This window comes from Mustela putorius, unplaced genomic scaffold, assembly GCF_011764305.1.
Source record: "Mustela putorius furo isolate JIRA1106 unplaced genomic scaffold, ASM1176430v1.1 tig00000145_pilon_pilon_pilon, whole genome shotgun sequence".
Taxonomy (NCBI): domain Eukaryota; kingdom Metazoa; phylum Chordata; class Mammalia; order Carnivora; family Mustelidae; genus Mustela; species Mustela putorius.
The window spans coordinates 27,724,672-27,794,241 of NW_025421294.1; the positions used below are offsets into that span (position 1 = coordinate 27,724,672).

Here is a 69,570-nt window from a genome sequence, read left to right on the forward strand (position 1 = left end):
TGTTGTAGGAAGATAGACAGGATTGAGTTGGAGGAATTACCCCCCCCTCCCCCGTCCCCCGTTCAGCCTGGGGCTCCTCTCACTCCTGCAGGGGCCTCTCCAGTTTCTGAGTCTGATCCCACACAGTTCTCCTGGCCCCACAGGAAACTCTCCTGAGTCGTAATAGTCTCCCTACTCCTGCTGCTCATCCTCAGAAATGCTTCACTGGGATTTACATCTTGGAAGGGGAGCCATTGAGATGGTTTTCCAAGCGTTTCCAGTTTTCTCTTTCCCAAGCATTTAGCCAAGTGTTAACTGAATAGATGAGTATATTTTAAAGTTTTGAGTGCAAGCAGAAAAAAAACAATGTGGTAGGTCAGGGCCTGCTAACTAGTGGTACAAAAAGTATTTGAAGTGTTCTCTGTCCCTCCATGGATCCAGGACTCCAAATACAACAGTACACCCGGTCTTTGAAGGAAATACATCCAGACAGAACCCGTGAAAATGGCCCCAACCCAACTCTATTTTTGTTGCTCGTTGTGTTTGATTCTGGGAAATCACCCTGAGGAGTTAAAAGTATATATATCCCCCCACTCTCCCTCTCTGTCCTGAGAGCACGTGCCAAAAGTGGAGTGACAGGGTCAGGATGAGCTTGGCACATGCTCATGGCTATTGGACAAATCTGAAAGCAGTCTGTGCCTTGCCCATTCCTCTGTGAGTCTTCCCTGCCCTGAACCCTCAGAATCTATCCTCTTTTCTACCCTCTCTTCTTCTGTAGTGCTGTCCTACCACAACGTGGCCATGTTTGCATTTTGCCTACTAGCCTGAGTAAGTCCCCTCGTTCATTTCTCCACCTATGACACTACTCCAAGTAGCAGTATCCAGATCACGGAGGACAAGGGCACTGAGGGTCTTGTCCCAGGCTGCTGCAGCCAGAAGCAAGAGAGAAGCACCCAGGGAAGGAATGCATGGTCAACTCCAAGACAGCATGGTCCAGAGGTAAGTGGTGGAAAGAAGTCCCATTCACATTCAGAAACTTGGGACCCAGGATGCCATGCAATCTCTCTTCTCCCCAAGCTGAGTTGTCATTCCAACTAAGCCACAGTTCTTGCAGCTTCACTGTGGGCCCAAGACCTGGCTCCTACACCCTGAAAGCACCCCCATAGTCATTGCCACTGTCCCTTCTCAAACTCCCTTGCTCCCTAACCCACCTCATGCATGATGGCTCCTCTCCGGCAACTCGGTTCCTCCCAAGTTTCCACTTGCTCTTCCTGCCATATCCCAACTCAAGTTTTCAGTCCCTAAACCAGGAAGGCACCCCAACCCCAAAGCTTCTTTCCACACCCACTGTAGCTTTGGGATCTCTCAACTCTTATCAGAATGACTTCCTAATCCTTCCCTCAGGAGACTTACACCAACCTCACACCAGCTTGTCCACGGACTCCTACACACTTGAAGTTCTACTTCTCTATCACTTCTGCTGTGCCAGGTTCAAAAGCTGGGAACCATTCTTTTAAGCAGTTTTTTCAGCATTAGGAAATTTAAAAAGGCTTATTACAGATACCTTAGAAAATGTCAACAAGCAAACATGGACAAACAGCAGTCACCCACAATTCCACCTTGGAAGGAAATCATTTCATTCTGGAACATCCATCTGATTCTGGTTTTTATGCAAATCTAGTTCATGTTCCTCCCAAACATAGGAAGCTGTGTGCATATTGTTCCTAACCTACGTTTCTCATGTAAAAATACAATATTCTTGCTGTTAAAGCTACTTTTAAAAAAGGATTGAAATACATCAAGTGCACAGAAGCATTATCAAGAGCTGAAGCAAGAAAACCTCATCAAGCGGCTGTGTTATGCCACAGCCTAACTACATTCTCAGCTTCAGCAGAGGTTTTTTGTTGTTGTTGTTGTTATTTATTTTGGGGTACCTGGGTGGCTCAGTCGTTAAATGTCTGCCTTCAGCTCAGGTCATGATCCCAGGGTCCTCTCTCAGCTGTGTTCTGTCAAATAAATAACTAAAATCTTCAAAAAAAGAGATTTCTTTGACAGAGAGAGAGCCCAAAAGCAGGCAAAGCAGCAGGCAGAAGGTGGCTCTGCACTGAGCAGAGAGCCCGACAAGGGGCTGGATCCCAGGAACCTGGGATCATGACCTGAGCAGCAGACACTTAACCTTAACTGACTGAGCCACCCAAGAGCCCAGGAGAGTTCTTATTTTCAAATCTTTCCTGTTTCTTCAGTACCAGGACCTACCATTTCCCCGTGTTTGGCTCATTCCCTCAAACATGGATTATTTGTAATGTCCTGCTACCTCTAGCTTCTCCCAGGCCCAACTCATTCTACACACATCACATGGGCATCCCTAAAACACTGTCACTCTCAGGCTAAAGGGGCTCCAACACCAGAACCTTCAAGTCTCAGCCCCTCCACTTTCACCCATACCTCTATAAAAGACACTTCAGATGCTTGGGGAAAAAAAAAAAATCTCAAAGGCCAATGGTCTAATACCTCTCCATGAGTCCTCACCAACCCCACTGAGCTCTGAAGCTCTTCACATCAAGCTGAAGCTGCCACACCACAAAACCTTCACACCAACCTGGGCTTCACCTCCAACACCTTCTTCCTCTATGACATGCAGGGAACTGGCTCCTCTCTTCAGTAAATAGGACTCTTACTCTCTTTCCATGTGATCCCAACACCCCTGTTTTTCTGGATGACTGATAGCTGGTCCCAGGCTGCCCACTTAATTCACCACATGCTCACTCCTTTCCCAAGGTCAGAACCCAAGACAAGGCCAACCTTGCTGCAGACACATTTGTTGAAGGTGGCTGATCCAAGCCCTAATGGTGGGCCCTGCCAGGTCAGCTACTCCTAACACATAGCACCAGGACTATTAAGTGGCAGGGCTCCAGGAATTAAAATCCCACACAGTTCCCCATGTAGGCCCTAGGCCTATTGTAGTTAGGCCTCTTCTAATGGCTTCATCCCCTTTCAACACTCATTACTATCCCACATTCACACCCAGACAGATTTGTGCATGCACACACACAAGCACACATACATGCTACACACCCAATGGTGACAAGTGTTACTAGCATACTCCAGGCCATGGCGTTCTTCAAAGGGGCAGGCATCAATCCTGGCAATGGTCCTCTATGGACCATAACCCACCTTCTGCTTTTGTCAAAACCCTCAAAAGGATAGACAATACAAGAGATGGATTCCTACATACCAGAGAACTGGGCCAACAGTCAACATGGGAGAATTCTGAGTACAGAAAAAGAACAACTTCTTGCCAGCTGTTAACAAATGATTTTTTTTTTTTTTAAGATTTTATTTGACAGAGGGAGACAGCTAAGAGAAGAAACACCAGCAGGGGATGTGGGAGAAGCAGGCTTCCCACTGAGCAGGGAGCCCGATGTGGGGCTCAATCCCAGAATCTATGACCTACGCTGAAGGCAGATGCTTAATGACTTGAGCCACCCAGGGGCCCCAACAAGAGGAGTTTAGTTAATAGGACTCCTACCTCTGTAGTTTTCATTGAAGGCGCACGTGCACACGTACGTACACACGTACACACACACACACACACACACACTTCATTAGAAAATTAAGGAAACCATTCCTGAGTGTAAGACAGGTTTCTTTTATTAATTTTTCCTAAACTCGTCTGTTTATTTAAAGTTTCTCTTGGTGTAAGAATGTGACCTGGAGCTTGAACAAACCAATTTGGATAATGCAACCTGGATAAATGCTTGACTGCAAACAAGTCGTCAATTATCACACTCTCTCTGGCCTGGCCTCCAAGTAAATCCAATTGGTCTTAAAGCCGGTCTAACAGAGACCAAGCAGACCACACCATCTTATTTCTAGTTTAAATTTTAAACTTCCGATTTCACCCCCATCCCAACACCCACACCCTCCCCCACACAACAAGTTTTCTTAGAAGAAATGGCCATTGTGGACTGAGTCATTTGCATAAGAATTGGCTTAATCCTGCAGCCAGCACACCAAAGTAGCTCCTGGCCTCACTGCAGGCCAGCTGAAACTCAAAGCAGGACAGGTACAGAATGGATAGAGCCTCTAAGGACAAGGACAAGTCCTGGTGCTACAAGGCTTCCGTGCAAGCTCACGCACCAACATAAGTACACTTCCACCTTCCTCCTCTGAGTGCTTCTCTATAGCACTTCAGAACCTGGTAACACTCCAAAATTTTTTAGTGCAGAGATGGACAGAAACTTAGTTCTAAGTAGGCAAAGATCTTATTTCTAACACAGCCCAAAATTAACAGAGAAGTACTCTGTTACACAGATAACAATTATTACAAAGATCCAAAATGTAACCAACAAAGCTTTTAACAGTTTCTAAGGCAGGTACCAGCTATGGCCTCTAATACAGGCTTCCCTTGGAGTTTCCAAAATGCTTCCCTCCTATCAACACGGCCATGAAGGGCAGTCACAGGGAATGCTCTGGTGCACCTGACACCAGCCACACAATAAGAATGTGGTGCTGCTCAAGTCAGACACCGTGCTACTTTAACACTAATTTCAGACTCCTCCAGTACAGTCCAGTGTATCTTAGGGTTTGGGTTTTTTTTCTGTCAGCTGTTTAACACATAAATTGGCAGGTTCATGGCAGGTATTAACACTTAACATACAAGTGAATGTGAATGAGCTAAAAAGAACTTTTAACTCTTGTCTTAGGACTTCAAGCTATACTTCAAATTTACACATAACTTCTCTCACCTGAATGAGCAGGCCAGGATACAAATCTTTACACCATAGTTAACAAGAATCAGGTCCTCCGCTCAATTTACCACACCTATATCCAAAAGTACATCTATCCAATTCTAACTTTCCAAAGCGAAAAAGTATTCAGACTTGATGTTTGGGGTATTTGTGCACACACTTCCAGGAACATACTATCTCAGAAGAGCTTCCAGGTCCAAAATCCTCTGTTATCAACTTGCTGCAGGTGAAGGGGTCTATTTTCCCAAGAGCAGCACATGGCATTTCTAAGAGGATCTCCTTCATTGGTGGAGGGGGAGGTAGGGGTGAGAGTTTATGTAAGTGGAGCAACAGCGCAGTGTGAAGGAGCTCAGCAATCACCCCTCATGTTCTGGGATGTTAAGTTAATCCGGGCCATGCCACGCTCTAGCCCTCGGAAAGAGGCGACCCCAGCCCCATCCCCACACCAGGCAGGGGAGCCTTCATGGCAATCTCCACATCAGACTTTTGAAGCACAATCTCTAGAGTTCCTGCCACAGAGGTCACAATGAAAAGTCTGCTTGACAGGTAGTTAGAGCCTTTGCTTATTATAGCTTAGCTTTCCAAAACAAACTTATCCTTGTGTAAGCATGATTAAACACAAAAGGAGTGAAGCAGAAGCTCGGTAAGTAAGACTAACTGGGCTTCTAAATAGTACCATTATGAAAAAGATACAATGCACTTAATTTCTGTATCTAACATATTTAGAAGTCAAAATGCTCCATACATTACCTATATCCCCTCCCACGAAATCCCCTAAAAACTGACTAAGAAATCTCCAGTACTTGATTGCTCTAGTTGATATTTAGAACAAAGTTGACAACTTAAAGCTTTATAATAGTCTGTTTTAATATAAACAATTGTTGGAATCAATCAATGTCCATTTCAGGAAGCTTCTTGTCTGAATCCGAAGGCACAGATGTGTCTGTACCCTCTTCAGCAGCCTGAGGGCCTGAGCTGTCTCCTTGTCCATCCACTGGTCCATTCTGCTCTGCATTTTTTTGCTCTTCTTTTGGAGGTTCCACTTTGGGTTTGGGCTTTGAAATTATAGGGCTACAGATACTCATCAGCTCCTAGAATGCAGAGGAGAGGAAACTGTAGGTTCTTAAAAATGACAAATTTTACATAACATTCTCAATCAACTTAAACCCAAGTTCTACCCCTCCCAACCAGAAGCCAAAAACTAAGATGCACTAATGAAGTTCCCTCTTAAGTGTCACTTTAAGGACCGTTAATTCTAAATAACAAGGCTGACAAGACTATGAAATATTCAAAGCCATAAATTACTTTTTTTTTTTTAAGATTTTATTCATTTATTTGACAGGCAGAGATTACAAGCAGGCAGAGAGGCAGGCAGAGAGAGAGAGGAGGAAGCAGGCCCCCTGCCGAGCAGAGAGCCTGATGCAGGGCTCGATCCCAGGACCCTGAGATCACAACCTGAGCCGAAGGCAGAGGCTTAACCCACTGAGCCACCCAGGTGCCCCAAAACCATAAATTACCTTAATTTTAGCTTCAATCTCTTTTGCCTTGACAACTGGATCCATGGTCAGACTCTGCTTGTTCTGCAGATTCAGTTTGTTATTCATCCACTCCATGGCCTCATTCGTGCTTTTTTCCACCTTCACCATGTCAGCAGCATCCAAATGGTCATACTGGTCCTCCTGCAACCAGGAGACAACCAGGTAGGTGTCAAAGGATGATCCTCTCCCCACCCAAATATCTAGTTGTTAGCCATCTTTCAAAAAGGTACAATCTTTCCAAAAATGAAGGAAACTCAGCCTCAACATCCAAATGGACACTGAATTCCTTCAAAAAAAATTCAACTAAGAAAACATAACCCTAGTTTTTAGAACACTCAGGAAATACAACTTAAGGGCCAAAAACATACATAAGGGTAGCAATTAAAAGAACTGAATGTTATAAAAAGCACATGCCTGACATACAACTTACAAAGGGAATTTCACAAATAGGACATTACAGGCCACAAGATGTGAAAGCAGAGGTTTACGCAAGCTAGTTAGGAACCAAAACAATAATGAATACAATTTTTTTTTAAATATTTATTTATTTGACAGAGAGATCACAAGTAGGTAGAGCGGCAGGCAGAGAGGTGGAGGGGGAAGCAGGCTCCCTGTTAAGCAGAGAGCCTGATGCGGGGCTCAATCCCAGGACCCTGAGCTCATGACCTGAGCCGAAGGAAGAGGCTTCTGAATACCATTTTTTAAGAGAGACCTTCTAGAAAACAAAATTCTTTTAAAAATAAGACCAATAGGGGCGCCTGGGTGGCTCAGTGGATTAAGCCGCTGCCTTCGGCTCAGGTCATGATCTCAGTGTCCTGGGATCGAGCCCCGCATCAGGCTCTTTGCTCAGCGGGAGCCTGCTTCTCTCTCTCTCTGCCTGACTCTCTGCCGACTTGTGATCTCTCTGTCAAATAAATAAATAAAATCTTTAAAAAAAAAAGACCAATGTTTCTTACAATGACTGTCCATCAGGAACCTGAAGTAGAGTGGAGTGGTTAGAAACCCAAAATGTGTAGAGTCAGACCTCAGGCCAAACCCCACCTCTCAAGATTAATCTTTGGTGTTACTTAAGGACAGTGAGGCTTAAAGAAGTTACAAGTTACCTGTAACTATTACTGACATGATCACCTACCTACTATTAGGGTACTCTGTGGATTTAATGAAATAATGTATTTATGCAATGTATATCACACAGTGCTCAAAAAATTGTTAAGTTGTTTTCTATTCAGACAGTTCTACATCTGCATAACAAACCAAACCATACGGCCTAATGGTTCTCAGAAAGACCAGGACACAGCAGGTTAAGTCACTGATGAAGCATTTCACAGCAAGAAAAGGAAAGAGAACAATATTGCTCACTTCCAGATTCTCCTATTAAAGAGAGTAGCATATCCCAGGGTTCTTAGTAAGACTGTATGAAATATTCTACACATTACACTAACATCCCAAAAAACAGTATTATTAAATGACAATTTTAGAAAAGCAAAAGATTGCTATGTAAATGCCTCAAAACTTTACCAAAATAACAGTAGGAAAAGAAAAAATGTACCTTGTTTTTGAAAGAGCTGATTACTTTCATATACTGTTGGATCTGTTTCCCTAGTTCTTCAAATAATTTTGGTCTTTCTTCAGATTCCTGGAATCGCATCTTAATAGGTTGACCTAGATTCTTAACATAAGAAAGAATGCTTCAATTATCAGAGTAGTATTGTTTCTACTATTACTCAGATCTACTATGGATTAAAGTACATTTCATCACCATATCCTTCATGTAAAAAACCCAGTATCTCTTCCCATCCCACTGTAATCTATCATAAGGCTAGATATGAGACTATACCTCTATACCACTCCATGTGGAGCCACTTCAACTTGTCACCGGAGACCTAGTTCTCAAAACAGAGAGGGAGACAACCCAAAATGAGGTGCCTCCTGATGTGATATATAGTACTTAGTAAGAACCATACCTGCCAAAAATTTTTTTTGAAAACGAAATCTAATGAAGCCTCTAATTCTAACCATCAATTTACCTGATGGTGATAAATAGCACAGAAATGAATTAGATAATAATAAATAGCACAGAATGAAAATCAGCAAAATCCAGACCAGGTAAAAATCTGACCTAGGACATCTAAAACTACTTTTTAAATAAATGAATAAGGGGGCAGAAATGATGGAAGAACTACACAGAATGAAGAGACAAAGCAGTAAAATTTACGGTCCTTATGGGGATTTTCATGGTCAAACTAACAACTAATTTATGAAACAATTAGAACATGAAAACTGAATGCATGGGGACACCTTCTTCTTTTTTTTTTTTTTAATTTTTATTTATTTATTTGACAGACAGAGATCACAAGTAGGCAGAAAGGCAGGCAGAGAGAGAGGAGGAAGCAGGATACCCGCTGAGCAGAGAGCCCGATGCAGGGCTCAATCCCAGGACCCTGGGACCATGACCTGAGCCAAAGGCAGAGGCTTTAACCGACTAAGCCACCCAGGTGCCCCTGGTGACACCTTCTTAAACATGGTAATAGTATAGCTTAAGGTTACAACATTTTCTTTTAAATATATACTGAAATATTTTCAGATTAAATATAACATGAGGAACTTTCTTCAATAAATGGGAGTGGGAGGGAACAGAAAATAAACAAAAACTGGCCATAAGCTGACAGCCGTTAAAGCTATTGTTGTACTTGAAAGTGTTTGACATCTCCTATAGTAAAAAGTAAAGCAGGGCGCCTGGGTGGCTCAGTGGGTTAAGCTGCTGCCTTCGGCTCAGGTCATGATCTCAGGGTCCTGAGATGGAGTCCCTCGTCAGGCTCTCTGCTCAGCAGGGAGCCTGCTTCCTCCTCTCTCTCTCTCTCTCTCTCTCTCTCTGCCTGCCTCTCTGCCTACTTGTGATCTCTCTCTCTCTGACAAAAATAAATATATCTTTTAAAGAAAAAAAAGTAAAGCAAAAGACTTCTTCAGAGACATGGCACTGGAAGCTCTTCTTATCCTTCCGTAATGATAAGAAGACTGCAGGCACCATCCTTGAACAATTCCATTTCAGAGGTTCATCAAAGTGGCCAGTTTGACAAAGTAATCCACAGAAATGTGAAAACTTCTTGCACATTTGCATCCTTTTGCCAACAAAGGCCTCAACCTTATATCATTTTTTGTATTTTTTTTTTAATTTTATTTATTTATTTTGACAGAGAGATCACAAGTAGGCAGAGAGGCAGGCAGAGAGAGAAGGGGAAGCAGGCTCCTCACCGAGCAGAGAGCCCGATGCGGGGCCAAATCCTAGGACCCTGAGACCATGACCTGAGCTGAAGGCAGAGGCTTTAACCCACTGAGCCACCCAGGCACCCCTGTATTTTTTTTTTAATTAAGTTTTATTAAAACACAATCACTTCATTCATTTATAGCCCCTAACTCAGAGGAAAGCCATGACGGTGGACGTGCACTAAAACATTCCATGTACCAGGAACGAACCAGGGACCTTTAGATCTGAAGCTTAACACTCTCCCAACTGAGCTATTTCAGCACCCTCATTTTTTTGTACTTTTAACCCTAATGGTTAATGATCAGATTCCTTAAATACAAAACCAGTCACTTTAACGAAAATCAAAACTATATAAACAACCCCGCCTCAACTGCACTACAGGTGCCTTTAGGACAAGTCACATCTTTCTAGTCTCAAATGCCACACCAAGAATGCAATCTCCGTCAGAAAAACATTTTAAATCCAAACTGAACTTTCAGAAAAATAATTTTGTTACTATAAGGTTCTAAAAATAAGAAAATGACCATATGTGATAAAGGGTATAGTTCTTCCATCACTTTCAGCCTGTCTTCATTACTTGATATGAGAATTCCTCCCAATTTTGAGATGAATTCTTTGAAATTACAGCATGGGTTTGAGTTTCAGAACACTTCTGCTTTCAAGACGCACTTTTTTAAAGGAAAAAAAAAGAAAATACAGAAGGAAATGCTCTCCATCCTCCTGCTTTATTTAATTAAGCTCTAGGCCCAACATCAGGCTTGAATTCACGAATGTAATATCAAGAGTCACATAACTCCACCAACCAAGCCAGCCAGGCACCCCCAAGAAGTACTTACTTTTAATTCCGCTAATTTATCGACATAAACTTGCTTTGGCTGGTCTTCTCCATCTTCATATAACCAATTTTCAGTATCTTCTAGTTTCAAGGTAAAACTGTTACGATCCTAAATATGAAGAAAATATTATGTCGGGTCAGTCAAAAATCAGCTGAATGACCAGTGAAGTCACAGGCAAAGACTGCAGTATCTGAGTTTGCTTTAAAATACAGGGTGAGAGAGGGGATGTGAGGGGAGGGGACAGACAAGGGACACAGACAAGAATGGCAATGTCGTTTTGCTTGATAACTACAGATGGTTTTATTATTCTCTGCTGCAGGGGATAGGTTTAAAATTTTGGATTAATATGGTTATTTGAAAATTTCAGAAATAAAAACTGCATTTAAAAATGTGTAAGCTGGGGGGCCTGAGTGGCTCAGTCAGTTAAGCATCTGCTTCTTCCTCTCCCTGCCCACTCGTGCTCATGCTCTCTTGCGCTTTCTCTCAAATAAATAAAATCTTCTTTAAAAAAAAAATAATAATAACGTAAGCTATAAAAAATAAACCACCCAGGCAGTGGTTCAGTGGGTTAAAGCCTCTGCCCTCAGCTCAGGTCATAATCTCAGAGTCCTGGGATCGAGCCCCACATAGGGCACTCTGCTCAGCAGGGAGCCTGCTTCCCCCTCTCTCTCTGCCTGCCTCTGCATACTTGTGATCTCTATCAAATAAATAAAATCTTAATAAATAAATAAAATCTTCTTAAAAATGTGCCCTATATAAAACACTGTATTGGCTATTTGAAAGCTGCTAATAATAAACAAGAAAAAAGGGGCGCTTGGGTGGCTCAGTGGGTTAAGCCTCTGCCTTCGGCTCAGGTCATGATCCCAGGGTCCTGGGATGGAGCCACACGTCAGGCTTTCCGCTCAGCGGGGAATTTGTTTCCCTTCCTCTCTCTCTCTGCCTGCCTCTCTGCCTACTTGTGATCTCTGTCAATTAAATAAATAAAAATCTTTCATTTAAAATAAACAAACAAGAGAAAATAAGTTTTTAAACTGTGTATAGTGACAGATGTTAAACTAGACTTGTATGATCATTTCATAATATATACAAATATCATTATATTGTACTCCTGAAAGTAATGTTACGTTGTCAATTATACCTCAATTTTTTTAAGTGAATTAAAATACAAAAACATGAGAGAAAGGTGGGCTGACTTAAGGAAAAACACCAGGTAAATAATGGCATGCAAATGTATCAAAAAGTGATGCATTACAAAAAAAGAAAAAGAAAAAAGTGACATATGAAGACAAGACTTTGGGAAACAATGCATTATAAGAAATATAAAACTTGGAGCCTCTGGGTGGCTCCACTGTTAAGCATCTGCCTTTGGCTCAGGTCATGATCCCAGGGTCCTGGGCTCTCTACTCAGGGGGAAGCCTGCTTCTCCCTCTTCTACTCCCCCTGCTTGTGTTCCCCCTCTTGCTGTCTCTGTCAAATTTAAAAAATATATATATATATAAAACTTTTCCCCAAAAAAAAACCCATTTTTAATCATTTGACTGTCTACCTACAGATGTCAACAAATGTGCCTACCACATTTAAGGCTGCTCCCAGAAGACACCAAGTAGGTAGGCACATACTTACATCTTCACTCACAAACTTCTCGTATTCCCCACTAAGCTTGTCTCTCATCTCGTACACATATTCTTCCACTGCATTCTTGGCATCATTCCTCTCCTTCTCCAGTTTATCCTGCATGATCATCTTACCCTGAGAACAGTATAAATGAGATACTCAGACAACTGAGACAATATCCTCCTAAGTACTAAGTACTGTAATTATAAAAGTGGAGATTCCTTCTTCCCCAAATCCTTTTAGTTCTGCAAATAATCCAAGAAAGGAAAAGTGGAAGCATTAGTCCCCAATAAATGATGAAGATCAATGGTGAGCTCTGTGAGTATCTTAGAAAAAGAGTAATAGAAATATCAAGATTTAGAAATTCAAAAGCAAAAACAAGAAGAACTTAACAAGAACTTTAAGAAACTATTAGTATCAGCTCCATGTCACAAGGTTGTATACTCTGCTGTAGGATTACTATACAATACCAACAAAATCAAATGATTCATAGTATAAATGTTACAGTTCTGTAAAACAAATCTAAGATCCAAGGAATACATGACAGAAAAACTTCAGAGACAACAATTCAGTAATTCGTGCACCAGGTTGGCAAACCTTGCACTACTCATAGTACCAAGAGTTCAACACTGACTAGCAATAAGGAAGAGAATACACGAAACAGCACTACCACTAATGCTTTAATTTCTCCTACTGATCAACATCCATGACCCATCACCTCAAACATCCCAAGCTCTCAAGTGAACAAGCACACACACAAACTTCAACATGAATGATACAACCCCTATACCAAAGACATGTCAAAGATCTTGGGACGCCTGGGTGGCTCAGTTGGTTGAGCAGCTGTCTTCGGCTCAGGTCATGATCCCGGCGACCTGGGATCGAGTCCCGCATCGGGCTCCTTGCTCAACAGGGAGCCTGCTTCTCCCTCTGCCTCTGCCTGTCATTCTGTCTGCCTGTGCTTGCTCTCTCGCCCTCTCTCTGATAAATAAATAAAATCTTAAAAAAAAAAAAAAAGATCTCTTAAGAGAGCCTCTAGCTATAGACACATAAAACCATAAAAGAGTCGGTATCACATGGAATTTGCCCTTGAAGTATCCAAAAATCTAAAATTACTGCCTTAAACTCCGAACAATTAAAAATACATAAAAGGTCACTAGACAAAGCATTTGAATGCTATGGCCACATTAATCTGTTAGCTTCTTGCTCTAAGAGAACTGAAATAACCACCTCATTTTCAATGTACAAGTTGAGCATCTCCCTGTCTATCTGCCACAATAGCTGATTCTCAATTGGCAGGTCCACAGTACTGGTCTTCACTTTTGCCTTCTTGGCTTGAGGTGGTTGGTCCATCTTTTTGTCTTTTGATCCAGCTTGAGAGGTCTAAAATAACAAGAAATCATTATTAAGAAACACGTATACAGACTATCTTAAACTTCTAAATGGGTCATGTTTTCAAGAGTGCTTTGGTTTTTTATGAGTTTTCTAATGATATAAATAATCTGGGATGATTACTTATAATATCTAGTTACAGTAAGTATTATACTACTTAAAGTAAGTATTATATGAGTAGTCAAATCCACAGAGACAGAAGTAACGGTGGGTGCCAAGGGTTAGGGGGAGGGCAAGAGAGAAATTGGGGAGTTGTTGTTTAATGGGCAGAGTATCTATTTGGCAAAATGAAAAAGTTCAGAACACTGGCTGCACCACAGCATAAATATACTTACTACTACTGCACTTTATGTAAACACACACACACACACACACACCCTCCCATAACCCCACAATCAGCACATCATCACTATTAAACCTTCTATTTTCTTATATTTTCTATTATATGAGTACTTGCACAGCCAAATGGAAGTAACTGAATTTTATTAACTGATATGAAAATGAGTAACAGACTGAAACCACCTACAAGCTCTGTAAAACTTTTTTAAATACCACAATCAGAAATACCACGAAGTGAGACTATATATTACAATGTCATAATGTGAGCCACTGGGTGGCTCAGTAGGTTAAAGCCTCTGCCTTCGGCTCAGGTCATGATCCCAGGATCCTGGGATTGAGCCCCGCATCAAGCTCTCTGCTCAGCAGGGAGCCTGCTTCCCCCCTCTCTCTCTCTGCCTGCCTCTCTGCCTACATGTGATCTCTCTCTCTGTCAAATAAATAAAATTTAAAAAAAAAATACTGGCACCAAACTTAAACATGAAAACATGGAAGTCAGAATTAAAAAACAGGATTGTAAAGGATTCAAAAATGTTACAGAGTCATTTAAATAAATACCTGGGATAAATTTATTATTTACACTATCTACAAAATGTAAATATGTAAATGTAAATAGTTAATTATTTAAAACACTATCTTTTGGGGTGCCTGGGTGGCTCAGTCATTGAGCGTCTGCCTTTGGCTTGGGTCATGGTCTCAAAGTTCTGGGATCAAGCCCCGCATCGGGCTCTCTGCTTGGCAGGAGGCCTGTTTCTCCCTCTCCGACTCCCCCTGCTTGTGTTCCCTCTCTCACTGTGTCTCTCTCTGTCAAATAATATTAAAAAAAAAAAAAAAAAAAACTTTTTATTTGTAAGTGACATATCAGATAAAGGGCTAGTATCCAGAATCTATAAAGAACTTATCAAACTCAACACTCAAAGAACAAACAATCCAATCAAGAAATGTACAGAAGACATGAACAAACATTTCTGCAAAGTCGACATCCAAATGGCCAACAGACACATGAGAAAGTGCTCAACATTGCTGGGCATCAGGGAAATAACAAATCAAAACCACAGTGAGATTCTACCTTACACCAGTCAGAATGACTAAAATTAACAAATCAAGAAATGACTGATATTAGCTAGGGTACTGAGAAAGGGGAACCCTTCTACACTGTTGGTGGAAACGCAAGCTGGTGCAGGCCACTCTGGAAAACAGTATGGAGGTTCCTCTAAAAGTTGAAAATAGAGCTACCCTACAACCCAGCAATCGCACTACTGGGTATTTACCCCAAAGATACAAATTATTCGGGCACATGCACCCGAATGTTTATACCAGCAATGTCCTCAATAGCCAAACTATGGAAAGAGCCTAGATGTCCACACACGGATGAATGGATAAAGAAAATATGAAGTGTGTATACACACAATACACACACAGGAATACTATGTAGCCATCAAAAATGAAATTTTGCTATTTGCAACATGGATGGAACTAGAACTAGAAAGTATTATGCTAACTGAAATAAGTCAATCAGAAAAAGACAACTATCATGATCTCACTGATACATGGAATTTGAAAAATGAGGCAGAGGATCACGGGAAAACAAAAAAAATGAAACAAAACGAAACTAGAGAGGGAGACAAACCATAAGAGACACTTAATCTCGGGAAACAAAGTGAGGGTTGCTGCGGTGGTGGGTGGTGGGTGGGATGGGGTGACTGGGTGATGGACGGACACTAGGGAGGGTATGTGCTATGGTGAGTGCTGTGAACTGTTTAAGACTGATGAATCACAGACCTGTACCCCTGAAACAAATAATAATAATAATGTTAATAAGAAGTAAAATAAAATAAAATAAATAAAAATAAAACACTATCTTTAGGGCACCTGGGTGGCTCAGGACATTAAGTGTCTGCCTTTGGCTCAGTTTGTGACCCCAGGGCCCTCCCTGCATTGGGTTCCATGCCCTTTAGGAAGTCTGTTTTTCCTTCCACCCTTCTACCACTCATGCACTCTCTCAAAAAAATAGATAAAATCTCTTTATAAATAAATACATAAAAATTAAAAAACTATCTTTAGACAAAAGACAAGTGTGAGAGAGGTAAAAAAATTTGAAAAAATTACATCTCATTTATCAGAAAAGAATAAATTATGGACAGGATGAAAAAGAGTAATAGCCATTCAGAAACCAACATGAACCAATCACCAGCCTGGTCAAATTATGGTTTTTGAGTGCATTCTTCCCAAATTCCAAAGGGATTAGAGTTCAAAGTTCTTGCCAAACATAATTTCCAAACTCACTACAAAATCTTACTTAAAAACTTCATTTATGTAAAGAATTCCTAATCCAGTTTACCCTTAAACAAAACAGGTTTGAACTGCAGAGGTAACAGTACAGTACTATAAATGTATCTTCTCTGCTTTATGATTTTCTTAGTAACATATTCTTTTTTGTAGTCTACCTTACAGTAAGAACACAGTATGTAACACCTATAACAAAGAGTAGTTAATCAACTATTCATGTTATTCTGGTCAACAGAATAGGCCACTAGTAAAGTTTTTGGAGAGTCAAGTTATATGCAGATTTTTTTTACTGCACAAGGGTCAGTTCCCCTAATCTGCACACTGTACAAGGGTCAACTGTGTAACTACCTTCTAAGACATAGCATCTCATGTATGTAAACAGATTACAAATCCTACTCTAAAACACAACTCATACCTCCATTTCTTCAGACTCTGCCTTATTTTCTGCTAGTGTCTGCTGCTGCTGGTCTTCAGCATGTGGTTCCTCCTGGTCCACCTGCATCTTCTGAAAAACAGGTCACATCAAATCCTCAAAGTAGGAAATACTAACAAAAGACTAAGCAACCTTCATGACACACTGGCAAAATACCATGGTATGGAATTCCTGATCAATTACCAGCCATCAAGATGCTTAGACTGAAATTCCAGTTATAACACATGTTACCTATTAACAGGAAGTTCTCTTCTCTGTCTCTCAGTTAATAAATCTGTACAATGGAGTAAACACTTGCCCTACCCTACCGTATACACACAGGGGTGGCTGTGAAAATGCTTTGTAAACCACAGCAGTACTCATCTTAATATTTTACACAATATTTCTGAAGCTAGCAGGAGTTTCTCCATGCTCCCTCATGAGTAAATTTCTCTCAAAAGTCTCAACATTTTCAAGCAGTTTTTAAATTAGTCTTTTCATCCTCACAAGTACAACCATTGTGCACATTAGGGTAGGTGAACACCTTGAGAATTCTGTTAAAAAAGAACAGAATGGGGGTGCCTGGGTGGCTCAGTCCATTGAGCTTCCAACTCTTGGTTTCAGCTCAAATTATCATCTCTTGGGTTGTGGGAATGAGCCCCACATTGGGCTCCCCGCTCAGTGGGGAGCCTACTTGAAGATTCTCTTTCTGCTCCTCCCCCAACTTGCATGCATACATGCATGCTTTCCCTTAATTAAATAAATAATTCTTTAAAAAAAAAAAAAAAAAAAAAGCCTGACAATAGTGACAAAGAAGGAAAAAGTTTGTGGAGACTTGAATCACCAGCTCTGAATGTCTGCAGCTCCTAAAAATGACTCCAGAAGCTTTTATAAATGACACCTGGGCCTTCACCCAGACGAACTCAGTATGACCTCTGGAGACTCCCAACACTTGTAGTTTCATAAAGCTTGATTTTGATGCACAGTAAGGATGAGACCCAGGATATGATTCCAATAAATGAGTGTAAAATCAACTTATGAAAATAATCAACCAAGACTCAAAGCATTCTTCAGTAATGAGAATCGAAAACAACTCAACTTGAGAATTACATGGTCTGAAGAGAGAACCCACTATATTTCATTTCTATTACATAGACTGCATGAAGAGCTTCTGCTAGTTCATCCGTGGTGGGATAAGGGGACAGAGTGCACTCTTGGCAGCTGTCACAAGGTTCCTCACTTGCCACCCAGTCAATCTTAGAATTTCTAGACAAGTCACCTTTATACCATCATAAATTTAAAATGTATAAAATGGCCAGATTACCTCTTCCTCCTTTGCATTCTGATCTGTTTCCATCGGTTCCTCATTTTCCTCAAACTTGAGCACTTCCACTAGAGATGCACTGGACACACTAAAGATGCCATGAACGTTTACTCGAACCTTGACTTTCACTTTTGAACTCGAGCCATCAGACTGAGGAGTGACTTTCTGAACTAAAAACTGAGCTAGGGACATATGAAACAGAAGAGAAAACATAACCTGTGAGGATGAATTCAAACACGAATATATGCCCATACGGCCAAGTTACGCCCATTTCTCAGTGACAGGTCAGTAATATGACACTTCAAATAAATCAAATCATCAGATTTCTCCTCCTTCTCTCATAAATAGTCAAACTCTTAGTACTACTTGTCCCAGCTGAGGACTAACACATCTCCTAACCCTATGAACATTTTCTTACCTCTTGTCCCTTATTCCAATTAATCTTTATATGCCACTGCCAGGTTAGTTCCTAAACCAATGTCACATCTCCTCTACTGAAAAAAACTCTAGTGATTCCATACCGTTTCTGTCATTTATCAAGAAACTAACATACATCGAGAGTCAGTTATTACACCAAACTTTTACTTGCTTTTTAATTCACAAAATATAATTTCTCATTCTTATTCCTGTTTTACAAATGAGGAAAACAGAGTACGTTAACCTTCCCACAGCTTCTAAGTGCCATTCAGGATATTCCTAATACTTTACTCATGTATTCGAAGTCTGTGATGATCATGTAATTCTAGTTTCTTTCCTCAGCTAGTACAATTTCCGTATTTTAAGAGTTTCTAAGGGTCTATAAAGACTCTAGCCAACATGGTTCCATATCCTAGGGTACCAACTTAACAATTTTCTAATGATTTTCTGCGTCCATCATTTAATTCTGTGTTAGGGTCAACATTGAGTTTAACTCCTTTTCAGTATCTACGTATTATCATATTATGTACAAGGTATACCCACTATATGCATTAACCAAGAAATATTGCCCACACAATAGAGATCAAATTAAACAGTAACCATCCTGCTAGTAGTGAACTGGTCACAACCTACAAGAGATTTATTTTGTGGGATTTTCAATACCAAATTTCAGAATACTTGCTCTCTCCCAATTCTAAGTACATAAATTTTCGTTTTTTAAAGTTTCAAATTCTACTTACCTATAGCAGGATCTGGATAGGGCAAATCCTGTGGGGAACTATAATAGGCCTCAAGAGTAAAAGGTTCCTTTCTATAAAATGTGAGTACTTTAGAGAAAGGAGCAGAATGATTTTTCGAAAAGACTTCACAGTCACTAGATGGGAGGAAAAAGACAAAAACACACAAATTTAAGATATTCCTGAAAACTTTCACCAATTTACTCTACATCTGTAATTATTGCATGGCTCATGCTCTCTCATCTGTCATTTCTGGAATATAAAAGGTTCCAAAAGGGGGATGAGAGGACTTACATATATATCCATAGATAGATATATGAAATCAGTTTTAAGAAAAGGAAGTACGTAAGTAAGTACGTAAAAGGCACTAATTACTTCAGCAGGATCAATTATAATAAAACTAAGTAAGGACACAAAATTTATTCTCAAGATTAAGGCATCACTTTTCCTTCATGCACTGTAATGAAATGCTACAAATCTGCAAAAGTTGAAATGGAAGGCAATATTTTACTCATACTTAACACTAAGTTAACTTTAAGTATAAAAATAATAAATGTTATTACCTTGACCCTTCTTCAGCTGGAGAATTCCATCTCAGAGATATTGGATACGGTACTACATCAGTTATAGAAAATTCTCTGACTTTGAAAGCAGGCGATAAGATTGCACACTAGAATAATAATTTTTAAAAATTCCATATGAGAAGCACAGACATTATGTTATGATGAGACCTATAAATAAATGACTTCAAAAAACCACCATCAACGGTTTTTAGGTGTTCACATTAATAATTTAATGATGTGTAAGTGGTTTTAAAAACTGCTATCATTTGTCAAATTAATTATCTAGCCATTACTTACCATTTTTCCATTAATCCAAACCTTTACTTAACTGATGTATGATGCTACTTCATATACAGACAACAGATAATGTGCCAAATACTAGTAATATTTCAGGCCTACCTATGTTTCTACTAAATTAATTCAGGTTACTACATGTTACAGAGTACAATTCCATTTAACACCATCTTTGATATCCATTATAAAACTAAAATGTCAAAATCTTACACCCAGAGATCAGGCTAATAAGCTAACCTCAGATTACTAGCTGGATACAGAAAAAGCAATCCCATCTAGGCACAATGATCTATAAATGGATGGCTCCCTATGAGAGAAAGCTCACCTGCAACGCACAGCCTCGAGTGACAGCTTCATCAGCATTTAGTGTCGTACTAAGTTCTTTACCAAAAAATTTGCTGATCTTCTCTTTTACTGCAGGAATTCGTGTCGCGCCACCAACTATCTCCACTGCATAAATATCTTCTTTCTTTAACTCTATTTTTAAATTATTAGAATTGACACTTAGATGAAAACAACTTTTAAATCAGTATTTTACAACAAAATAAGAGCGCAATGTAACATCTTAACACAACAAAGTAACTTACAGATCTATAACAAAACCCAGCCATTCCTTCACCCCCTCATCACCACCATACACATACACACAGACATACAGACACACACAGTTGCAGCATCTGAAAATAGGTATGTTCTGATACACCAAGAAAGAGGGGCAGTGTGGCACAATACTAGAACTTCTCATGAACTCAAGAGGACAGAGGTATGAATACTAAATGCCCTACAGCACAGAGACCCCATAATCTCTGAAACAGTCCCATGCAAAAAATTGTTAAAACATCAATACTTAAGTTAGCCACAGGGAAAATAAGAGGGCCTTGAAATACTGAGTTACCTCTGACATGGGAAAGAAGGAAGGAAGAGGAAAAGAAAAGAAAAGAAAAGAAAAGAAAAGAAAGAAAGAAAGACGTATTCAAAGCACACCTAGCCACATGAGCACTTCATCCAGAACACAGGCATAGTAGATTATTAACACAGGTACAGCCTCCACCTTAAAGAAGTAAAGGTGCACACCAAAGCTCTTCACTCACTCATAGAATATTCCCAACACCGCCTGATTTCCTGGTCTCATTTTATGTAACAAACAGTGACGATATGTTTGAAGGGCTCTTTAAAGAAATGGGCTATCCCAGTATGGAAAAAAAAAAATGCCAGTTTAACATAATCACTCTGATTTAAGAACTGACCTTTGTCAAGATGACAGTACATGTCAACACTGATATACTTAGCAACCAACACAACAGTGGACTCCAAGTTAAAGTATGCTAAAGGTTTTAGGAAAATTAGTGATACATTACTAAATCAGATGTCTACTTTTAGCTAGAGATAAAATTAAAACATCCTTTTAAAATAGCTATGTGGTGACATCCTCTTGTGGCTGTATTTCTCAGTCAGCAAAATATTCAGACAGAAAACCCTGTACAACTACCACAAGCAGCAATGCAAAAGACGATTTTTCCCACTATAAAATAAATGCGATGTTTATACCCATCTGAGTCTGAATTAGCTTTCTTTTTTTTAATGGGTTAATTTTTTTTTTTTTTAAAGATTTTATTTATTTGGGATGCCTGGGTGGCTCAGTTGGTTGGACTGCCTTCGGCTCAGGTCACGATCCTGGAGTCCCGGGATCGAGTCCCGCATTGGGCTCCCAGCTCCACAGGGAGTCTGCTTCTCTCTCTGACCTTCTCGCTCATGCTCGCTTCACTATCTCTCAAATAAGTAAAATCTTAAAAAAAAAAAGGGGGGGGGGGCCTGGGTGGCTCAGTGGGTTAAAGCCTCTGCCTTCGGCTCAGGTCATGATCCCAGGGTCCTGGGATCGAGCCCCGCATCGGGCTCTCTGCTCAGCAGGGAGCCTGCTTCCTCCTCTCTCTCTGCCTACCTGTGATCACTGTCTGTCAAATAAATAAATAAAATCTTTAAAAAAAATAAAAATAAAAATAAAAAAATTAAAATTAAAAAAAAAAAAAGAAGAATTTTATTTATTTATTTGACAGACAGAGATCACAAGTAGGCAAAGAGGCAGCAGCGGGGGGGCAGGCTCTCCACGGAGCAGAGAGCCGAATGTGCGGCTTGATCCCAGGACCCCGGAACCATGACCTGAGCCAAAGGCAGAGGTTTTAACCCACTAGCCACCCAGGCGCCCCTGAATTAGCTTTCTAGGGAAAACTATTCAATTTCCCGGGACACCATTATCAAAAGAGGTGGGGCGGGGGGGCGGTGATCCAGAGGAAAGATACACATAGAAGCTTAATACAGCAATGAAGTAAGCGATCTATATAATGAAAATCTGTGTAACTTTAAAAAAAAAAAAAAGTAACATTTTCCAAAGAGCCATGATTATACAAACAATTGAGTCACAGTAATACTTACTGGCTTGTTCCAAAACACTACGAAGTGGTGGCTCCACTCTAGCTAAGAGATCATCGCACATCTCCAGAAATTTGCCCCTATGAAGAAAAGGGCAAGAGGTTTAAAATCACATTCCACTCTTATGTGGGAGAATAAATGGCTATAATCAAAAAGGCAGGTTTTAACAAGTATTGGCAAGAATGCAGAGAACATGAATCCCTCATACATTCCTGGTAAGAATATACAATGGTGTGGCCATTTTGGAAAAGAATTTGGCAGTTCTTCGAAATGTTAAACAATGTTACCATATGACCCAGCAATTTCATTCTAGGTATATAACCAAAAGAAATGGAAACATATATCCACACAAAAACTTACACATAAGTGTTCTTCACACAGCAGCATTATTCACAACAGCCAAAAAAGTGGAAAAAGAACTAATTTCCATAAAGTAACATTCAGGAATAAAAAGGAATACAGTAAGAGGCTCATAGTTGTTAAAACATGGATAAAACTTCAAAAAATTATGGAAGGTGAAAGAAGCCAATCAAAAAAGAATACATATCGTATGACTCCATTTACATGAAATGTTCAGAATAGGTAGACAGAAAGTAGATTAATGGTTCCTAGGGCTGGAAGAACAGATGATGAAAGACGCTGGTGGGTACAATTTTTTTTTTTCCTTTTTTTTTTTTCAACACACTTTTTTTTTTTTTAAAGATCAGTTTTAGGTTTACAGAGAAATAAACAGAAAGGACAGAGAATTCTCAAATACCATACCCTTCACTCGTCCTCTTGCCCCAGTTCCCCTACTAACATCTTACATGGCTGTGATCACATTTCTAACAAGTGATGAGCCAACACTAACACATGACAGTATTAAAAGTGGTCTATAGGTTTTGACACATGTATAGTTAAGTATCCAGCTTGATAGTATCACATGGAATAGTTTCACTGCCCTAAAATTCTGTGCTCCACCTATTTATCCCTCACTTTCCCGGAACCCCTGCAGATCACTGATGTTTCACAGCCTCCGTAGTTCTGCCTTTTCCAGAAGATCATATAGGTGAAATCAAATAGTATATAATCTTTTCAAACTGGCTGCTTCTGCTTCAATTAATTATGCACTTAGGGTTCCTCCAAGTCTTTTTATACCTCAATAATTCATTCAGGGTTTTTTTTTAAGATGATGAAAATATTCTATAATTGGGTTTTGGGGATGGTTGCCCAATTTTGTGACTATATTAAAAACCACTGATCAGACACTTTAGAAGTGTGATTTTTAGGGGTCCCTGGGTGGCTCAGTGGGTCAAAGCCTCTGCCTTCGGCTCAGGTCATGATCCCAGGATCCTGGGATCGAGCCCTGCATCGGGCTCTCTGCTCAGCAGGGAGCCTGCTTCCCCCTTCCTCTCTCTGCCTGCCTCTCTGCCTACTTGTGATCTCTGTCAAATAAATAAATAAAATCTTTAAAAAAAAAAAAAGAAGTGTGATTTTTATTAATTCTATCTCTGAGGTACAAAATAAATTTACACACATGAATGGCAAAAATTTCAGGCGCTTAGGTGGCTCAGTGGGTTAAGCCTCTGCCTTCAGCTCAGGTCATGATCATAGGGTCCTGGGATCCAGCCAGCATCAGGCTTTCTGCTCAGGAGGAAGCCTGCTTCCCGCCCTTCTCTGCCTCTCTGCCTATCTATGATCTCCGTCTGCCAGTCGGCCAAGTACGTAAATAAAATCTTTTTAAAAAAAAAAAAAAAGAATGGTAAAAATTTAAGACCACCTACAGCAATACTGGTGAAGATGTAAACAGCTAGGGGCGCCTGGGTGGCTCAGTGGGTTAAGCCGCTGCCTTCGGCTCAGGTCATGATCTCAGAGTCCTGGGATCGAGTCCCGCATCGGGCTCTCTGCTCGGCAGAGAGCCTGCTTCCCTCTCTCTCTCTCTCTGGCTGCCTCTCTGTCTACTTGTGATTTCTCTCTGTCAAATTAATAAATAAAATCTTTAAAAAAAAAAAAAAAAAAAAAAAAAAAAAAAAAAAAAAAAAAAAAAAAAAAAAAAAAGATGTAAACAGCTAAAACTCTTACATGTTGATTAGAGTTTACAATGAGTTTTTTTTCCTAATAACAAAAAAACTGGAAAAAGCAGGTGCCATCAAGAGGAGAAAACCAACCCTCAAGGCACACTAGTCAGCAATACACAAGAAGGAACAAATCATAGATAAAACTACTCAATGAATCTCAAATTTTATGCTGAGCAAACCAAGCCTTACACAAGACTACACACTGGATGTTTGCATTTCTAAGAAGTCCTCGAACAGGCAATTTTTATCTCCGACCCCTTAAAATGAAAAGTCCCCTCGGCAGCTGTCCCTGGAGATGAAGGCCTGGGGAAACATTTCTGGAGATGATGGACTGTCTCCTGAGAAGGGTACTGGTCCGTTGTCAAAACTCAGCAAAAGAACATTTCACACCTGAGTCTGTCCTTATATAAAAATAAAACAAGAACTATGAAACAGTGAATTCTGATTAATATACATACTTTAGTACATGGGGAAACGTAAATAGATAGATATCTGCAATTTAGTTTGAGGTGCATCAAAAAGTAAAATCGGTGGATAGATAGAAGGATGGATAGATAGATAAATAGGTACAGTTAATATTTTAAGTAGAAGAACCCAAAAAGCAGGACAGGGATGTTCAGTATAAAAGTCTTGGTTTTGTTGCATGTTTAAAAATCTCCACCATAAAAAAATGCAAAGAATCCTGTAGAGAGGAGTCTTAACAGATGGCAACAGCAGTAGTAGAGCCTTTCTCTTTTTTAAAATTTGTTTGGAAAACTAATTCCCACAACTATAAAATTCAACTATTTAAAATGTATAATTATATGACTTTTAGTATATTCAGAGCTGTGCAATCATCATCACAATTTCATAACACTTCTGTCACCATTAACCATTATTTCCCAGACCCCCTCACCTACCCCTCAGCCCTAGGCACCCACTCATGCTGGACAGTCCATGTAGCAGAATGATAAAAAATATAGTCCCTTCCAACTGGCTTCTTTCACCTGACATAAAGTTGTAAAGGTTCATCCATGTTATGGCATACATCTGTATCACATTTTTTAAATTGCCAAACAATATTCCATTGTATGGCTTCCATTTTCTGGCTATTAGGAGTAGTGCTGCTATGACCATTCATGCATGAAATTTTTGTGTGCATGTGTTTTATTACTCTGAATGTATACCAAAGAATGGAACTGTAGAATTATATGGTAACTCTACCTCTAACCTATTTTAAGCAACTGCTAAACTGTTTTCAAAATGGCTGCACCATTTTGCCCTCCACCAGCAGTGTTTAAGTACTTCTCCAGAGCCTCTTCAAGGCTTTTGATAACAGCAATCCTGGTGGGTGTGAACTGTTGTCCCACTATGGTTTTGATTTGCATTTCCCCAATGGGCTAATGATGTTCACCATCTTTCTCATACCCTTAACTGCCCATTTCTGTATGTACTTTGGAGAAATATTTATTCAGGTTCTTTGCCCATTTTTTAATTGGACTGTCATTTTATTATTCATTTGTAATCACCTCTGTGTATTCTGGATACAAACAGTACAGTTTTTTAATCTCTTCATGTCCTGTCAAATAAATACACAGCAACTAGAATAGCAAAACCAAAACCCCATCAACACAACAAAAACAGGTTAATACAATACTCGCCACAAACCCCAAAATACAAATGGGTAAAGAAAAACCATCAATAATTATACAATTCCTTCAAAGTATCTGTATCTGTGGCAAAAGTAAGCAAGAGGAAAACAACAGGACATATAATGGACCTGAAAATATAATAGACCTGAAAAAATAAACCAAAAGTCAGAAGGCCAGTATGAAAACAGCAGGTAAAGTCAAGGAGGGGTTGGCATACTCTAGAACAAGAGAGTAAGAGAATATAAAAAAGGTCCTCAATGTGGTACATTAAGAACCATGCCGGGGTGCCTGGGTGGCTCAGTGGATTAAGCCACTGCCTTCGGCTCAGGTCATGATCTCAGGGTCCTGGGATCGAGTCCCGCATTGGGCTCTCTGCTCAGCAGGGAGCCTGCTTCCCTCTCTCTCTCTCTCTGCCTGCCTCTCCGTCTGCTTGTGATTTCTGTCAAATAAATAAAAAAATCTTTAAAAAAAAAAAAAAGAACCATGCAGAATAAGAACCAGTAAATGCTCTACAGTGACCAAGTTAAATCCTTCAGGGGTACCTAGGTGGCTCAGTGGTTAAGCATTTGGCTTCAGCTCAGGTCACAATCCAGGGGCATCAGGCTCCCTGCTCAGCAGGAAGCCTGCTTCTCCCTCTCCCACTCCCCCTGCCTGTAATTCCCTCTCTCCCCATCTGTGTCAAATAAATAAAATCTTTAAAAAAAAAAAAAAAAGCTTCTGGGACGCCTGGGTGGCTCAGTTGGTTAAGCAGCTGCCTTCAGCTCAGGTCATGATCCCAGCGTCCTGGGATCGAGTCCCACATCGGGCTCCTTGCTGAGCAGGGAGCCTGCTTCTCCCTCAGCCTCTGCCTGCCATTCTGTCTGTTGTGCTCACTCTCTCTCCATCTCTCTCTGATAAATAAATAAAATCTTAAAAAAAAAAAAGTTTCTTTCAAGAAAAAAGGCCACAGTGAGGAAGAACTACTGATAAAATCTGAAACAAAGAGAACAGTGGAGACAAAAGAAGACAGAATAAAGGAAAACATAAGGTAAAGAAGACATTTTAAAAACATTTCGTAAAAACAAGAGGGCACTATGGAGCAGTGAATTCGGAAAAACTCTTAAATCATACTTCCAGTCTAAAATTTCAGGAATAATAAAAAACATGAGGGAGGGAGGGCAGGCTGTGTAGGTGGCTCAGTCAGTTGACCATCAAACTCTTAGTTTTAGGGCGCATGGGTGGCTCAGTGGTTTAAGCCGCTGCCTTCAGCTCAGGTCATGATCTCAGGGTCCTGGGATCGGGTCCCGCATCGGGCTCTCTGCTCGGCAGAGAGCCTGCTTCCCTCTCTCTCTCTCTCCTACCTTTCCATCTACTTGTGATTTCTGTCAAATAAATAAGTAAAATCTTTAAAAAAAAAAAAAAAAAAACTCTTAGTTTTAGTGCAGGTCATGATCACAGGGTCATGAGATTGAGATCCGCATTAGCTCCACTCTATAAGTAGTCTGCCTGAAGATTTTCTCTTCCTCCCTCTGCCTCTCTCCATAATGACACTCTCTCTGACACACTCCTCCCTCTCATAAGTAAAACTTTTTTTTTTATAGATTTTATTTATTTATCTGACAGAGAGAGATCACAAGTAGGCAGAGAGGCAGGCAGAGAGAGAGAGAGAGGAGGAAACAGGCTCCCTGCTGAGCAGAGAGCCCGATGCGGGACTCGATCCCAGGACCCCGAGATCATGACCTGAGCCGAAGGCAGTGGCTTAACCCACTGAGCTACCCAGGCGCCCCTAAGTAAAACTTTTTTAAAAAAAAGGTTCAGCAATATTATAGATTTTACATAAAAATGAGACTAGACAGGGGACTAGCTGACTCAAGTCAGTAGAGCATATTACTCTTGTTCTTGAGGTCATAAGGTTGAGCCCCACTTGGGGGGGTGGTAGTTTACTTTAAAAAACCAAACCAAACAAAACCACCACGGGTGCCTGGGTGGCTCAGTTGGTTAAGCATCTGCCTAAGGACTCTAGTCATGACCCCTAGGGTCCTGGGATGGAGCCCCACATTGGGCTTCCTTCTCAACAGGGAATCTGCTTCTCCCTCTTACTTTGTCCCTCCCCTAACCTGTCCTCTCTCTCTCTCTCTCAAAATAAAATCTTAAATAAATAAAATAAAATAAAAAACAAAAAAAAATGAGACTAACTATGCAAATCCACTGAGACAGGAAGATTAGGAATTGCTTATGGTTAGTGTGGGAGGAATAGAGATGACTGCTAATGGGTATACAAGGTTTCTCTTTGGCCTGATGAAAACGTATCAAAATTGGATCATGGTCCTTGTTGTACAACCTTGTGAGTATACTGAAAGCACTGAATTCTTGAAGTTTTACATGTTTTATGGTATATGAATTACATGTCAACAAAAAAATGATAAAGAAATTGAAAGAGCTGGGGCGCCTGGGTGGCTCAGCCAGTTAAGTGTCTGCCTTCAGCTTAGGTCATGATCCCAGGGTCCTGGGATCGAGCCCCGCATCAGGCTCTCTGCTCGGCAGGGACCCTGCTTCCTCCTCTCTCTCTCTCTCTGCCTGCCTCTGTGCCTACTTGTGATCTCTGTCTGTCAAATAAATAAATAAAATCTTTAAAAAAAAAAAAAAAGATTTAAAAAAAAAAGAAAATGAAAGAGCTAAAAGAATTAGAAAAACTAAGAATTAGAAATAAAAGAACAAATGTCAGACATGAAAAATAACCTAGAAATAACACAAGGACAAATTGCCCAAATAGTGGCATAAAGGGATGAATGGAAAGAGAATGGCAAATACAGACCACAAGCAAAAGAGATCCAACATACTTACATAAGAGCGTTGAAAGAATAAAATCAAAGTACAAGAACAGAACAAATACTGAACAATGTAATTCAAGAAAACTTCCTTGGTTTTTAAATAGCTGTGAAACTACATACTGAAAACACACACTGCATTCCTGGGGGAAAAAGATCAATAACAACCAGCAACAAAACCCAATTTACCCTGGTAAATTAGACATTCCAGAGAAGAAAAAAGAGAAAAAATGGAGGCAGCTAGCAAAAAGAACAAATAACAAATAACTGAAAAGTACACTGTCACAATTAAACAGGAATGCTATATGCCAAAAGAATATTATTACTCCATTTAAGATAATGGGACTCTTGATCTCAGGGTTTTAAGTTTGAGCATCACAGTGGGTACAGAGTTTACTTTAAAAAAAACTTTAGCGGGTTGCCTGGGTGGCTCAGTGGGCTAAGCCTCTGCCTTCGGCTTGGTCATGATCTCAGGGTCCTGGGACCAAGCCCCCCATCAGGCTCTCTGCTCGGCAGGGAGTCTGCTTCCCCTTCTCTCTCTGCCTGCCTCTCTGCCTACTTATGATCTCTCTGTGTGTGTGTCAAATAAATAAATATTTAAAAAAAAAAAAAACCACTTTAGGGACTCCTGGGTGGCTTAGTCAATTAAGCTGCTGCCTTTGGCTCGGGCATAGTCCCAGGGTCCTAGGATCGAGTCTCACATCAGGCTCCTTGCTCAGCAGGGAGCCTGCTTCTCTCTCTGCCACTGCCTGCCACTCTGCCTGCTTGTGCTCGCTCTCTGACAAATAAATAAAATCTTAAAAAAAAAAAAAAAAACCTTCAAAGAAATAAACAAGATAATCAAGGGAAAAATACAAGCTAAGGTCATTTCTATCCAACCAGGTATTTATGTGGAAATGGTCATCAACATGTGAGAACTTTACACAGTTAACATGTTCCATTTTTTTTTAAAATCTATTGCTCATTCCATCAATCAAAATGATGAAAATACATTAATATAAAGCAGTAGTAAATAACAAGCCTCAGGAAAGATGTGCTGAGACTGAAAGCCTTATACACTGTTGATCAGAATGTAAAATGGTCCAAATGCTGAGGAAAATAAATTGGCAATTCCTTAAAAAACTAAACACAGAATTAGTGTTATGACTAAGCAATTCCACTCCTACATTTATTCCAAAGAGAACTGAAAACAAAAGAGTCAAACAAATACTTATTCATGACTAGTCACAGAAGCAATACTCAAGGCCAAAAGGTAGAAAACAACCCAAAGGTCCATCAGTTGATGCAAGAAATTTTTTTAAAAAAAGTGAGTTTTCCATACAGATTCTTTTTTGTCATAAAAAGCAAAAAAGTACCAACACATGCTACAATGTGAATGAAGCTAGGAAACATAATGTTTAAGTGAAAGAGGTCAGAAACAAACAAAGCAGAACAGTTATAATACCATTTATATGAAATATCTGGAATAGGTAAATCCATAGAGATTAAGAAAAAAAAATAGTGGTTGCCCAGTACAAGAGGCAAGGGAACTGCTTAATGGTTATGAGGTTTTACTTTGGAGTGATGAAAACGTTTTGTCACTAGATAGAGGTGGTCACTGCACAACAACATAAATGTATTAAAAATGCCAATTTGGGGTTTGTTTTTATTTAATGCCAGACTTTTTCATGTTTTTTTTTTTTTAAAGAATTTATTTATTTGTCAGAGACAGAGCGAGAGAAAGGGCACACAAGCAGGGGGAGCAGTAGGCAGAGGGAGAAGTAGGTCCCCGCTGAGCAGGGAGCCCAATGCAGGATGATGCAGGACTAGATCCAAGGACCCTGGGATCACAACCTGAGCTGAAGACAGACGCTTAACCAACTCAGCCACCCAGGCGTCCCAGTTTTTCACTTTAAAATGGTATGTGGAGGCTCAGGTCTCTGCTTCTCCCTCTCCCTTGCTCATGCTCTTAGTAAAAACAAAACATCCTCAAAAATAACAATCATAAAAATAAAAAATGTAAATTTTGCCTCAAAAAAATTAATTAGAAAAAAAGGCTACAATGTCAGAAATAATCCAGTTTCATTAGTTAAAAAAAAGAAAAGACTGCTGGTCTTTTAAAAAAAAAATTCCAATTTCATCTCAATTTTTTGAGGGTAATTGAGGCCATACTCCCAAGCAAGCCATCAATTGTGCCTAAATTTCTACCAGTAGAGTTCACATCCTAAAGAACTTACCACTCTCATCATGCAAACAACCCAAGAGTCAAGAGTAACATTCTGGGTGTTTGAGGACAGGATAGGATGAAATGTCAATTACCCAGAATTCTTGCAGCACTGTACAAAAAGAGCTATTGCCCACAAGTGACCCTGAACTACCCAAAAACACCAATTTCTGAATCAACAACTGAATCAAATCCAATACTATTCAGCATTAAAGTACCTCGCCTTGATTTTTTTAAAACCACTAACTCACACATAATCCATGTACCTGTCAACTTACTGGAATAATCAGAAAAGATTAGTCCATATTATTAGAATAATCAAACCCAACTTTACGTAAAAAGCAGGATCCTGAATACCCAACTTTTGTATCAACTTGGATGGGACTGGAAGAGATTATGCTAAGTGAAATAAGTCAAGCAGGGAGAGTCAATTATCATACGGTTTCACTTATTTGTGAAACTTAAGGAGTAACACAGAGGACATGGCAGGGGTAGAGAGGAGAAGTGAGTTGGAGGAAATCAGAGGGGGAGACAAACCATGAGAGACTGTGGACTCTGAGAAACAAACTGAGGGTTTTGGAGGGGAGGGGGATGGGGGTAAGCCTGGTGGTGGGTAATAAGGAGGGCACATATTGTATGGAGCGCTGGGTGTGGTGCATAAACAATGAATTCTGGAACACTGAAAAGAAATAAAAATAAATTTTTTAAAAAAGCAGGATCCTGAATGGTCTCTAATTTTTACCTACAGAAGTTACCTTATAGCAACCATTATCATTTCAATGTTTAACTAAATAAAAGCTGATAGAAGTGCAGAAAAATCACAGTTCAGTTTAACACCAAAATACTGGTCTAGTTACCTATTCATAGTCCCAGATACATCAACATCATTCATAAAACATTCGATGCTTAAAGGGAGGTCTGAAGCATTTGCACTCATCAATTTCTTGAGTTTCTCACACTCTTGAGACAGTCGTAATAATGCACGAATTTTGGACTTTATGTCCAGCTTGTATTTCTTCCCAAATTCTTCACAGAAGTGATTTACTAACACCTCATCAAATTTTCTGCCTCCCAGTGTTGTGTCAAATGCAGTGGCCAGAACCTTAGGGAAACAGATGATTATTAATTCAAAAATAAACCAATTTAAAATTTTATCATAACATATATTTAACTAATAAATTATGAGTGGACACGTTCAAGCTGAAACAAGGAAATGTTCCACCTGTCATTTTAACACTTTGAAAAGAGACACCATAATCCCCAATTTACAGATGATGCTACAGGCCCAAATACATCAGATAATCTGCAGGTCACAAAACTAGTAAGTGGCAGAAGTACAATTCAAAACCCAATCCCCTCAATTCCAAAATCCAAGCCCTTACTACTACACCTATCTGACTAGAAGCTAAAATTAAATACCCAAGGCAAATGCACTAACATGTCATTACACAGCTCTGGTCTTATTGCTGTCACAAACCTATGAATAATACCAAAGCCCTACCTCGATGCAGTTTACTACCAGGAAACATGCTAGAAGCTTAATTCACAGCAACCTGTAAAAGTCTCATTAGCTCTGATTAACCATTACCCAAAAATCCTGAGATCAGACACAAACTAGATCTAATCCAATTCAATAGAAGGTAGGCTAAATAAAATGATTACATTCTTATGAAAAAATTAAATAAAAAATCTCTTCAAAGATGTTAAATATCATGGGGAAATTTTAATATACTAAGTGAAGAAAAAACCAGGACACAGAACTGATTACAGCCTAACTTGTTTCAAAAAACTAAAATGAAATACAGCATCCTCTTCATAGTACTAATATTGTGAATGCTTTACCACAAAAATGTCCTTCAAGTTTGGGGTGTTTTCATAATGAGTATTTTTATAATTAAATTTTAATTATAATTGCAAAACTGACAAATGACAGGAGATAATTAAGGACAATTTTGTTGGGGGTGGGGGAAGGCAAATAATCACAAATACACATCATTCTGACCCAAAGCCAAAGCTAATTATGACCAGTAGCTTCTGTTTAAAAAGGTGAGGGATACTGGATAGCTCAGTTAAGTGCCTGCCCTTGGCTCCAGTTGCGATCCCAGGATTCTGGGATCGAGCTCCACATGAGGCTCCCTGTTGAGCTTCTCCCTCTCTGGCTCTGGTTCCCCCTGCTTGTGCATGATCTCCACGCCCCCCCCCCAAAAACAAAAAAGTGAAAGCATACAATGGACTTTAGAAATAAAGTGATTAGTGATAAATGTTTAAGTATTTACACCTGTAAAAATCATGAACCTGTTAGTTCCAACCATCTCAAAGATTCACTTTCTTTTTATTGAAAAAAGAAAAAAAATCCTAGAAACAAAATATATCAGATATAAAGTGAAACCAAGTCTAGTTTTCAAAATAAAAGGACTGTAATAAATAGGGTCTCAAAATGGCCTCCAAACCTAACGAATACTTATTGTGAGACAGATAGACCCTCCTTACCAATCCCCAAATTTGAAGGAGAGACAACTGAGGCCTTTGCACAAAGAAACCTGGATCCCCACCCCTAGTAACTGAAGCAAACACTCAAAAACTCAATGGTTCTTAAGCAAATTCTAGATAAAATCAGCAAAAGAACTAATTTTATATCCGATTATGGAGTTGGCATATACCAGCAAATTCAAATGTGACCATGTTAACTCTTCAGCCCTCCTTGCCTTAAACACTGCTAGACTTCTCTGTGTCAAAGTGTTTTCTCCAGAGCTCTAAGATTTCCAAAATCAGCAAAAGAACTGATTTTATATCCGATTATGGAGTTGGCATATACCAGCAAATTCAAATGTGACCATGTTAACTCTTCAGCCCTCCTTGCCTTAAACACTGCTAGACTTCTCTGTGTCAAAGTGTTTTCTCTAGAGCTCTAAGACTTCCAAAAATCTAGAATGTCACTCTCAGATGGTTTCTTTTTGGGCATTCAAGTTGTAGTCCCCACACTCTTTTCCCAGAACACTCAAAACCTTAAGATCAAGAAAACAATACTTTTGTCTTTAATACTCAGTATTTAAAAAAATACACAAAGAGACTACCTGTTAAAGAATCCTAATAAGCCTGTAGGGTAAACATTATTTTCTAAAAATCATAGATTAGAAAAAGAATCAGAGGGGCGCCTGGGTGGCTCAGTGGGTTAAGCTGCTGCCTTCGGCTCAGGTCATGATCTCAGGGTCCTGGGATCGAGTCCCACATCGGGCTCTCTGCTCAGCAGGGAGCCTGCTTCCCTATCTCTCTCTCTGCCTGCCTCTCTATCTACTTGTGATCTCTCTCTGTCAAATAAATAAATAAAATCTTTAAAAAAAAAAAAAAAAAAAAGAATCAGAAATCTCAAGATTTTTTCTTCAAGGTCTATGTTCTTTGCTTCACACCATGCCAACTCTTGAAAATTACAGCTTCTAGCCTACTTCTACATACCTGGTTCTAGTTTAGATGGCTCATGCCTAGTTTCCATTAATGAAACATAATTTTTTAAGTTATTTTTTCAACTATCTCCCATAAATTCCTCATTACCATACACTTGTAATAAAGTTTTCCAGAGGGGCGCCTGGGTGGCTCAGTGGGTTAAAGCCTCTGCCTTCGGCTCAGGTCATGATCCCAGGGTCCTGGGATCGAGCCCCATATCAGGCTCTCTGCTTGGCAGGGAGCCTGCCTCCTCCCCCCTCTCTCTCTGCCTGCCTCTCTGCCTACTTGTGATCTCTGTCTGTCAAATAAATAAATAAAATCTTTTTTAAAATAAATAAATAAATAAATAGTAAGGTTTTCCGGAAATACTTACTTTAAGTTTTCCTTTATTAAACGCACATACAGAAACTTGGTAAGAAGAATGCCCCATGTCTACAAAAACTACATTTCTTGGTTTCTCTTCTAGGGCAGGAAGATCTTGCTTATAGATTCCATAGGCAAGAGCAACTACGGAAGAAACAAATTAAATTCAATGTAACATTATCATTTAAATAGTACATTAAAAATTCACTTTAAGTTAAAAAAAAAACTTACACAATGAATAGGACTGCATCACTGTGCTGTTTTACAAAGAATCAAATTCTTCATATGCTTTGCATAATGTATTCATGAGGAGCAGTTACTTCAAAGAATTAAATGTTGACATTCACTGAGACCTCCGTAACCTTTCCAATTTCTCATTCCAGTTTCTAATTTCTCATTCCAAAGACTTTGGCAATTTTTCCCAACTACTTCCCCTACTTTTCCAAACATACTTGCCAGGATTTCTTTCTTAATACACTTGCACCATCTCAACATTCCCATGTATCTCTCCCTGAGATGTTGCTTTACAAGTTTCAGTCCATTAAAGGGCTGGAGGGTGCCTGGGTGGCTCAGTGGGTTAAGCCGCTGCCTTCAGCTTGGGTCATGATCTCAGGGTCCTGGGATGAGTTCCGCATCAGACTCTGTTCAGCAGGGTGCCTGCTTCCTCCCCTCTCTCTCTCTCTGCCTGAGTCTCTGCCTACTTATAATCTCTCTCTCTGTCAAATAAATAAATAAAATCTTAAAAAAATAAAAAATAAAGGGCTAGAGAGGACCGCCTGGGTGGCTCATTTGGTTAAATGACTGCTTTTGGCTCAGGTCATGATCCTGGAGTCCCGGGATCGAGTCCCATATGAGGCTCCCGGAGTCTGCTTCTCCCTCTGACCCTCCCACTTCTCATGCTCATTCTCTCTCACACATAAATAAATAAAATCTTTTAAAAATTTTTCAAATGTTTATACAAGGCTAGAGAAAAGGCCGATCTATAAACTGACACACTGTGAACACACTGTGAACACGCAGTAACTGTGTTACTTTCCAAAGGAGGATGTGATTAAGTACTAAAGTAAGTGCTATGTGGATAAAAAAAAAAAGCACTGGTCAGATAAATTCTTTATGTGTGACACAGTATCCAAAAATACTATGGCACATAAGTGTAAGTGCTGCAAACAAAAAAGAAAACAAGAAACCCCCCCAGGGTTTTTAAGATGGCAGAAACTTCAACATTCACCAAGTCACAGATGCTAACAGTCCATTACCTGCAGTTGTTTCATTCATTAATCGCAGGCAATTAAGGCCAGCAATTTGTGTAGCATCCATCACTGATCGTCTTTCTGCATCAGTATAGAAACAAGGAACCTACAAAAAGATTTCAAAGTTTCTTTTATTAGGGAGTCTTCATTTAAAATACAATTGCCAAAACAGTAAAATCTAGAAACGCCCTCAAATATCTAGAGCAATTTATTCCCTATGTGATCAAGGAAGTATTTCAAACCAGTAGGGAAAAGTCAGAATATCCAATAAGTAGTGTTGGAACAAATGGATAACCACATAGAGAAAAAATTAGGTACCATCCCTACTGCACACCTCATACCAAAATACATTCCAAATCAAAGACATAACAGTTTAAAAAAAGATGAGTACCAGAAGGAAAAGAAGTCTTTACCATCAGTATAGGAAGAAATTCTGAAAACGTAACACAAAATACAGAAGAAAAAGAGGAGGAGAAAAGATTAATATATTTGAACAGCGGGGCGCCTGGGTGGCTCAGTGGGTTAAAGCCTCTGCCTTCGGCTCAGGTCATGATCCCAGGGTTGTGGGATCGAGCCCCACATCGGGCTCTCTGCTTAGCGGGGAGCCTGCTTCCTCCTCTCTCACTCTCTGCCTGCCTCTCTGCCTACTTGTGATCTGTCAAATAAATAAATAAAATCTTTAAAAAATATATATATATATTTGAATAGCAATGTAACAAGACAGATGGTAACTACACTGTGGTGAACACAGTATAATGTATAAACTTGTCAAATCACTAGGATGTACCCTGAAACTAATGTTATACTGTATGTCAAATATAAACAGTTTTTCATAAAGATTAATATATTTGACTCATAAAAATTAAAAATAAAAAGGGATAAATACTTGGAACTCGTAACATAAATTGATAGAGCTAATCTCTCTAATATATATGAAGAACCACCAATCAAAAGGTAGACCCATAAACTCAAAATGAGCAAACAGGAATGTTTTACAGGAAAGAAATGCAGAAGGGCTCTTAAATTTTAAAATGTTTTCAACTTCACCTAAAGAATGAAACATTAAAATGACATACACTTTCATAGCATTATTCACCTATTAGAGAATTAGCTAACACCCCAATAAGCTGTGCTGGTGAGGCTGTTATCCAACAAGTCCTCTTATACACTGCAGGAAGAAGCAGGAGTACAAATTCTTTAAAGGGCAATTAAACAACTGTGGTTAAAATTACAAATACATTGGACGCCTGGGCAGCTCAGTTGGTAAAGCCTCTGCTTTCAGCTCAGGTCAGGTTATGATCCCAGGTTTCTGAGACTGAGTCCCGCACTGGGCTCCTTGGTCAATGGGGAGCTTGCTTCTCCCTCTGCCTGCCACTCCCCCTGCCTGTACTCCAGTGCTCTCTCTTTGACAAATAAACAAACAAAATCTTGTAACAAGAATCACAAATACACATACCCTTTGTCCTAGCATTGTACTACTAGGAATTTAACCACTAAGTCCTATAAACTATCACATAAAAGCAAAATCTTACCTGTTAAAGTTTATTCAAAGCAACAGCAATTTTTTTTTTAATTCTTTACAATTTAAAAAAAAAAAAAAAGGAGGGGCGCAGTTTGGTGGCTCAGTCAGTTTACCTTACAACTCTTTATTTCAGCTCAGGTCATGAACTCATGTTTGTGTGCTCAAGCCCCATGCTGGGCTCTGTACTCAGGAGTCTGCCCCCCCACCACGGGATTCTCTCCCCTCTGCTCCTCCTCCCACTCACATCACACGCTCTCAAATAAATCTTTAAAATAATAAAATAAAATATGTAAATTAAAAAAAAAAAAAGAAGCAGCAGCAGCAACCGCAGGTCCAACAAAAATAGGCTAAAGAGGGGCGCCTGGGTGGCTCAGTCATAAGCATCTGCCTTCGGCTCAGGTCATGATCCCAGGGTTCTGGGATTGAACCCTGCCATCAGGCTCCCTGCTCGGCGGGAAGCCTGCTTCTCCCTCTCCCTCTGCTTGTGCTCCCTCTCTCGCTGTGTCTCTGACAAATAAATAAATAATCTTTTAAAAAAAAAAGACTAAAGAGATTTCAGTACATGCATCAACTGGAATACTCTGCAGCCACTGGAAAGAACAAAGCCCTTCTTTACCACTAAGATATAAAAGATAAAGTGTCTAAAACTGATCAAAAGAGAAATGAAACTAAAAAAGTATATATATCATATTTACTTGGATACACAAAAATGTCTGGAAAGATGTGTAACCAAGTAATAAAATTAGTAACATGTGGGAAGAAAAACTTCCTTCTAGGTAAGCAGAGGGGTGCATGCGTTTTATTTGTGAACACTGGGGCTACCTTTGCAAAAAATGAAATTTATGTTTTAACAATGATCAATTCATAAATAAAGCAAAATACACCCAAGCTCTATTTGTATAGCAATGAGATATACCATAATAGCCAAGAGCTAGGGTAGTCAATGTGTAGCAGAGTTTACATAGAGGCCAGAGGCAGCTATCCTTAGAGAGGCCTGATGAAAAGGTTAGCTCTTGGGCGCCTGGGTGGCTCAGTGGGTTAAGCCGCTGCCTTTGGCTCAGGTCATGATCTCGGGGTCCTGGGATCGAGTCCCGCATCGGGCTCTCTGCTCAGCAGGGAGCCTGCTTCCTCCTCTCTCTCTCTCTCCGCCTGCCTCTCTGCCTACTTGTGATCTCTCTCTGTCAAATAAATAAATAAAATCTTTAAAAAAAAAAGAAAAGGTTAGCTCTTTTCCAGCACTGAGGAACTTAAATGATAAACAGGTCACTAAACAGAAAGAAAATTTTCCCTAGAAGACAAGAGAGGCTTACTACACTTAAACTTTTGTACAACATAATTTGTGCTACATAGCTACTTTCCTTCTGGAAGTCTAGACTTTTGGTATGGGTTAGGCACAAGGTACCTAAATGACTGACCTCCAGTTAGAAACCCTGGACTCCTAGGCTCAGGCAGAACTTGTCAGGTATTACCAGAAGAATTAAGTGCATCCAGTACGACTCTCCTGGAAGGGGATTTTTAGAAGTTTGTGCCTGGTTTCCTCCAGAAACTGCCCCTGTACCTTTCCCTTTGTTGATTCTGCTTTGTATCTTCTCACCGTAATAAATCTTAGCCATAGGTATAGCAATATGTTGAGTTCTACAAATTCTCCCCAAAAAGTCACTGAAATTCAGTATAGTCATGAGGACCCCTAACACATGACTTAATACATCACCTTTTGACTTGATCTCAAATGCTGGAAAACCCACTTGGGCATTCTGCCATTGTACATGAGTTTCACTTCTATACTGAGCATAACTGAGAATCAAAGTTAGGGCACTAGGTTAAAAATATAATAGTTAGGGAAAGAAAGAAATGCATCTAAGAAACACAAAGCCTGCATTAAATATGAGCTCTTATGAAAAGTAGCACCTTTTTATTCTTTGCATCCCCAGAATATAGCACACAACCATAATCCAAATTCTTCCTAACAAATGTCAGTTCTACTTTACTAGATAACCAAGAACAAAGGAAATCTACCTGACAACAGACTACAGGGTAAAAAAGTCACCTAACAGCCCTTGCTTTGCCAATGAATACACCAATACAAAGACAAAAAAAGACCAAGGAACTAAGATATTAATATTAACAACTGCAGAACAGGAGATTCCACTGCAAAGCTAATAAATCCACCCAAATTTCAACAGTTCCTAAGGATGCCATTGTCCTACCAGCATAAAACCATAAAGTCAGGCTTTCATCTTAAAAGGGATATATGGAATGGGATACCTGGGTGACTCAGTTGGTTAAGCGGCTGCCTTTGGCTCAGGTCATGATCCCAGCGTCCTGGGATCAAGTCCCACATCGGGCTCCTTGCTCAGCGGGGAGCCCGCTTCTCCCTCTGCTTCTGCCTACCACTTTGTCTGCCTGTGCTCGTGCTCGCTCGCGTGCTCTCTCTCCCCCTAACAAATAAATAAATAAAATCTTTTTTTTTTTTAAAGGGGAGGGGAATATGGAAAAGACAAGATTTGTCTACTGCTGCCCTGCCTTTAGTTCTAAACACAGGACAAGCAAAAATACAGACAATGAAATGAAGAAAACGTTTCTAATTGTGGATATCCAACTAATTCAACAAACAAGTGGCTATCACATGCCAGGCACTAGGCGAGGTATTAAAAGGAATCCAGGGGCAGTGGGTTTTGAGGTAAGCCTTCAAACAGGGAAAAAAACAGAGAAGAGCTGAGTAAAAACTAGGGGGCAGAAAAGAATACTCAAAAAAATGGAAGACTAGTTTGATGAATTATTAAAATAATCTCTATAATCGAAGGCAAAAAGCAATTTTATTTGCAACTGACAACATTCTTGTCTCTACTTTTTTTTTTTTTAAAGATTTTATTTATTTATTTGACAGAGAGAGATCACAAGTAGGCAGAGAGGCAGGCAGAGAGAGAGGAGGAGGAAGCAGGTTCCCTGCTGAGCAGAGAGCCCGATGAGGGACTCCATCCCAGGACCCTGAGACCATGACCTGAGCCGAAGGCAGTGGCTTAACCCACTGAGCCACCCAGGCGCCCTGGTCTCTACTTCTTAAGTCCCCAGTAAAACACAGGGATCAAACTCACCGAAACAACACAGTCCACAACAGGCTTCTTAAGAACACTTTCTGCAGTCTCCTTCAGTTTGGACAAAAGCATAGCAGTCACTTGCTCTGTAGTAAAATTTCGCTCTTCCTCCATATATTTCACCTGCAATAAACCAAAAGGATCTAAACTTATTCGAGTTTTTCATGATCTAAAAGCCTAAAATGTGCATGTCTAACACATCATCAATGGAACAGTATCTCAAGAAAGAACTGAAGAGCACTAGTCTGGGAAGCAATAACAACTTGAAGGTCACTTTTAGCATTTTTTTAACATGTTTATCAAACACCAATACCTGAAGATAAGAACCATTATGTAAACAGCATGCTGTGACCACCAACAAAAACTGAGATCTCTTGTGCAGAAACAAACTTGTAGAGCTCACCATGGCCCACACTGCACCTCCATAAACAGGTCTGGTGGTGGACACTCTGCCACCTGGTATACTAGGTGGGTTTTACTTTGTTTACCGTGTTGACTTTAGGATCATTTCCAAAATTAGGATCCAGTCTAGCCTGAGGTCACAGTTTTTGTCACTTTGTTTACTGCTGTAGGCCCAAGACTTAGAACAAACCTGACCCAATAAATACTTCATTTAGAGGATAAATAAAAAAAAGCTTCAAGATATCCTACCTTGCATAAAAGTATGCAATTTGGAGAAGGGCTACAAACTTTAAATGCTCAAAGTCTGGCTCAGACAAGCCCCATCCCACATGCCTATAGTCCCCAAATATAATCCACACCTGAAAACATAACTCTCTTCTCTCAGCAGCTGCTCCAAATGAACCTGAACACCACCTTCTCTTAAACTCTTCACTTCTGAGCCCAATCCTAATTTATTCTGATTCAGAATCTAGTAGTCCCTTACTTTATTGTATGATAAAGATGGTAAAGCACCCCTCACCATGAGCCTCTTCTTCCCTGCTATCTGCTTAATTCTTAGTCTATTCCTCCACTTTTGTACTCGGATCTACTTGTTCCCCAGATCTTCTCCCTCATCTCTTTCTTCTTTGGCTCTTACAATGCTTTAGACTAAATCTGCCAATACCTAATCCTATTTCTTTCCTGCCTATAAGTATCCTCCATCTACTCACCTCCTTTTTTTCCCCTTTTTCCTTCTCCTGTATTCCAGAGTATCCATTACCAGCCATTCAAACTCTTCTGAGATCATTGCCACAGATATCTTCAGTAAACCCAGTCAGTCATCATTCTCCCGTTATCAGAATACTTCACTTCTAAATTCAACTGAGGACTCAATAGCACAACTCACTACCTTTTTTCTCACAATTCTCATCATCTCTTGGCTTTTGAGCCCGGTCCCACAATCCTGACTTCTCCAAATGCGGTATCTCAAGCACCAAATCCCCCCCTTGTTAATCTCAGTTGCCTCTTTTGTAGGATCAGTTTCACTGTATGCTTCACAAACTCTTCTAGATGTCCCAGAGATAGCAAAGGCTAAATTCCATTTTCCCCAAAACACCTCTTTCCAACCTAAGTGCTACTGTCAAGAGTATGACCACACATCTGGTTAGTAACTGTGAAGTGTTAAGTTCTATGCATGGCATCCCAGAAGTCATTCACTAAAATCACACCAGAAAGACTGATCTATCAGTAAACAATACAAGCAGCAATGACAATGTTATCTTCAAACTACCACTACCCTGCTATCCAACCCATTTTAACAGTATTCGCTCCCAATCAAAATCCAGATTATTCAAAAAGGCCAAATGGTCTTTCCTACCCAACCTTCTCCTAAACACTTGTGAACATTTTCACAACTTGAACTCCAAATGGTACAGATATATTGACCTGATATAATAAAACACTGTATTTTAATTTTAAGGCACTTTAGACTTTGAGACTTTACCTTTATCCCTGTTAAACCAGTGGGCAGCTGCACAATATCATATGCAAGGTTAGATTTTTCTGCTTCCACAAATGGATCAGAGAATGCTCGGCCATGGAATCTTTTAAATCCCTGGACTGTGTTCTTTGCATTGGAAATTACCTAAAAATAAAGAACATCAGAATCAGAGTAAAAAGACTAATAGCAATTAAATTAGGAGGAAAAAAAATTCAATAGCCTCAGATTAAACTAGCAGTGTTTTAACTCCAAGGTTTCCTTCTAAATTTCATTTTCTTTAGCACTATACCTTTCTGCATGATGCCTGCTCACGTATGAAGTGAGGAACAACCAACTTGTTCAGACCACAGTGGCAAGGATGGCACTAGAGCCCAGCTTATCCTAATTCTCCATTAAAAACGGGTCACTGTACATGTACGAAGGTATTCTTCTTTTCTTAAACTTCTCATTAACATTTACATGAGTTTTAACTTTTAAAAATTACAGTTTTACCATAATTTGTGATTCAAACTTTCCAGGAGTCAATTTAGCAATACCAATTCAGAAATTCTCGTAGAAGGAACTTTGCAGGAAAAAAAGACAGTAAGTACATAAAGATAAATGTAAAAAGATAGTGACCAAATACTATTTACAACAGCAGAAGACTGGAGACAGCCTAGACAATTAACAGAAGACTGGGCAAATAAATATATCCATATAGTGGGTAGCATTGTTTTAGAAAGTTGGAATACAAGTTATCTGTATGGTAGGATCTCACTTTTGGAGTGGGAGAAGCATTTAAACCCGTACAGAAGGTTATACATTAAGATACTAATAGTGGGGGCGCCTGGGTGGCTCAGTGGGTTAAGCCGCTGCCTTCGGCTCAGGTCATGATCTCAGGGTCCTGGGATCGAGTCCAGCATCGGGCTCTCTGCTCGGCAGGGAGCCTGCTTCCCTCTTTCTCTCTCTGCCTGCCTCTCCGACTACTTGTGATTTCTCTCTGTCAAATAAATAAATAAAATCTTTAAAAAAAAAAAAAAAAAGATACTAATAGTGATGTTTGGCTAAAGGGAGCACATGTAACTTCCAAAATGACCGCGACCAAGACCTGAGCTAGATTGAGAGCAGAAGCTTAACCAAGGAAGCCAACCAGGGGCTCCTGCTTATGCTAATGAGCTAATAGCTATACAGCTAATACCTATAAAAAGCTATGTGCTTCTCACTCAAGCACAGGAAACTAGGGATCAGGTCTGTTTCTCAGCTGGTCACCTAGCGACTGTCGTATTAGGCACATAATGGGCACTGAAATAGTTGCCGAAGAGAAAAAGATGGACAAAGCAGAGAAAATAAGTCATTTTAGGAAAGAAAAATCAAAACTCTACCTGGCTTTTAGCTGCTGCTCCAATTGAACGATTCTTAGGACCAAAAGAAATGCAAGCCCTAGGGAGGGGGAAAAAAAAAACATTTAAGCACCAAACCTTACTGAAACATTACATCCAACAGGACAACATCACCATAACAAGCATCTGAGCCTTAGCTAAAAGCCACATATTGTAAAAGTACACAAGAAGTCTCTGATTTTGACCTCTCTACTGAGTAAAACCATCCATGAGAATGCCTAACTGTGGAACCTAAGGCCCCTTACTATCCCAACCCCAACCATACTTTCCACCTGCATCTCAGGCACAGTGAACCAACACAACTTAGTCTTCCCATCCTCCTGCTTTGCTCAGACCACTTTTGCCACCTGAAATGCTCCAGGTCCTTCTATATCTCACTCACTCTCCAGCAGGATTACCCACTTTGTGAGGCCTTCCCAATGGCCCTAAAGTAAAACTCAAATCATTTTTATCTCTTAAAATTTATTAGAATTGGATACAGAATACCTCCTTCTCAATGTATATTCTACTATACAGAGTGGCTCTAGGTAATATTCTCCCTTGAAGTCTGGTAAATCTACATCTGCCTTAACAGTAGTAAAAATTGCTTTGTACCTCTTGAAAAGCTAAATAAAAGTTGGTCTCAGTTCAAATTCAACACTGGTTTGAATTGTGAGGGCCTACTTGTAACACGGGTATTTTGTGATATCATACTGTAAATATACTTCCTCTTCCCTATTGTAAGACTATAGTATATAATACATATACAGAACGTGTTATTCAATTTTTTCTGTTATCAGTAAGGCTGCCAGTCAACAGTACACTCTTAGCAGGCAAGTTTTTGGTTAGTCAAGTTACATGTAAATTTTCAACTACACAGGGAATTGTCACTTATAACCCCAAAATTATTCAAGAGTCAATTGTATTCATCCTGTTTTGGCTCACACACACACACCCTACAGTTACCACTTTTACAAAATAATCGACTGCCACTACTGCAATGTCCATCTTCATCATACGATACAACAAACAATGCCTCAAACAAAGTATAACTCCTGCAAAGTATGGGGAAAGTCCACGCTTTATACTGTATAAGAAAACATCAATATCCTTTCACTACAAAGCAACTCTCAAATTCTAAAAAAAAAATTCTGTAACAGTAAGCCTATTGCACTGAAGAAAATCCTTACTTTTCCACTTTGTCATCGACTACGGATTTGAATACACTGGCAGTCAAGAGTTGACTGCAGAATCAGTATAAATCTGTCCAATTCTTTCTCTGCCTTTCTAGCGGTGTGAATTCTGTTGCTTAATCTCTCTGAAATCCTATCCGCTCAACTCTAAAATGGGGAAAATTAGGGTATCAACCTTAACAGCTGAGGAGAGGTGGGGAGATGGCTCCCTCTCCTATCAAACACAAAGATCACGCTGATGAGAAGTCCAAGGATCATGCTGAAGAGAAAGGGGCCCCCAAGAAATGGAGTGAGAAGGATGGCGACAGGGATAAAACTCGCAAGAAAAAGAACTCCTGCAGGGGTGGTAGCAGCACCAGGTCGCAGTCCAACCCTATCTCTGGCACCAGCACAGGCTTGAGCAGTGGCTCTGGGTCCAACTGCTGAGGAAGTTCCAGCATGTCCTACAGCTCCAATTCCAGCAGCAACTCCAGCTCTCAACCAGTACCTCTGGGTACTGGCACGACAACAAAGGGCTTTCCCACTCCAAATCCAAACCACCCAAAAGAGATGAAAGGAAAGGAAAAAGTGGACTTATTCCCCTAAACCAGTCGAAGTGTACATCAGGAGGCTCACTAGGAATGTGAGCAGGGACCACATCGAGATTTTCCCCACCTCTGGGAAAATTAACAGGACTGACATACCTGTAAAAGGTTGTCTCCCTTCCCCCGCCCTATCTGTCTAAAAGCTATGCATATGTGGAATCAGAAGATAGAGATGAGACCGAAAAGGTGCTTAAGGACAAGGATGGAGGACAAATCAATGGCCAGGAGATCACTATCACCACTGTGCTGGCTCCCTGGCCTACACCGCAGCCAAGGCAATTCAGCACTCCAAGGAAAATGCTGCCACCACCCCTCACATGGCGCCAGTCATGCCCATGGATCAGAGATTGAGTTCCCAGAGGGGTAGCCCCACTGTGCACGGGGCAATGTCACTCCCCTGGCTGCTGCCACAGTAGCCACTCCAGCTCCAATTCCTCCCAATAAATAGAGCCATGGAAGCTCTGTGTCCTGTAACTTCTATTTTATCCACTTCAGTCTGGTCACTTTTCTGGTCAAAGGAGCATTTGGTAAGAAACAAATTCCTCACTCAGGAAAACTTTGAAGACAGTAACTGAGATATACTCTCTGAAAGCAAAGTTCCAGCTGCAGGAGTGTTACTGGTTTGGGGTTGAGCCTGTAAAGATGCTCTCCAGTTTCTGGCTAGAAAGCTCCCACATTTTCAGCTTCTTAGAATCAATTTAGTGGCAAAGCCAGCAGGGACACAGGGTAGCAGTGTGGTCCCAGCCTGCAGGTACAGGGTCTAGTCTGGTGGCCTAATCATGGCCTTGCTTGTTGGTCTGCAGAGTATCTAAGGAAAAGGAAAAAGTGTCTCAGGAAAATGCAGCTGCTGTTCCTGCTAGCCTGGCCCTGCTCTCCTGGCCCCATCCTCTAGGATTAAACACTCCATGTTAGTTACCAAAAATGTTCTATTTTTACATGTACTCATGCACACACACCCACATCCCAGGTCTCCCTTTCTCTCTCTAATTGATGAGCAAGTTGAGAACCAGCTGTGCAGGGTCATCCCAGGCCCCTCTGATCCACCTATTCTTCATGGGGGTCTTGCAGGTGACATTGGCAACATAAACACTGCTTTTCTGGCTTACATTGTACAGTCAATACTACAAATTTTTTGTTTTGAGTCTTATAAACTTCTAGCATTTTAGGTAGTGCGGTGTTTACACTTTGTTGTACAGTCTGAAAGGACTGTGTTGAATAAACCAAGGATATGAATGAAGACCAGGAAAAAAATAAAAATAAACAAAATAGGGGAAATTACAGCACCTACGTCATATACCGCCTATAAAAATTAAATGTGTTGATCAACTTCTACTATATATACATATACTTTTTCAGAGCAAGTTTGGGGCAGAGGGAAAGGGAAAGAAAATCTTAAGCAGGCTCCATGCCCAGCACTGAGCCCCTCACAGTAGTAAGAACTGCTCTGAACATCTTGAAGAGCTAAATAAAAGTTTGTCTCAGTTCAAATTATAGCTCACAGCCCTGAGATTGTGACCTGAGGTGAAATCAAGAGTTGGAACACTTAACTGAGCCACCAAGGTGGCCTATGTTGATCCCCTTTTAAAGGGTTTATATGAGAGACTGGCACATCATAAATAATAAAATAAAATACTAGCCATTATTATTGCGCCACTGAAGCCCTGGTCTGAGTTTCATACAAAAATATACTAACTAGTTTGCCATGAAAGTTCTGCTTCACCTCCCCAAACTATCCATTAAAATCCAGTCCGCCATCATCAAAATCATCTACCCATGAGGAATAAAAGTCCTTTCATTCACAAAGAACAACTGAATGAGGGTAATATGTCAAATTACACAAACTGAAGGGTTTTTAAAAATAAAAGCTTTACGTAAGAAAACATAATATTTAAATGTGAAGAAAGGCCAAAAGATGAAGTCAAATATTAGAGCCCATTTTAGAACCTAGGCCAGTGCTTTCCAGTTAGTATAAGCTCTTTGCAGAAAATCAGAAAACAAAAAATATGACAAAGAAAAGAAACAGTATCTGTAATTCCACAACCCCCACCCCCACCATGGACGGCCACCATAAGCATTTAAGTAAATAGTCCTATGCTATTCTAATAAATATAATAAATCCTTTAAAAAGTAATAATAAGCTAAATACCCTCAATTCAGTTTGTGTCTCCTCAACATACAATCTGAGGGGTGCCTGCATGGCTCAGTCAGTAAGTGCCTGCCTTCAGCTCAGGTCATGATCCCCAAGGTCCTGGGATGAAGCCGGCATCTAGCTCCCTGCACAGTGGGAGGCCTGCTTCTCCCTCTCCCTCTCACTCTCCCACTCCCCCTGCTGTGTTCCCTCTCTCACTGTACCTCTCCCTGTCAAATAAATAAAATCTTTAAAAAAACAAAACAAAACAAAAAGAATATGATCAAAAAATCTTCAATGGCTGAATTACTCCACTAGGATTTTTACATGGAACAAGATAATAAAGAAACTTATCTACTACTCCCCACTCGCCAGCAACATTAAAAATGTGCACCTAGCCTGCATCCAAACTTTAGGGCAGGAAGCCTCTCTTTCAACCAAGCTCCCACACCTTTCATACACCTTTCATATGTCTTATGTGCTTAGCAACCTATGCTTGATTTTCCCAAATACTCAGAGAGAAGAACTATTATTTGTCCAATTTTATAAATGAAGATCTGATTCAAGCCAAGTTAATGCATCCAGAAAAATAACTGGTAAATATAAGCATCCAAGATTCAAAATCAGGACTACCGGACTCCAAATCCCACATATACCTATTTTTCTACTGCCTAGCAAACCAATTAGATTTATTCCTACTTCTATACCTTCACATAGACCATCCCAAATCTTTCATCCATGTATTTTAATCCTATGTGTTCAAGTCCCACCCCTGCCTTTCCTCATCACTCCCCTCCCCACGGACACTCCTCATCACTTTCCTCCACACTGACACTTTCAGTCTGTACTTAACAACCCATCCATGACTGTTCTTATTCTATCTACCACTGCTTTATATCACTCATATTTCCACCTAGAATGGTTCTATCTCTAGACAGCAGGAATCTTTTTACTTTCACTTCCTCTCTATGCCACACAATTCCAAGTAAATGCTGTTAAGAACAGACACTTGCTACCTAACTGGCATTACTTTCCCTCCACTCCCTAATACAGGTTGGTATTACAGGAAGCTAATTTAAATTAAGTTCAAGGGGCGCCTGGGTGGCTCAGTGGGTTAAAGCCTCGCCTTCCGCTCAGGTCATGATTCCAGGGTCCTGGGATCGGACCCCACATCAGGCTCTCTGCTCAGCAGGGAGCCTGCTTCCCCTTCTCTATCTGCCTGCCTCTCTGCCTACCCGATCTCTGTCAAATAAATAAACAAAATCTTTAACAAATAAATAAATAAAGTTCAAAACTCCCCTGTTGTAATCTGTAAGCCCCAGAAATAATCTTTTTAGGCCAGAGAATAACACTGTTCTCCCTTTCACGGGTAAGAGATACTATTGACCCAATATTTATGCACATTCTAATGGGATGTTATGAACAGCTACAATCAACACAGATCCTCAAAAGGCACAGCTTCACATTTGTAAGAAAAAAGAATACAGGATAGAATACATATACAGAATATGTGTTAATCGACCATTTACACTGTCAGTAAGGCTTCTGGTCAACAGCAGGATACTGGTGGTTCAGTTTTTTGGAATCAAAAGTTTCTATACACAGGTTTCCAACTGCACAAAAGTCAGCGTCTCAAACCCCACAATGATGTACAGGGTCAACTATATATTCTCTGCCCTAGCAAATTCACATCAAGCTCTATCCAACAGAAATAAAAATATTAACCGGGGCGCCTGGGTGGCTCAGTGGTTTGGGCTGCTGCCTTCGGCTCAGGTCATGATCTCAGGGTCCTGGGATCGAGCCCCGCTTCGGGCTCTCTGCTCAGCGGGGAGCCTGCTTCCTCCTCTCTCTCTGCCTGCCTCTCTGCCTACTTGTGATCTCTGTCTGTCAAATAAATAAATAAAATCTCTAAAAAAAAAAAAAAAAAGAAATAAAAATATTAACAAGTAAACCCAAGTATAAAAGACTACTGTTCAATTAACAACCTGTAATTACAAAAGTTAGAAATAACCTGTGTGGGGGGGGGTTACAACCATAATAAAGAATATTACATTTAATTGGGGCGCCTGGGTGGCTCAGTGGGTTAAGCCGCTGCCTTCGGCTCAGGTCATGATCTCAGGGTCCTGGGATCGAGTCCCGCATCAGGCTCTCTGCTCATCGGGGAGCCTACTTCCTCCTCTCTCTCTCTCTGCCTGCCTCTCTGCCTACTTGTGATCTCTCTCTGTCAAATAAATAAATAAAATCTTTAAAAAAAAAAAAAAAAAAAAAAAAAAGAATATTACATTTAAGAAGACAGGTTTATATTTACTGACTCTCAAAGAAGTCTAAAATATATGTAAAGAAAATTTACAAAATATAGTATGTTCCTGTTTCTTTAAACATACCCACCCACCACCATATATAGTTGTAGAAGTCTGGAAAAAGATACACAAGGATACACAACAAACAGCAAAAATGAGAAGGACAAGAAACTTCAGCACTTTAGTGTTTTTTACTGTTACAACAACTAAGTCAAGAAAAAAATGTTTTAATTTAGAAAATCTAATTAAGAACCTAATGACAAAGTTCCTGTCGATTATCATTTTACCAATTTTGCATTCTAGATTGTATTTTAGCTCTTAAATGATTCTAAGGAACTATTTTCAGAACTTCTACAATTAGACATATGAAAGAAAATGGTGTAAGCAATCCAAACTTTAGTCAATAAATCAACTTTCTAGGGCACCTGGGTGGCTCAGTGGGTTAAGCCTCTGCCTTCAGCTCAGGTCATGATCCCAGGGTCCTGGGATAGAGTCCCACATCGGGCTCTCTGCTCAGCAGGAAGCCTGCTTCCCCTCCTCTCTCTCTCTGCCTCTCTGCCTACTTGTGATCTGTCAGATAAATTTAAAAAATCTTTTAAAAAAATAAAATAAATAAATCAACTTTCCTTTTCTTTGAATCCAAAAAACTCAAAACCTACTGCTGTACTTAGCTCTACACAGCATGTAAAAATATTTACTTCACAGGAATACTTTTCTTGCACAAGTTAGGTATCAGATGTTAATCTCCCAGTGGGTTAAAGCCTCTGTCTTCGGCTCAGGACAAGATCCCAGAGTCCTGGGATCAAGCCCGCATCGGGCTCTCTGCTCCGTGGGAAGCCTGCCTCCCCCTCTCTCTGCCTGCCTCTCTGCCAACTTGTGATCTCTATCAAATAAATGGGTAAAATCTTTTTTAAAAAATTGAAAATTAGGGGCGCCTGGGTGGCTCAGTGAGTTAAGCCGCTGCCTTCGGCTCAGGTCATGCTCTTGGGGTCCTGGGATCAAGCCCCGCATCGGGCTCTCTGCTCAGCAAGGAGCCTGCTTCCTCCTCTCTCTCTGCCTGCCTCTCTGGCTGCTTGTGATCTCTGTCTGTCAAGTAAATAAATAAAATCTTAAAAAAAAAAAATTGAAAATTAAAAATTAAATAAATAAAAGATGTTACTCTTCCAGTTAACCAGAAAGTACATACTTTAAGCTTCTGCTCTCTCAAAGGTAGCTAATAACAGACATTTTCAACCCTTCAAATTCCTAATATACTGGGGTTTTTTTTGTTTTTTAAAGATTTTATTTATTTATTTGACAGAGATCACAAGTTGGCAGAGAAGCAGGCAGAAAGAGGAGGAAGCAGGCTCCCTGCTGAGCGGAGAGCCCAATGGAAGGCTCTGGGCTCCATCCCAGGACTCTGGGATCATGACCTGGACCAAAGGCAGAGGCTTTAAACCCACTGAGCCACCCAGGTGCCCCTCCTAATATACCGTTTTATCAGAAACTAAATCCATTAAAATAGTAATATAAACAATTCACACACAGAAATTATTTCGTAAGTAATTCTTCTTTTTGGAAAGTAGGGCCCCATCCTTCAGTAATGTTTGGCACTCCATTATTAACACTTTCATTCCAAAGCTTTAAGGTTATACCCCTTCAACTATAATAAACCCACTAAATATAAAAATAGGATTCTTATCTGATTCCAAAGCCTATGATCAAATTCATCAACATGGATGCTCCTACTCCACAAAGTTTATCTCAGAACCGCCCACACTTCCCTCCCATGCTACTACACTAGTAGAGAACATTAACTCCCACATAGACTAAATACTGCCATAAGCTAAGCAACACCCTACTTCTTCTCTTCCCCTTCTCAGATAAACCCATTCTCCACAAAAAAAAAAAGCTAATTATATTTTTAAAATTCAAACTTGATCAACTCCAATTGCACCTAAATAGAAATCCTTACCATAATTTACAAAGTCCTGCCTAATTCCTCTCCAATCCACCTCACACCTTTCTTGCAAGTGGCTCAAGAGTAGTTATGTCAGTCAAGTGTGAATGCCTCAGGTCTTCCTCACTTGCTGTTCCTTCTGCCTTAATCAGCTCTTCCTTAGACCCACATACCACCTCCACGTAAATTTCTACTCATCCTCTAGGTCTTAACTTAAACGGCACTTCTTTAAGACCACCTTTCATCTCCATCATACATCCAATTTAAATTAGTCCCCCAGTCATCATATTCTGTACTTTCCCATCTGGACCTTTACCAGTTAGTAATTACATGTTTGTTTATCATCTGGCTTCTTCTCCAGAACCCATCCATGTACATGATGGCAGGATCTTGTTTATTTGTTCAGAGTACCTCCAGTGCTTAGCACAATGGCTAGCATTCTGGAGGCACTCAGTAGTTGCTAAAATAAAGAAAGCCGGGGTGGCTGGGGGGCTCAGCGAGTTAAGCCTCTGCCTTTGGTTCAGGTCATGATCTCAGGTCCTGGGATGGAGCCCCACATCTGGCTTTCTGCTCAGCGGGGGAGCCCGCTTCCCCCCCACCGCCTGCCTCTCTGCCTACTTGTGATTTCTCTGTCAAAATAAATAAAGAAGATCTTTAAAACTAATAAAATAAAATAATGCCTATTTTTGGTGAAAAGTAAGGGTCTCTTGTGGACAAGAGTCAACTGGATTCTCAAAAGCTAAATCCAAATACTGTTACAGGCACAATTTGAAATAAGGTACTTCCATCATAGCCCACCCCCCAGAAACAGAATCTCATTTCCACTATGACACTAAAGCAAACCCACATCATAGTCTCGGTGTACCTGAAATCAAAATACACTATTCTGAGACTACTACAAAACTCAGCCTTTCCATTCCTATCTCCTACTTAGGGATTCCAAGAATGAAATTTAAGCTAATCAAAATCATAGTTCAAGAATTACTTCAATGTATCGTATCCCTTTAAGTTCTTGGAAAATATAAAATAAGGGAAAACATAAAAAGAAAATCACTTCAATTATTTAAATGGTACTTTTAAAAAAAAAAAAAGACTATTTATTATTTATTTGACAGACAGAGATCACAAGCAGGCAGAGAGGGAAGCAGAGAGAGGGGGAAGCAGGCTCCCCACTGAGCAGAGAGCCCAATTCGGGGCTTGATCCCAGAACCCTGGGATCATGACCCGAGCCGAAGGCAGAGGCTTTAACCCACTGAGCCACCCAGGGGCCCCTAAATGGTAGTCTTACCACAATTTCATAATGTATCTAAGTCACCCATCACCTAATCACTGATGCAAATTTAATTCCAATTTGGAAAGATTAATTTTTTTTTTTATTGAATTCACAGTAAAACTAATGTAGCTGCTGTTTGTCTTAAAAAGAAAACTGAGGGGCGCCTGGGTGGCTCAGTGGGTTAAGCTGCTGCCTTCGGCTCAGGTCATAATCTCAGGGTCCTGGGATCAAACCCCTCGTCAGGCTCTCTGCTCAGCGGGGAGCCTGCTTCCTCCTCTCTCTCTGCCTGCCTCTCTGCCTACCTGTGATCTCTGACTGTCAAATAAATAAATAAAATCTTTTTAAAAAAATTAATGCTCAAAAACAACCTTCAATGCTTAAAAAAACTCAGTATACTATACCACTATTAAAAACTATAAATATGGGCACCTGGGTGGCTCAGTTCATGAATCAACTGCCTTTGGCTCGGGTCATGATCCTGGAGTCCCAGGATCGAGTCCCGCATAGGGCTCCCAGCTCCACGGGGAGTCAGCTTCTCCCTCTGACCTTCTCCCCTCTCCTGCACGCTCCCTCAAATAAATCTTAAAAAAAAAAAGGGGGGGGGGGCACCTGGGTGGCTCAGTGGGTTAAGCCTCTGCCTTCGGCTCAGGTCATGATCCCAGGGTCCTGGGATCGAGCCCCACATCGGGCTTTCTGCTCTGCAGGTAGCCTGCTTCCTCCTCTCTCTCTGCCTGCTTCTCTGCCTACTTGTGATCTCTGTCAGATAAATAAAGAAAAAATCTTTAAAAAAAAAAGAGGGGGGGGGCCTGGGTGGCTCAGTAGGTTAAAGCCTCTGCCTTCGGCTCGGGTCATGATCTCAGAGTCCTGAGATCAAGCCCCACATCGGGCTCTCTGCTCAGCGGGGACCTGCTTCCCCCAATCCTCTCTACCTCCCTCTCTGCCTACTTGTGATCTCTGTCACGTAAATAAATAAAAATCTTAAAAAAAAAAAAACACTATAAATACGGGGTGCCTGGGTGGCTCAGTCATTAAGCATCTACCTTCAGCTCAAGTCATGATCCCAGGGTCCTGGGATCCAGCCTGCATTGGGCTCCCTGTTCAGCGGGAAGCCTGCTTCTCCCTCTCCCACTCCCCCGCCTGTACTCCCTCTCTCACTGTCTCTCTCAAATAAATAAAATCTGTAAAGAAAGTAAAATAAAATAAATTATAAATGTGGGGAAACTGGTATGTAACAGCTAATGGGTACAGGATTTTTTTTTAAGATTTATTTATTTATTTGACAAACAGAAATCACAAGGAGGCATAGAGGCAGGCAGAGAGAGGAAGCAGGCTCCCTGCTGAGCAGAGAGCCCGATGCAGGGCTCAATCCCACCCAGGCGTCCCTGGGTACAGGATTTCTTTAGGTCTAAGTTTTTAAATTGATTGTGGGACATAGTTGCAGTTTTGTGACTACACTGAAAACAAACTGTAGCTTTAAATGGGTTGACTGTACATTATGTGAATTCTCTCTCAATAAAACTACAAACTAATTGACGGGTGCCTGGGTGGCTCAAAGGGTTAAAGCCTCTGCCTTCGGCTCAGGTCATGAGCCCAGGGTCCTGGGATGGAGCCAGCCCAGTGGGCTCTCTGCTCAGGGGAGAGCCTGCTTCCCCCCTCTCTCTACCTGCCTCTCTGCCTACTTGTGATCTCTGGCAAGTAAATAAAATCTTTAAAAAAAAAAAAAAAAACTATAAACTAATTGAGAAGGGGACATCATACCACGTTTTAGTATGGGAGATGAATTTTCAGGGAAGCACCTGGTCCAGGTCTAAATAAGGGGCAGAAATTTTACAAGTGGAAGGAAAATGTTTTGAGTCTCTGAGCAGCAAGTTCACTGGAGGGAGCAATCTAGTTTAGCTACCCAAGTGAGGGAAGGGTGACCAAAGTTCTGGGGGGGAAAAATGGGCCTTTGAACAAAAGCCTTTGGAAAGGCCACGTGGCAAATAAGAGAACCCAGAAAATAAGCTTCTTAAAAGATTTCTCCCCAAAAGAGGATAATGGATTGAAAAGTACCTCTACAGTCAAAAAGCATACTCTACCCAAGGAGAGACCTGAGTGAGTCATGATTTTTTAGAGCTGTGTCTACACTGGTCCCTTAACTTACTATAGGTTCTAGAAGTAAAAGTGAGCCCCTGAGTCATTCATTAACAATTGCGGCCAACACCCAGGTTGGAATGTATTAACTGTGAAAGTGGAACGCTGTAGGTGTGGACGAGCAGAGAATGAAAAGAGAATGACACAACATAGCTCAACATACTGAAACGATGTGAAAAACCAACGTGAGCGCAAAAGCATCAGGACGACCCTGACTTTATTAAGTACTTTTCTGGTAGCTAGCTGTGCCTTCCAGCCGGAATACGAACCTCTCTCCGGTGCTACAGCTCCCTCTCTTCCGGGTGCTGCCCCGCCCCCACTCACGTGGGATTCTGGCCGCTCCATCTTCAGGCCGCCAGCAAAGGCTAGAACCCGTTTAATTCAACTAACTTAATTCGCGCCTACTGTGTGCAAAGGTCCGAACTCTGTCGTAGGCTGAAAAAGCGGCAGTACGCCCTGGCCCTGGACTCTGCCCTCTAAAACAAGAACTCGGCACACTATATATCCCAGGCTGCCTTCCCTCCAGCTCCTACCCCTGCCCTCTGCTGGTACGAGTACCAGCTCAGAGCCCTCACTCAACCCGCAGGCCACCGAGTAAAGGCCTTGCCGCTGGTGCAGACCCTCACGGGGAGTCTCAGCCACTAGTGACCTGACACCCAGCGGGGGGTTCCCACCCACTGGGCCCTTGCTCCAAACAGAGGTGACTCCCCAGCTCGTGTTCCCCAAACCGCGAGGTTCGGAAACCAGAGCAAGGGCTACATCCCCACCCCCACCCCCACCCCGTGCACGCGGCCGGACTGGCCCACACTCACGGCGTGCAGCGGTCGCTGTACTCATTAGCGATCGTCTCGATGCCGCCGGCGCGGGCCACAGCGACGTAGCAGCTCTGGAAGCCCAGGTCTATGCCCACCACCGACATGGCGCCGGCTACAGTCCGGGCTCGAGCCCAGGTCCGGCCGGCGAAACAGGACACGGACCCCGGCGGAGCTGGCGCGCGGAGTGAGGGCCGCGTGGGCCGGAGGGCCGGGGCTAGCGGAGGACGTGAGCTAGTCCTCGCGGGCGCCTAAGTCCCTGGGAAGGGAGCGGCAGCGGAGAGCGCTGCTCGGGCCGGCTCCGGCTCAGCGGCCGCAGAGGGGGCGCCGGGAGCGGGGGCGGAGAAGATCTCGAAAGATCTCGTCGCGACGAGACTAAAGCAGTAGCGCGAGAACTGAGAAGGAAAGGAATGTTCTCGCGAGACCTCGGCTCAGTCGCTTTTCCTTCTGAGGTTCCGCCCCCAATTACGACAAGCGTACGTCACGTTCTGGCAGGAGAAGCTCGGAAGAGGCTCAGCGGTTGAAAGATGGTTGGGAGGTCGAGTGAGCCTGCGCATGGAGCCCGCCGCAGCGACTCCCCACGGCGGCAAAAAGCAGTGAGGCGCCTCCCCTCACAGAAGAAAGTGGGAAAGCCGGGTGGAGGCAAAATACTGAAGAGGCGCCATTGGCCTACTTCCGCCGTTTCTCTTTATCAAAGAAACTTCCGGTGATAGGAACACTTGCGCCCCCATTTGTGTTGCGCTCCCAAAATGGCAGCGCAAGCTAGTATTCAAAGTCCAGAGCGCCCTCCCCTCTGGTCCCTACGGGATAGGTCGGCCGGTGGAGGGCAAGGCCGCCCTTGAAATGTGGTCTAGAGGAGGGCCTTAGGTAGGGGCTCTGTCGAAGTCCAGGACAGCGCCCTCTCCAGCGGAGGGCAGGAATCCTCTCGGTCCCACCGCCGAGGTTTTTTTTCCGCTCAGCTCTGCCTCACCTTTCTCTAAGACGTTTGCGTCCTTAGAGCCGACGGAGGGGCCAACAATACTTAAACCTTGAAATCCCCAGCACGTTTCAAGCACCTGTCCTGAGGTGAACGCAAGGGATACAAATGGGTGACAGGCTTCCTAGGTCGGCCCAGACCGACCAGTGACAGGATTACTCGAGGCTAAAGAATCTTGAACTTTAGGGCCCCTCACGAGTTTCCAGGAGCAAACAGGAAGCCTGCTTGCCTTTGGAAAGCAACTCCTATATAATAAGAATTTCTGATAAAGAGGTTGGAGAGGTTTCAGTGGGGGAATCTGGATCTCCCAAGTCTCCAGTAATTTCCTGTGATTTTTTTTTCTACATATTTAATTTGTGATTTTTTTTATTTATTTTTATTTTTTTTTAAAGATTTTATTTATTTATTTGACAGAGAGAGATTACAAGTAGGCTGAGAGGCAGGCAGAGAGAGAGAGGAGGAAGCAGGCTCCCCGCTGAGCAGAGAGCCCGATGCGGGACTCGATCCCAGGACCCTGGGATCATGACCTGAGCCGAAGGCAGCGGCCCAACCCACTGAGCCACCCAGGCGCCCCTAATTTGTGATTTTTTTAAGGGTATAGATGTATATGCTTCAATCCCTCAAAACCTGAATCCCACTGGTCACGAGGATAGCTAAAAAAACTAAAAGGAATCCCAGTACAAGGTGGCAAGTGTTATGCACAAAATGGGAGTTAAAGATCTCTATCTTAAGGCTAGAACAATTGGAACATTTAATGAATCAGCCAAGAAGAAAGTGCATTTTCTAAACTGCATTAACTGCCCCACAGCGCCCCACCTCACCCCCTACACACACCTCAGTCTCCTGGAGAAATGCCCAAAGGCCAGATTGTTTGCCTTTACACTTCCAAATTACCACACATTTCTTAATGTTTTGGCTAACCGAGTAGTCTTCAAAACCGAGTACAGAGTGCTACCTAAGGTAGGAGATTGAGGGAGATGGGTAATAGTGGAGGCAGCAAGAAGAGGCCTTTGAACAAAGAGAACAGGGATGAACAGATACTCTATACCCCTGTTCATAGCATTATTGACAATAGCCAAAAGGTGAAAACAACCCAAATAATCACTGATGCATGATTGAATTTTTAACACGGTCTATACATGTGATAGAATATTATTCAGCCTTAAAAAGGAACAAAACTTTTAACACCTGTTACAGCATGGATGAACTTTAAAAATACTATGCCAAGTAAAAGAAGTCAGACAGGAAAGAACAAATTTTGTATGATTCAATTATATGAGGAAACTTTAGAGGACACTTTAGCAACCAATCTGAACTATGGAAACCTGAATAACATAGGAGGGCCTGCAGTGAGCCCCAATCCTCTGGCTGATACAAACATTCCCATTAGATGATGCACCTCAAAATAGCCATAAGCCCTAGCTGAATGATGGGTTACATAGATCCAGACACAGTTATCAAAAAAGGAAAATTCCATGTGTTCCCATACTCTCTCACCTTCCCTTTTTAACTACAGCCCCCTACCACTACAGACTGACTCTGTTTTGTGGTCCTGCCCACCACTTCATTGTGGTGTTTTTCAGTAAATTTCTACCTCCCTTGTTCTGCCTTGGGTGAATTCTTTCACCACCAGCCTCCATCTAACAGGACTGCCCCACGTTTGGTAGCCCCCATCCAATTGGGAGAGGCACAGAAATCACAATTGGTTAAATTCATAGAGAAAATAAAATAGTGGCTAGCAAGGGATTGAGAGAAGGGGAATGAAGAGTTACTGTTTTTTGTTTGTTTTTAAGATGTTACTTATTTATTTGACAGAGGGAGAGAGAGATCACAAGTAGGCAGATAGGCAGGCAGAGGGAGAAGGGGAAACAGGCTCCCCGCTGAGCAGAGAGCCCAATGCAGGGAATTCAGGGCTCAGTCCCAGGACCCTGAGATGGTGATCTAAGCCAAAGGCAGAGGTTTAACCCACTGAACCACTCACGTGCCCCTGAAGAGCTACTGTTTAATGGGCACAAAGTTTCAGTTTAGGATGATGAAAAAGTTCTGGAGATGGATAGTACCAGTGATCACACAACAGTACAAATGTACTTACTGCCACTGATTTGTACACTTCAAGATGGTTAAAATAATAAATTTTGTTCTGTGTATTCTACCACAATAAAAAGGTTTTTAAAAAAAATTGACCTTGAGGGGCACCTGGGTGGCTCAGTGGGTTAAGCTGCTGCCTTCGGCTCGGGTCATGATCTCGGGGTCCTGGGATCGAGTCCCGCATCGGGCTCTCTGCTCAGCAGGGAGCCTGCTTCCCTCTCTCTCTCTGCCTGCCTCTCCATCTACTTGTGATTTCTCTCTGTCAAATAAATAAATAAAATCTTTAAAAAAAAAAAAAAAAAAAAAAAAAAATTGACCTTGACCTCTTTCTGCCTTTTATTTGTCTCCTACCTTGGATGATATCCATGAATGCCAAGAACAGTATTTGCCTTCATGATGACAGAGAGTCCTGTGTCTGTCGGCTCTGCATTACAAACACTGGGCAAACAGAGGCCAGGCTGCTACAGTCTGAAGTGAGTTTACCTAAAATGTCACTAGATCGGGATGCCTGGTTAGCTCAGTGAGTTAAGGCCTCTGCTTTCGGCTCGGGCTCGGGTCATGATCCCAGAGTCCTAGGTTGGAGCCCCACATCGGGCTCTCTGCTCAGCAGGGAGCCTGCTTCCCCTCCTCTCTCTCTCTCTGCCTGCCTCTCTGCCTGCTTGTGACCTCTACCAAATAAATAAAATCTTAAAAAAAAAAAAAAAAAAAAGCTTTAATTTAAAAAAAGTCACTAGGTCTGGGAGCACCTGGGTGGCTCAGTTGGTTAAGAATCTGACTTCACCTCAGGTCACGATCTTGGTGTCATGGGATAGAGCCCCATGTCAGCCTCTCCACTCAGCAAGTCTGCCTGTCTCTCTCCCTCTGCCCCTCCCCTGACTTGTTCTCTCTCTCTCTTTTTCTCTCTCAAATAGATTAATAAATAATCTTTTTTTTTTAAGATTTTATTTATTTATTTGACAGACAGAGATCACAAGCAGGCAGAGAGGCAGGCAGAGAGAGAGAGAGAGAGAGAGGAGGGAGCAGGCTCCCATGCTGAGCAGAGAGCCCGATGCGGGACTCGATCCCAGGACCCTGAGATCATGACCTGAGCCGAAGGCAGCGGCTTAACCCACTGAGCCACCCAGGCGCCCAATAAATAATCTTTAAAAATAAAATATCACTAGGTCCGGGTTATGAACTCGGTCTCTGCCTTCCTTCTAGAATGTGGGAAGCCTCCCCAGCCTTTAACTGAACTGGCAAAAAAGTACAACCATATCTTTTTTGTGTTCCACGATCATACGTACCTACCTTATTTGCCTTGGCTCCACTTTCAGTATAAAATACCACTGGCCTTATCAATCTTTTTTTTTTTTTTTTGGCCTTATCAATCTTTTTAATGATTTATCCTTCTCAAAATAAAACATAACATCAGTCATGGAGAGTACTCATCCTGCTATAAATAGTTTCCTGGATCATCAAACTTATAGCTCAAAAGGCTATTCTGGGATATTTAAGTAAATGAAGTCAGAAAAAGCTATTTAAGAATTCTGAAAAACCTAGGGGCACCTGGGTGGCTCAGTGGGTTAAAGCCTCTGCCTTCGGCTCGGGTCATGATCCCAGGGTCCTGGGATCGAGCCCCACATTAGGCTCTATCTGCTCATCAGGAAGCCTGCTTCATCCCCCCCACCCCCGCCTGCCTCTCTGCGTACTTGTGATCTCTGTCAAATAAATAAATAATTAAAAAAAAAAAAAAGAATTCTGAAGAACCTAAAGTGACAAGTTTCCAAGAATCACAACTGTGAAGCAATGAAGTTGCCAGAATATTTTATGTTGAAGGCATCGTGGTTGCAGCACAACTTCCTTTCATTCAGCAGAGCATTTTGAGAATTTTAGAAGGAGGAAGTTGTTGCATGCCTTTCTCTGGCACAGTTATTAAATTTAGATCTAAGCAACCAGGTGTTTGTTTTAAATATGCAGTGTTAACAGACTGTCCTACATGAGACAAAAGATTTTCAGTTGGGAATTCGTAATCTTCCCTGCCACGTGTCCGGTGGAACTGGGTCCTACACTCTGGAGCAGCTTCTGCAATTCTTTGCTTCAGGAGGAAGGTACAAACTCTCATAATGGTGGTTTTGGGCCTTTGTGATATCACACTGAGTGGACTAAGTGCCCTTAACCCAGCCAGTACTCCCTTCTTAAACTTTAAAATTCTAGCAACTCAATAATAATGGTAATTACCTCATCTCTAGATTCTAAGCATGTGCCAGACTTTGTGCTGGGTGATTTGGATATCATAATTCAATTAATCTTCACCAGGTAGGTAGATATTATTTTCCAATTTGATAGATGAGAAAATAGACCTAGTGAGGTTAAGGAACTGGTTCAAGCTTTTAAAACTGCTGACCTCAAGGGGTGCCTGGGTGGCTCAGTGGGTTAAGCCACTGCTTTCAGCTCAGGTCATGATCCCAGGGTCCTGGGATTGAGTCCCACATCAGGCTCTCTGCTCAGCAGGGAGCCTGCTTCCTCCTCTTTCTCTCTGCCTGCCTCTCTGCCTACATGTAATATCTCTCTGTCAAATAAATAAATAAAATCTTTTAAAAAAATTTTTAAAAATAAATAAAACTCCTGACTTCGACATTGGTCTCCTATAACGATGCCAGTATTTTCTTTAAGTTCATGTTCTTAGTAAAAGGTCACTACACTGAATATGGAAACACAAAAGAGTAACAGGAGTAAAAAAAAAGAAGAAGAAGAAGAGAAATAACTCAACCAGTCATTCATTGTTGACATTTTGGAATACATTTCTCCCTTTCACTATTTTTGTTACAAAGGATGTTTGAATTGGGTTGTGCTTTTTTTTTTTCTTTCTTTCTTTCTTTTTTTAAGATTTTATTTTTTGGGGCGCCTGGGTGGCTCAGTGGGTTTGGCCACTGCCTTCGGCTCGGGTCGTGATCCCAGGGTCCTGGGATCGAGTCCCGCGTCGGGCTCTCTGCTCAGCGGGGAACCTGCTTCCTCCTCTCTCTCTGCCAGCCTCTCTGCCTACTTGTGATCTGTCTCTGTCAAATAAATAAATAAATTCTTTAAAAAAAAAAAAAGATTTTATTTATTTATTTGACAGAGATCACAAATAGGCAGAGAGGCAGGCAGAGAGAGAAGGGGAAGCAGGCCCCCCGCTGAGCAGAGAGCTGGATGTGGGACTCGATCCCAGGACCCCGGGATCACGGCCTGAGCTGAAAGCAGAGGCTTTAACCCACTGAGCCACCCAGGCGCCCCTGTGCTTTTTTGACATTAGGTTAAATCAACCTTTCCCAAACTGTGTTCCATGGGACAGTGTTCCATGAGATAATAATAGATTAATATTGCCATTTTACAGACACTGATAAGTCCTATAGAAAATCTGTTTAATCATAAATAAAAGTGTAAACATAAGAAATATTGTTTAAGGAATAGGAGAGCACAATTAAGTCTCCTTTTCTCCTCAAGTATTTTTCTAATCCTAATACTCTTTTGAAATAAAAACTATCATTATAATTTACTTGTAAGTCCAAATTGGCTGAAATGTTAGAGTCGTCCCTCACTTTATCAAACTGTCTGCTTACATAGTAGTACCATGATCTCATTCTGAAGTCCTTCCCCAAACCCCCAGTTTTTTGTCCTTATTTGGTCCGATGATAGTTATTTTATGTCTCCCGGTGCCATTATCAATCCCAGTCCTTTCCCTCTTTCTAATCTTAACACGATGAATGAATTTTGCACAGATTTCTCCAGGCCACACAAGCTGATATCATCATGAAAATGTAACCCCTTTATCTAGATCCCTTAATCAACAACCACTTTTCTGGCCTGATTCACAATGTCCTTACCTACTGGCTGAAGCCTCTCTTCAACCAGCCACAGACTCAACTCGGTCTTCTCCCACTTCTAGTAGCCAACATTCCAGCTCCACCCCAATATCCTGTCTATGAAATTGGTCTGCTGAGAGCACAAACATGATTCTGACCTGCTCAGTCCAACTTTGCTGGGGTTTGTCCTGTTCCTGAGCATTAGGGGACTCCCAGGGAGATATTTGGCCATAGGTACAGCTGCCATCTCATTTCTACAAATTATGGAATTTTCTTTAGAAGAGCTTTTTTTTTTTTTAAGATTTTATTTATTCATTTGAAAGAGATCACAGGTAGGTGGAGAGGCAGGCAGAGAGAGAGAGAGGAGGAAGCAGGCTCCCTGCTGAGCAGAGATGTGGGGCTCAATACCAGGACCTAGGGATCACAACCCGAGCTGAACGCAGAGGCTTTAACCCACTGAGCCACCTAGGCACCCCTTTACAAGAGTTTTCATCTTAACTATCAAATTCATCAGGACTCAGTATATCCTATGCTGCATGGTTTCCCTTCAGCTAAAGACAACTCATTTCTCATGACAGAATGTTCTTTGCTTCTCACTCTAAAACTCAAAAGAAAATGATTTTTAAAGGCCCTGTGACCTCTGATAATAATTTACTCTTTAGGTTCCTGATTCAAAAGGAACCTGGAGCTTGGACTGTGCATATTTGTAATTTGATTAAGAATCAGTGTTACTATGAACAGTGTTACTATGAACAAGCTCATGTGGCATCCTGCCTGTACATTGCTTCATAACCAGAGGAGGACCATTTATTTTCATGTTGACATGTAGTTAATGTTCAAATGCAATGTGAGTTCAAAATCTAAATATATCACAGACTATTAGAGTTTGCAACTAAATGCCAGCAGTGTAAGCCCTAACTCAGAGGAGAGTGACTAACATGTTTTCTTGGCAATGGCACAGGAATCCATCCTATGGTCAAAGGCAGCAGCAACAAGTCAGAACAAGAGTGGGAACAATCTGAGCTCACCAGAAGTAACAGAATTTTTTTTCCAGACGAGACAAGGACAAGTCTGAGAAAGGTGACCAGAAGAAGCTTCCATAATGGAGATATGATGAAACAAAAAGCAAGTTAAGAACTTTATATTTTGAAAAAATAAGGTACTTAGCAGAGAACAGAAATGTAGTTAGTAAGTCATTCTTCAAAACCAGATGACCAGCCCTTTAAGAATATTATTTAGTCTATTAAGTATGAATATATTTTGTGACATTTCCACTAAAGGCAAAAGTTTACTTTTAAAGAAAGATTAGTGGCTTAGGGCTTCCTCTCCAAAAGTTAAATACCGGGGGCGCCTGGGTGGCTTGGTAGGTTAAGTCTCTGCCTTCGGCTCAGCTCATGATCTCAGGGTCCTGGGATCAAGCCCCATATTGGGCTCTCTGTTCAGCTGAGAGCCTGCTTCCCCCTCTCTCTCTTCCTGCCTCTCTGCCTACTTGTGATCGCTCTCTCTCTCTGTCAAATAAATAAATAAAATCATTTAAAAAAAAAAGTGAAATACCCTTCCAAAGTCGGGGGAACACAGTGACAACTTGGCCATCTCTGTGTAAATGAACAGGAAGTATAACCACATGGTGGAGAGGAAGTTCACGAATGGCTCCTCCACTCAACCCACCTCCCACTTTGGCAAGCCAAAGTCCACCCACACCTGTGTACACACACACATATATGCAATTCAGCATTTACTTTGATTGCTTAGGTGAGAGTCTTTCCCTTGAATGTTCTGTGGAATTTTCTAAAGCGTGCAACCCATTTTCACTGCAATATATGAGAGTTGCCTTGTGAAGCAGGGATAGCCACTTGCCCCTCCTCTGTGAGGAGTTCTCTTCACTGAAGATGTGGTTGCTGCTGGCAGAACCATACTGTCAAAACTGCAAAAGAGAACACAACATAATGAAGCAGTAATAATAACTGTGATACTTGTACCAGAAAAGACAAAAACAAAGAGAAATAAAAGTCTAGAAACAAACCCAAGTATGAGAATTTAGCATATGATACATGGCATTTCAAACAAGTCATGAAGAAGGCGATTTGCAGACACTACCTAACCATCTGGGAAAATAATTTAGATCCCTACCTCAAACCACATACACAAGAATACATTCCTGGTAAGTAAAATAGTTAAAGGCTTGTAAGTTAAATTTCAAAAATAAAACCATATAATTACCAGGAAAAAAAGGTGATTACATACATATACATATGTATCTATGTAAACACAGACATATAGTGAACTTTTAGAAGCATAACACCAAAAGACAAAAACAGTAAAAGATAGAAAACGGAATGCAAAAATGATCATCAACAAAATTAAGGGCAATAAATACAAAATTAAGAAAGTCTACCCAAAATTTGGAGATAAGGAAAAAAAGATTACTGCTTGCTCTTTCAGTATCATATTAAGACATTGTTTAATGAGGGACGCCTGGGTGGCTCAGTTGGTTAAGTGGCTGCCTTTGGCTCAGGTCATGATCCCAGTGTCCTGGGATCAAGTCCCACTTAGGGCTCCTTGCTCAGCAGGGAGCCTGCTTCTCCCTCTGCCTCTGCCTGTGCTCACTCTCTCTAACAATAAATAAATAAAATCTTTAAAAAAAAAAAAAAGACACTGTATAATGAACTTACCTAAGGGAGCTATGATTCTCTAGGAAAAATGTAACTTTGACTTGCCATTTTCTATTGATTAGGGCCCAGACTGTAAAATTAGATGTTAACTTTACCAAAGATTGATAAAGTGCAAATGGTGTTTGTATGGGAGAGATGCAAATGATTTCTGTCTGGTGGAAAAGATATTTCCAAAGACTATGCTTTTATTGTCGGGTAGAATAATAGGTTTTGTATTTAATTTAGCATTCTGACTTCAGTATTCTTTTCTTCACTTCAGCCTTTTGAGTTCTTCGATGAATCAGCTTTAAGATTCTGCTGGTCCTCTCATTAATTAGTTACATAAATCACTGACACATGTATGTTTTTACATTTTTAAAAATCATACTTTGAAAAAAAATTATATTTTGTCCAGAAAGTTAACCATAGAATTGCCATATGATCCAGCAATTTTACTCCTACTTATACACATAAAGGAATTAAAAGCAAGGACTCAAGCAGATATTTGCACAGCAATATTTATAGCAGTATTATTCCAATAACCCAAATGTGGACACAAGCCAAGTGTCCATCAACAGGTGAATGGATAAACAAAATATAGGATACACATATAGTGAAGTATTATTCAGCCATAAAACAGGAATGAAATGCTGATACAGGCTACAATATGAATAAACCTTGAAAACTTTGTGCTAAGTGAAATAAGTCAGACACAAAAGGACAAAGATTGTATGATTCCACACACATGGGGTACATAAAATAAACAAATTCACAAAACATAAAATAGAGACACCCAGGGGATGTGGGGAGGAGCAAATCCAGAATTACTTTTTAATGGGTACAGAGTTTCTGTTTGGGATAGTGAGAAAGTTCCAGAAATCATTAGTGGTGACAGTTACACAACATTCTGAATACACTTAATGTCATCCCCTTGTACACTCAAAACTGGTTATAATGGTATAATTTATGTTACATATATTTTACCACAATAAAAAAATGTATTCTTGGGGCACCTGGGTGGCTCAGTGGGTTAAAGCCTCTGCCTTCAGCTCGGGGTCCTGGCATAGAGCCCCGCATCAGGCTCTCTGCTCAGCAGGGAGCCTGCTTTCCCCCCTCTCTCTCTGCCTGCCTCTGCCTACTTGTGATCTCTTGTCAAATAAATAAATAAAATCTTAAAAAAAAAAAAAGAAAGAAACATTTTATTGGGGGAGCATTTATTATATCGGGGGATTGATATTTACTATTTCTCACTTTCTGAAGCGTTTTACAAGGTGACATGTAGGGACTGTGGACAGAGAGGTCTTGATCTGAGATGAAGTAAGGGAGATTAGTAATTGCCAGAGAGAGATAGGGAGCAGTCACTTCATCTACATGTGACTACCTTCCACTGAAGTCCGTATACCTTTCATAAGACACTGGGTGTGACAGGATTTCTGGGAGTTACCTGCAAGGGGGATGCAGCTTCAAATATCCCGGTATGACCTGGGGTAGGAACAAAGAGAAGCTTAAGAGGAATCAAACCATCCAATATAGAGTAATCTATGAATTTCATCAGAGCCTGGATAATGGAGCCAAGTTTATTAAGTTCTCTAAGGGCTCTGAAGCTCTCAGAAACCACAAAGATTTCACCAATAGCTGCTTAATTAAATCACTTGTGACTAAATTAAGTCCAACTAACTATAAAGTGGAATCCTGATCCTTCGCAGGATGGGGTTTCTCTGTTTCCCTACCAGCAGTTGGGCTGGTGAAATGGAAAGGTGAAACATTTCAAAGCCCTTAAGTGTTCTTTAGACTCTAGGGCTTCCAGTCTGTATTTGCTTCTTTGGGCACCAAATGATCCAAGGAGTCAGATTTCCCTGGGACGTTGTTATGGGAGGGCTGTTTCCTCCCCATGCAGATTCATAAACCACAAGGCCTTAAAGCTCTTAGGTAGTGGGAGCAGAGAGATCTGTGATTTCCAAATCACAGTAAGCCCAATTTGGCCTTGAAGTAGAATGGGAGAGTGGCAAGTACCTTGAAGAAAATTGTCAAAAAGAATGAATAGTTTGAAATATTACTAAAGGCTCTTACTATTTGTGGTTTCCATCTTACAGCATTAATTGGAAGAGGGAGGGGCAATTTTTCTGAGGATGGAAACATCATGTGAGACTCCTCAGACTGTTTCAAGTTCGGGAAAAAGGATTCATGGTAATTTACCAATATTATTACTACAGTGCCATTATTGAATTTTGAACAAAGGTTTGTGTCTTCTTTGGCTTGTCACACATTTAGCACACTTGGAATTGAACTGTGACCATTTCCCCACCGTAAAACCATTTTCTTTGTCTCCCACTACTCCTTCTCTTTAGCACTCTAACCCAGGCTGAATCACTCAAAGAACCTCCACCCACTGGGCCACAAAGACTGAACTAGAGATAGGCAGATGAACAGGGGACCAAGCACATGGCACTGTTCCAAAAATATATCTCTTGCCCCTGGTGGTAAACTTCCCTTCTGCCTTCTCCATTGTGACAATGTTGAACTTTACCTAAGCCCGGTGTTCCTAGAAAATTGAGAAGGTTAAGAATATCTGTGATCCTTTCATGTTCCCACTTTACTACAAAGAACCACGCTTCCTCATGTGACTTAGATAAGTCCCATCTTTGGGACTTGTTTACCTATGATAAGGCCAGACAGAAACTCTCAGGTTTCCCATTCACCTTGACTCATAAATGATTCTGTGAATTGTCTGTCCCAGTGAAACCTGCTAGACAGAAACACTTCCTGTTCACCTCACTGACTGAGACCCCTTGATTACAAAAACAATCATAACTATAAAATCACCCTACCTGGAAGTTGTCTACTCCTCCCTAGAAAAGTCTCCAGATAAACTACCCTGCTGAAGGGGCACCTGGGTGGCTCAGTGGGTTAAGCCTCTGCCTTCAGCTCAGGTCATGATCCCAGGGTCCCGCATCAGGCTTTCTGCTCAGCAGGGAGCCTGCTTTCTCCTCTCTCTGCCTGCTTCTATGCCTACTTGTGATCTCTGTCTGTCCAATGAATAAATAAAAAATTTAAAAAAAAAAAACAAAAAACAAAAAAACCCTACCCTGCTGAAGGTAGTGATCTTCAGATCCAGGATACTCTCCCTATTGTAACACCCTAAATAAAACCAATTTACTTATTGTTTGGTTTTTGTCTTTGACAGGCTGTGAAATTATAAAAATGTGTTACCAAGGTTTTAGTGGCCATATTCCCAGACACAGAGAGGGGTCTGAGGGAATGAGGCTATTACTCAGATGAAAGTAAAGACTAGCTTGTCTTGTAAAAGGCATCCCATCCCTGGTTCTGGGCCTAGGTGCCTAGGAATACCCTGCTTTGGCATCTGCAGATATCTATCCACTAAGTCACATTGTTTGTTTTTGTTTTGTTTTAAAGATTTTACTTGGGGCACCTGGGTGGCTCAGTCATTAGGCCTCTGCCTCCAGTTCCCGTGATGATCCTGGGGTCCTGGCATCAAGCCCTGCATCAGGCTCCCTGCCTCAGCAGGGAGCATGCTTCTCTCTCTTCCTGTATCCCCACTCCTAGCCTGTGCTCTCTCTTGCTATCTCTCCCTCAAGTAAATAAATAAAATCTTTAAAAAAATAAAGAAGATTTTATTTATTTGTCAGAGAGTGAAAGAGAGCGCACACGCACAAGCAATGGGAGCAGCAGGCAGAGGGAGAAGCAGGCTCCTCACTGAGCACGGACCCCAACGGAGAAATCCATCCCAGGACCCTGGGATCATGACCAGAGCTGAAGGCAGAAACATAAGTGACTGAGCCACCCAGGCACCCCTTAAGTCCCATTTTTTACACGGTTATTTTGGTTCTGGTTTCTGTCACCCACAACATGAGTAGCTCTGACTATTAAA

General features: G+C 41.0%; 1 protein-coding gene and 1 pseudogene across 1 annotated transcript; one reads left to right on the plus strand and one right to left on the minus strand.

Annotated features, from left to right (window-relative positions):
* Nucleotides 1–3,608: 3,608 nt before the first annotated feature.
* On the minus strand, nucleotides 3,609–56,519 carry HSPA4 (heat shock protein family A (Hsp70) member 4). The gene is made up of 19 exons (XM_004744982.3): nucleotides 56,146–56,519; nucleotides 43,787–43,844; nucleotides 42,429–42,569; nucleotides 40,544–40,666; nucleotides 35,933–36,032; nucleotides 34,687–34,820; nucleotides 31,730–31,974; nucleotides 22,178–22,254; nucleotides 20,073–20,224; nucleotides 19,454–19,560; nucleotides 18,894–19,027; nucleotides 17,737–17,918; nucleotides 16,416–16,505; nucleotides 13,214–13,366; nucleotides 11,993–12,118; nucleotides 10,370–10,477; nucleotides 7,818–7,937; nucleotides 6,248–6,409; nucleotides 3,609–5,821 (listed from the first exon to the last, which is right to left on the minus strand). Exons 1-19 carry the CDS (start codon nucleotides 56,250–56,252, stop codon nucleotides 5,618–5,620), a joined length of 2,523 nt encoding a protein of 840 aa, XP_004745039.1. The 5' UTR covers nucleotides 56,253–56,519; the 3' UTR covers nucleotides 3,609–5,617.
* On the plus strand, nucleotides 45,178–45,911 carry LOC123390806 (annotated as a pseudogene).
* Nucleotides 56,520–69,570: the final 13,051 nt, after the last annotated feature.

What these genes read in the sequence shown, in the direction of transcription:
- HSPA4 (XM_004744982.3), bottom strand. Translation starts at nt 56,252, where the DNA reads ATGTCGGTGGTGGGCATAGACCTGGGCTTCCAGAGCTGCTACGTCGCT. An exon ending in TACAGCGACCGCTGCACGCC is followed by an intron (nt 43,845 to 56,145) that starts GTGAGTGTGGGC and finishes CCCCCTCCCTAG; the next exon opens with GGCTTGCATTTCTTTTGGTC. An exon ending in AGAAGTTTGTGAGTGAAGAT is followed by an intron (nt 10,478 to 11,992) that starts GTAAGTATGTGC and finishes CTTCATATTTAG; the next exon opens with GATCGTAACAGTTTTACCTT.